Source organism: Hyla sarda, chromosome 5, assembly GCF_029499605.1.
Source record: "Hyla sarda isolate aHylSar1 chromosome 5, aHylSar1.hap1, whole genome shotgun sequence".
NCBI classification, from domain to species: Eukaryota; Metazoa; Chordata; class Amphibia; order Anura; family Hylidae; genus Hyla; species Hyla sarda.
The window spans coordinates 59781269-59853357 of record NC_079193.1 but is presented as its reverse complement, the minus strand read 5'-3'; the positions used below and the strand labels follow the sequence as shown (position 1 = coordinate 59853357).

General features: G+C 43.7%; 2 long non-coding RNA genes across 2 annotated transcripts; one reads left to right on the top strand and one right to left on the bottom strand.

The window, feature by feature from the left end:
• Nucleotides 1–17687: 17687 nt before the first annotated feature.
• On the bottom strand, nucleotides 17688–35281 carry LOC130272526 (uncharacterized). The gene is made up of 3 exons (XR_008843594.1): nucleotides 34982–35281; nucleotides 26404–26494; nucleotides 17688–18420 (listed from the first exon to the last, which is right to left on the bottom strand). It is a non-coding gene; the product is annotated as an uncharacterized LOC130272526 (long non-coding RNA).
• Nucleotides 35282–47916: 12635 nt separating this feature from the next.
• LOC130272525 (uncharacterized) lies at nucleotides 47917–52131 on the top strand. The gene is made up of 3 exons (XR_008843593.1): nucleotides 47917–48075; nucleotides 49385–49497; nucleotides 52034–52131. It is a non-coding gene; the product is annotated as an uncharacterized LOC130272525 (long non-coding RNA).
• Nucleotides 52132–72089: the final 19958 nt, after the last annotated feature.

The following is a 72089-nucleotide window of genomic DNA, read 5'->3' as shown; positions in this document are numbered from 1 at the left end:
GAAAATCTCCATAGCAAACATATGCTGCTCTGGATAGTTCCTAAAATGAACAGCAGAGGTCAGCAGAGAGCACTGTGGTCATGACATCAGAGGAAATGCATTTCTTTTTTTTGGTTTTCTCTTTAGTATAAAGCCCCTAAAAAGTATTGGAAGGATTAAGATTTGTTAATAGAAGTAATTTACAAATCTGTTTAACTTTCTGGCACCAGTTGATTTAAAAAAAAAAAAATTCTACTTGAGTACCCCTTTAAGGGCTGGATGACGCTTGTTTCTGTCTCACACTGCCACTGGGTTCTTGTTTTTGCCCACTTTCAAACATTTTCTGTAGCCATAGTATGTCCTCTGCTGCTGTTCCTCCCTGTCCCCTGGGGCATGAACACGTGTGCAGACCTAAACTTGTTAATACCTACTGTAAACCTGTCCCATTTTAATCCCTGCTCTGTACCTTTGATTTAATATAGGTCCATCCACTCCATGATGCCCTATCCTCATTGTGTTATACCATAAGCAAAGGTGTTAAGTGATAAAGGGTGAAAACCTAGAAGGTACTTAAATTCCACTCCTGAGCGTGCCCCAAAGCCAAACTAGTTGGGTAGAACATTGGGTATACACCCATTGGTCTGTTACATGCTATAACGCATTAAGGGCACAAGAAAGAGCACGGATAACTACACAAGGATCTTGAGGTCACTGTGGCTAAGGCTATAAAGGCTGCTGAAAGATGCCAATGCTCTGGCTCCCAGAATAGTTCCAGGGCATAGAAATTGTTTTCCATGAGAAATATTATCTCTGAGAGTTGTGTCTTATTAGATTGCACCATGTTTCATTGGGCCAAGTCACCTTTTGCATTAGGTTGACACCTACTCCCCAACTCCCTACAACAGAAACAATCCACTACAGTATTATATGTCACAAACACACCATCCCCTGTTCCCTTGGTGTCCAGACAAGACTGTGGCCAACCAGCAGAATGTGATAACAAATGCCATAGGGAAAAAGTCCAGCACTTTGAGAGGTAATAATCTTTGTGTCTATAATGCTTATTTAACTTAGAAGGTGTCATTAGGCACTTTACCATGAACATTTTGCCATTCACTTAGGCCCCCTTCACTTAAAGAAGAAGTCCCATGCCCGATCAGTACAGAAAAACTTATCCCCTATCTGCAGGATAGGGGATGAGTTTTAGATGACAGGGGATCAGAATGCTGTAGCCCCCGGCGATTGTCTGTATGGATTCCCGGCTGTCCCACAGAGTGACATGTTACAATCCCCAGTATGCCCCCTCCATATATCTCTATGGGAGAGCTGAAGATAGCCGAACAGCTTTCCCATAGAGATATGTGGAGGGGGCGCGGTGGCCCCCGTTTCGAGCAGGAGTCAGGACATGCCACTCTGTGGGAGAGCCGGGGTTCCATACAAAAGATTGTGGGGGGGGAGGAGGCACAGCACTCAGATCCCCCGTGATCTATAACTTATCCCCTATCCCGCAGATAGGGGATGTGTTTTTCCGTACTCATCAGGCATGGGACTACTCTGTCCCTAGACATCTTATCCCCCATCCAAGGATAGGGGATAAGATGTATGATCGCGGGGAACCCCCTTCTTCAGCCCCCTAGTCATCTGCAGCACGGAGCCAAAGTTTGCTCTGTGCCTGATGACTCATGATACAGGGGCAGGAGGATCGTAACAGTATGGCCCCGCCCCCTTAATGCAAGCCTATGGGAGGGGGCGTGACGGCAGCCATGCCCCCTCCCATATTACGGCAGCCATGCCCCCTCCCTTGCATTAAGGAGCAGGATGTGAGTTCATGAGGGGGCGGGGCCGTGACATCACGATCCTCCTGCTCCTGTATCATGAGTCATCAGGCACAGTGCAAAATTCAGCTTCGTGCTGCAGATGACTAGGGGGCTGCAGGAGGGAGCGCGGGGGTCCCAGCAGCGGGACCCCCGCGATCAGACATCTTATCCCCTATCCTTGCATAGGGGATAAGATATCTAGGGGCGGAGTACCCCTTTAAGTTCGCTGTTGGTTTCCCTCCAACGCTATAGAAAAAGCACCAACTGATTGTAGAAACTGATCCCATTCATGGCACATCAATGCATGGGATTCAATGGGACAGTTCATATTAATCTGGCTTCTCAAGTTGGACACTGAATAGTGGGACACATCTCATGGGCGCTCAACGGGGGGAACGCATCTTGTGCATTCCCCTGTCCTGCATGCACATTGAATGAACACTTTGATCCAAACAACTAATGCACTTTTGTCATGATTTTTGGCAACAGTTGCTTGAGTTTAGGCAGCCTTAAAGACCTTCAGCAAATTTGTTAGGGATATGTCTGATAACAAGCTTGCTGACTATTTTCAGTAGCAACCAGAAGAATTGGAACAAAAAATCTGAGCTATAATACAGGTTGTATCTCAGGATTAGTACATCATATCTGGAGGAATGAGCGTCAGGGGAGCAGCATGTGCTTGATCTTTCTTAGACTGTGTGTAATAGAGATCATTGGGGTTGTTATTACAAATATGACCCTGCTTTCCATCAAGAGAAACCAAAAATGTACCAGATTTGTCTATGGATGGCAATTCGGAGCAGTTTTTATTCTGTAAATGTGACACCCCTATCAGCCATAACCCACAAGTGCAAGGATATATTTCATATTTACTTCCATACAAGCGGGCCTTTGTGTTTTCTAATGCCAGGGCTGAATTACAATCCCAGCATGACCTTACTATAGGTAGATTATTCCTACATGTAAAGTATGAAATGACACTCAACAGCGAACATACATCAAGCATTTCAGCGTAGTTCATCTAATGGCATAAGAGGCAGCTGGATTGATAATGTTACACCTCCAGTGTTTACAAAAATCTTTTTAATGTAAATGAATGGTTGGAAGACTGTTATTAAATTACATTTCAAGCAGATTATATGTTGATATAACAAATGTCTACAATTTAATGTTTGTTTTAGAAATGTGTAATGAGTGATGATAAAACCTGTTTATTAACATCTTTGCCAAGAAGGGAGAAACAGAATTTCCTGTGGGAACGGCGTGCTTTGGATTTGTCCATTCCAAAACACCATCAAAGACCAATTGAAGTTCTAATGTGTGTCCTTAGTGGAGGTAATAATTATTTCTATAATATAAGGAACATAAATGGAGAGACTGTAAACACACAACATAGAACTCACATAGTGCGCAGGATTTACATTCTTCTTTGGTCTTTTTTAATTACAAATCTGTTCCAAAGTTCTGAAGATACAGAAGCCAAACAGCTTTAATGTAACTGGTGCAACTTAAAAGGGTACCAAAGGATAGAGGACAAGATGTCTGATCGCAGAGATCCCGCCACTGGGGACCCCCGTGATCTCCCTGTTGAACCCAGCGTTCATTTAGAGGTTCGAAGGCTCGTGACGTCATGGCGACGCCCCCTCCCACAGACTTGCATTGAGGGGACATGACCGTGATGTCACAAGCCTCCCCCCCGCATTGCCAGTCCTTTGGCACGGAGCGAAGTTCACTCCGTGCACCAGATGTCTGGGGTGCCGCAGCCGAGATCGGGGGGATCCCCAGCAGCGAGACCACCATGATCGGGGATAAGATGTCTAGGGGCGGAGTACCCCTTTAGGGACCAGACTTCGATCCTGCATATGTATGGAAACCAGTTAAGGCACATGGTAAAACTTGTACACAGAAGGTGTAGAGTGGTACACAGACTTCCTGTAGTCACTCTGTGTAGCTCTACCCTTAACACTGTATACTTCTGAGGTATTCTTTGAGAATAAATGGAGGCTTTCTAGAAGGTACATGGCATCCATTGGACACCATATTCCTACTAGAATACCTCCATATATTCTCATAGACTACCTCCATACACGGTACAAGAGGGTTGCACACATACTGGAGGGTTGTACACATCATATTGGTGAATTTAACATCAAGACATCTTTGGGGGATGTATTGTGGTTCCATACAAGTTTTAGAATACAAACCCCCGATTTTCTATTGCAATCGAGTATTTTCTGTAAATGTTTGTCCATTCTGATCCATCATTTGGATCAATTCCTTCTCATTTTTCTATTAAAAAAAGCAAAAGAGAATTTGCTTTCTAATTGAACCAATTATTTTAACCCCTTGAGGACTGATATTATGTTAGCCATGGGTGAAAGGCAGCAGCTGCATTATAATTGTAGGAGTACTGCTTATGTCCAAATCATACAGATACAGGACAACAGCTTATACACGTTTCAGAACAAATTTAACTAACTTCATATACGCTGTAAATATAGATGCAGATTGCAGCATGCAAAGACAGAGGAAGCCCTCTTCTGATTGTTTCACAACTTTCCTGATTGTATCACAAGCCCACATTTGTGGACTGCTGCAGTGATTGTTGACCTTCTGGAGGTTTCTCCAATCTGCAAACATGATCTTTGGAGCTCAGCCAGAGGGACAGTAGGTTCATGGTCATCTATCTTTCCAGGGCCCTTCTTCCCATATTACTTTGTTTAGTGGGGCAGCCAGTTCTCAGAAGAGTCCTGGTTGTTCCAAAGTTCTTCTATTTAAGAATTATAGAGCCACCAGTGTAGCAGAATTGTTTTGTTGCGCTTCTCCATATCTGAGCCTCCACACAATCCTGTCTCTGAGCTCCACAGGCAGTTCTTTCCCACTCATGGTTTGTTTTTTGTTTTTTTGCTCTGATATCCATTGTCGGCTGTGAGACCTTATATGAACAGGAATTTGTATTGCAAAATTATATCCAATCCTTTGAATTTACCACAGGTGACTCCAATCAAGGTGCAGAAACATCTCAGAGATGATCAAGAGAAATGGGAGAAACCAGAGCTACATTTCAAGTGTTATAGCAAAGGGTCTGGTTAGTAGCTATTAGCTTGCAACAGAATTCCATTGATCTCAATAGGATTCTCCTGCTTGGAATCATGGAAGTTCTGTAGTGGAGCGTCCAACACAGATCCAGATTCTTGAAAAAGATCCATTAGTCAATGGGAATTTTCTTTCTGATGCTTTTTTCTGCTTTACATTTCAGCGTGAAATAAGCACCGATTCCAAGCGGCGCAGATCCGCTGACGAAATTCAGTGGGGAAATTCCTCACTAAATTTCCATAGTGTGCATAGTGCAGAATTTTTCTTTGTCTTTTTAACATTTCTGAATAAAGAGGTATTGACTGCAGATTAATGGGGGAAAACTTGATTTTAAATTTTTTTAGCACAATTCCTCAACATAAGTATGAAAAAGGCAAAAGGGTCTGAAAACTTTGCAGATGCATTGTAGATCATAATATCCAAAATACACATATACAATTGGGAATAAGTTATGTATAAATTCGGAAAATGGATTCCCAATTACATTAATTGTCTTTTGTCACCGTACTAGTGCTGGTCTTGAAATTTGCTATTAGTGAAACAAAATATTTTTGGATTTCCCGTTAAAGAGCAGGCTGGATTTTGCCAGGTCACGTTAACAACTTTCTTACAGTTCTCATATTGTGCTGAATTAAGCAGAATGGAGGTGAAGACAAAGATTGAGCTTTGAGAATGTATGTCTGTTTAATTCTCCGCTATTTTATTCTTCCAGGAATGCTACAAATATTCAGCACAAATAATGTCATTTGGAATCAATGGAAGAGATCATTATTACAGGCTCTCGTGACACTGAAATTAAAATTGTGCCTATATAACCCAAAGTCTGTTTAGACTTTAAAATGAGGGCTATAGTTCATATTAGTTCTTCTATAAAGTAAAACTGCTATAAAACCAAACCCCATTATCATGATTACATATTGTAAAGTTTAGTTTGTAAGAAAAAAACTCCGAAAATTGAACGGATGACCATTTTTATTCAAATTGAAGTTTTCTCCAAAAACTGGGCCATTTAGGGTCTATTCACATGTACAGCATCCTGCACAGATTTGATGCGCAGGATTTGAATCTTTATAGTCATTTAGTTTACATTGAAATCTGATGCATCAAATCTGCGTAGGATACTGTATATGGGAATAGATCCTTAGGGCAAATTTACATGTATCACATTTTTTTCTGTTACGAACATGTACATGGATTATTTCAAGGCTCTTTCAGATAAACAGATGGGACTATTGCAGACATTTTTGCAACAAGTGTTCAGGACTGGTGGGGATCCTAAGGGTTGGAAACACCATGGATCAGCAGGACAGAGGAGTCACAGCTCCTTCATTGCACATAAAGTGAGAAGTCCATGTTACTATTCTGTCGGGCCACAACCAACCACCAGCTAATGTAATAAGCAACTAAAATAAACATACACTATGTAAGTCACCATACATGCCATGCACAGTACATCACACATAATGGTCAGTATCACACACTCTACATGGAGTTAGCATTGACTTGTCCTGCAGAGAAAAAATTATACAAAGATATTAGGAAACATTATACAAAGATATTAGGAAACAATACTTACATAATACCCTGAACCCATCTAATATACAGAGGCTGTATGTTGTGGGTACAGCGGTACAAGCAATAATCTGGACCTGCTAAAGGTACACAGGGAATAAAACTCTGCTTGACAGATCCCAACCCAGAACAGTATGTGTGATCTGCACTATGTATCCAAAAGCATTTGCTTTATGTGTGTTTTTTGTCACATTGCAATACATTGGTTTCCTCTTATCATTGTCTACTAGAAAAGATATAAAGAAATAATGCTTTGCAATGACATTTCTATTATTATGAATTCATTATTTCTTGTCAAAATTTAATGCCGTATGGCACTGGTCCCCAGAACTGCTCGGTGTTACTATTAAAATAAATGATGTGGACTCCGATGAATAAGTAGTCAAGAACCTAAATGGCATAGGATAGAATCATAGATTTATAATATGCACAGTCAACAGTAACTTCTGCTGGTTGGCTCAAAGAATGTTAGCACATATTGCCAAATGAATCACTAAATTCAGAAATAATACTTGTGTGAGTATATGGAATTTTCTTGAGAAATATGTAAGGGTTGGACATATTGGTGAAAAACTTTTACAAAGTCTTATAGCAATTGGTATCGGAAATCACAAAGTAGAAAATCCAAAAAGCTTGTGGCCGACTGCAAAACATTGGCCCTGATATACTAAAAGTGGATTGTAATTTTCTTTGTGGGTTTTAATTCCCTAAAAAAAAAAATTTCCAGGGTATTTACTAAGGTTTCCCTACATTTTGCATTTTCCCCTACATTTTGCTTTTTTTTTTACACATGCTCTGATCTGTCAGGTTTTCCTCAGCTCAAATCCACCACATTTTCTGTGGAAACCTTAGTAAATATGTTGGGTTTTTGTGAAAATGTCGGGGACAAGCTCCCCTTTTGGTGTCCACGCCCCTTTTTGGGTTTTCTCGGTAAAAGGGAGAGTTAGTTGTTATTTTTTTCAATTCTGGCGCAGACATAATTTCTGGCGCACAACCCGACAAAACATGTCGGGTTTACAATAATAAATCAGGGCTATTGTGTATACAGATATATCCCACCCTGTGGGATGGCTTGGAGCAGTGGTTCTTGTCAGGCCAGCATGGGAGCTTCCACAAGGTGGTCCCAACCCCTGTGGGCTGGCTAAATCATAGGGGAGCTCCACAGTTAGTGTAGATGGCACAGTAGAATCTACCAATGCCGGACGCTCATGTGTAAAAAAAAAAAATGTATGCTATTGAGAGATGTCCCCTATTGGGGAAAAAAGTCTCAAAGAACTTTCTAAATTACCGAATACCATACTGTACTCACCCCAGAGTGTAATTACCTATAAAAACAATGAAAGCAAGATTACAGTTCAATCTCCCAGTGTCGATTAATTACCCCTTATCACCCCCTTTACCATTTCATCCCCCTGTGATATTTTATTCCCCCTCTTGATCCCTCCAATGCCACTTCATCCCCTGGAACCCCCTGTGCTACTTTATTCCCACTGTGTCAAATCATCCCCCCCTTACCCCCTGTGCCACATCATTTCCCCTTGATTCCCCCTCCTCGTGCCATTTCATTCCCCCCTTTATTACCCTCTGCGAGAAATTCATCACTCCCTCTTAACCACTCCCTGTGCTTTTCATTCTCCCCTTTATCCTCCGTGCACTTTTTCCCCCCTGTGCCACTTTATTCCCCCATGCCCTTTGCCAATTCATCCCCTCCTCACCCCTTGTTCCACATTACTTTTCTCCTTCCCTTCTCCTCCTGTCATTCTTCTTACCTGACCAGCAGGCTCAGGTGCAGGGGCTCTCAGCAGGTTTCGCATTCTCCTGATGTCCTCTGTGCTGAATGGCTGTGAGCAGAGGAATGAGATGACACATGGGGTGAAATGGCACAGGGGGTGGTAAAGGGGGGTGATGAATTTTCACAGAGGGTAATAAAAGGGGAATGACATGGCACAAGGAGGGATCAAGGGGAAATGATGTGGTACAGGGGGTAAGAAAGGGGGGATGATTTGGCACCCAGGGGAAAAAAGTGGCAGGGGGTGATCGGGGGTTTATGATGTGGCCAGCGGACGTACAGTAGCAGGACACCACTGTTTAAACAGCAGTCTTCTTCTTTTGTGCTGGGGCTGCTGCAAAGGGGGTGCAGTGGGGGCAAGGGCTGGGGTATTGGCTGCACCTATTTCATGCCCTATTGGGAGTGTTTTGTCCCCTATTGTTTTTTTTTTTTTTGTCCCCTAGTGAATGTGTTTTGTCCCCTATTGGGTGTGTTCATGTCCGCTATTAGAAGTGTCCCCTATTCGGAGGGTGCAAAAACATTAAAGGAGTAGTGTAGTGAAAGATAACATTATCTCCTGTCCAAAGGATAGGGATAAGTTATAGATCATGGGAGTCCAACCGCTGGAACCTCCCACGATCTCCTGAGCGGGGCTCCGGCAGTCTGCTTGAAAGGGACGTGCTGACTCCTGCACGGAGTGGCGGCCGACAAGCCTGCTCCATGTATCGTATAGAGCTACATGTAGGGGGCATGTCGGCAGCGGCTTCCTACGAGGTCGGAACGGCCTCTTCCAGCAGACTTCCGTGGCCCCGTTCAGGAGATTGTGTGGGGTCCGATCTATAACCTATCCCCTTTAAGTCTTATGGGAATCTGCTGGGGAATAAAAAAAACTGTCCAATATTGGAAAGTGTCACCTATTGGATGGTGTCTGCTAAGAGATATTTTACTGTATAATGTCGCCTGGGGCACATCATGTGAAGTGCCTGTCCTGTTGGGAGTGTGGAGTGTCCTTGATGGTAAGCTGTAGATGTATGGCATACACTGTAGAGTTATGAAGCAGCTGCAACAGTTTCAGTACTTGAAAATGTAATCTTCCACAAAATGGAGGCTCAGTCTATTCCTAGTGGCTTGAGCAGATAGGTTACCCATGTGGTGATTATTGGAATGTCAGTGTAGCTCTAACTTGTAACCCTCTAATTCTAGCTGGTTTCTTTCTCAAGCAAGATATTAAACTTGAGCAATACAGTGAGCTCAGAGGCAAGAGGGTTTGGTAAGCTTGCCCTACTGGTTTCTCTATTCCTTTTGTGCCACTCTGGGCCTGGGACCCTTGTTGTTTGTCATTTTGTTCTACATTTCCCAAACTGTGGAGTGAGGATATGAAATTTTATGCTGTGACAGCCACTCTGCCCTAGGCCTGACCTGAAGCCAATGTGTTCCTAAAACAATGTGTTCCTTTCCCCAATCTGTTCAGCCAATCCTGAGATATAGCACAATCTTGCATTACCCAAATTAACTCTTAATTGCACGATTTAAAAACAATTTGCACCTCTTACGCTGTCTCCTGGGTCCCGTTCACACCATCCCACTCATCGACATTCATATCCTTCCCTCTTCATGTAGATGTGGAAGACTCTGAACATGTGATCTCTCTGCCTAGGTCTCTGCTTAGTCTCTGCTTAGTCTTCAATCCCACCTCCCGAGCAGTAAGGAGTTCATTTGCATATTGAAAGATTATGATATATTTTGGGAACAGCTGAACAAATTGTGGTAAGGAATATAAACAGTACTTTTACTCAGGATCACCCTTACTAACCACCTGTATATTCGGGTTAGTGAGGTTGATCCATCTATCAGTTTCCCTTTAAGTCCCATTTAGCTTAATGTTGTGCTATCATACGGAACATGTGGACATTATCAAGTAGTCAGCTATTGGTTACAGCCATTGCTACTTACCATAAATTCTTATTAAACTAATACAAATCACCAAATTTTCTATAAAAATTTTGAAGTGTAAAACAAGATAAAGGTTCAGAGAAAATAATGTTTTGCGTACATTTTGTCAGTAAATCATCTTATCATATTAACATATTGTTGGCATTGTGGCAATAGACTATAATGGGTCTACTGTATCTGTATCTTACCCCTTTTCTTTTTCACATTTTTAGTGAGTCCAATATGTTTTATATCTAAATTCAAAGTTTACTCCAGTTATGTAACTTTCTCTGAGTCAATCGAGATCCAAAAAGTAATGGATCACTAATGACTGATATTGAGCCACAGGAGTTATGTACTGTATATCCAAGAAAGAGAGAATTCCCCGGACTACAGTGCTTAGGAATAAAAGCTACATAGTTACCGCTAAAAAGAAGTTACTATTGATAAAATAAACTTTAACACAACCATCTGATGTCCTCATTTTTCGACTCAGTTTGAGTCTGACCTCAGGAACACAAAGGAACTGGGAAAATCTTTAATTTCATATTCCAAACCAGCCCGGCCTATTTGTTTGCTATGAATCACTCATTTCAATAAGGTGAAGACTTGTGTTAATCCTCCATTCATCAGTTGCCTGGGTGCGTGTGAAATGAATCGTGTGGACAAAATAAACCACAGACAGCCGCAATATTCTATTGTCCTTTAAGCTTCCTCAAGGGGCCTCTTCACAGGTACCAAAAAGCCACTATAGACACTTCACATATTTCGGAAGATCCTCCCTTTTTTCACATAACACATTAGTCTATCATTAAAGAAAAGCAGAAAGTAGGCAATAGATGAAGGGAAATCTGAAGTAGCCCAAACTAATTCTCTTCACACAGAGAGATAATTGGCAGAGTAGCAGGATTTTTATTTTTTTGTGTTTTTTTTTAGTATTTTTTTGGAGGACTGAATTAAATGTATAAATTGTTTTTTAAAAATAAAAAGGACAATAATTTGCTGGCATGGACATAATCATTACCTCCGCACCATTTACTTGGAAACTTCATTGATCAACAGGACAAAAATGTTTTCCCCCTTAATTGCTTTCCAACTTTGTGCCCCAATTAAAAGGCAAAAGTGTGGACAGGTTTTTTTTTTGTTGTTTTTTTCCTTCAATTAATGGCTATGTATCCGAAGAAGAAAAATCATTAGCCTGGTCCTTTATTTTGCTTTGTTAAAAGTGAAATACAAAGATCAATGTAAAAATGTTTGCTGCCTCCGAGACATCAATAGAAGGGACAGAAAAAGGAAAAGTAACAGTTAGATATACTTTAAAGCAAAAAGCAAGAGTGTCAAAAGGACGCGGCCACAAAGACTGTATTCAGGACAACTTAAGCATTTTCCCATTCAGAGACTACCGAGTAGTAACACATCATATTCTGCATATAGTTACATTTATGTTTGTAGATAATCCATTAGAAAAACATTTTAATTATATTTAATTGTGTTTTGCTCTATATTGTCCCTCAGCAGGAATAAAGAATTATCGTAATGAACTCTGCCACAGTTGCTCACAATTTCTAATAGACTCAAATGTATTTATTTATTTCTTTTTGTTTATCTATTAGTTAATTAATTTATTTATTTCTTAAGTTATTGTATTATCTCACTTTGCTTCAGTCTTTGTTACTTCTTCCATCAGTGTAGCTTTAATCCAGCATTATAGAAGACAAGGTTTCTGTGGTCTCACACCACCATTTTCAAGTCTTGAAAATGGTGGTGTGAGACCACAGAAACGTTGTCTTCTATAATGCTCTATTAAAGCTACGCTATTTTTGGACATTCTGGTGTGCTGCAGTCGCCTTTCTTCTTGGAATCTGTATTTTTGGACATAGAACCAAGGTCCCTGAGACCGCTTGCACCCACATTCTTCTTTCACTTCGGAGTGCTGCTCTTTCCTTGTTTTGTGTTAGATAGATATGATAAAGATAGATAGATAGATAGATAGATAGATAAATAGCAACAGGAGAATACAGCAGCACACTGCTAGCACAAAGATATAGATAAAACATGAGTATATAGATATAACATGAGAAGCTATTCAGCTATGGTGCAGTAATGAAATAGTGAGATACTTAGCTTGCAATTTGGCAGCCAAATAGCTTGGACCGTCCCACCACAGTAAGGTGATCTAACCTTACCGTGGTGGGACGGTCCAAGCTATTTGGCCGCCAAATTGCAAGCTAAGTATCTCACTATTTCATTACTGCACCATAGCTGAATAGCTTCTTATGTTGTATCTATATACTCATGTTTTATCTATATCTTTGTGCTAGCAGTGTGCTGCTGTATTCTCCTGTTGCTGTATATTTAGCCCAGCAGCCTGCACCTGTAAGCCAGGTCTTTACAATAGTTTGGAATCAATAGTGCTGGCCAACTTATTCTTTGTTTAGATAGATAGATAGATAGATATGGCATAGGTAGACATTGGATAGATAGCTAGATATGAGTTACAACAAAAACAAGATAGATATGAGTTAGATAGATAGATAGATAGATAGGTAGATAGGAAATGATTGATAGATAGATAGATAGATAGATAGATAGGTAGGTAGATAGTAGTAGAGTAGTTTTACCATACAGTACAATTACAATAAACTAAAGAACATTCTCCAACCTTGTAAAATAAATGCATAGTTAACCCCTTATGGACTCAGCCCATTTTGGCCTTAAGGACTCAGACAATTTAATTTTTACGTTTTCATTTTTTCCTCCTCGCCTTCTAAAAATCATAACTCTTTTATATTTTCATCCACAGACTAGTATGAGGGCTTGTTTTTTGCGCGACCAGTTGTCCTTTGTAATGACATAACTCATTATATCATAAAATGTATGGCGCAACCAAAAAACACTATTTTTGTGCGGAAATTAAAACGAAAAACGCAATTTTGCTAATTTTGGATGGTTTCGTTTTCACGCCGTACAATTTATGGTAAAAATGACGTGTGTTCTTTATTCTGAGGGTCAATACGATTAAAATGATACCCATTATTACATACTTTTATATTATTGTTGCGCTTAAAAAAAATCACAAACTTTTTAACCAAATTAGTACGTTTGTAATCCCTTTATTTTGATGACCTATAACTTTTTTATTTTTCCGTATAAGCGGCAGTATGGGGGCTAATTTTTTGCGCCATGATCTGTACTTTTTTTGATACCACATTTGCAAATAAAAAAACTTTTAATACATTTTTTATAATTTTTTTTAATAAAATGTATTAAAAAAGTAGGAATTTTGGACTTATTTTTTTTTTTTTTTTCGTTCACGCCGTTAACCGTACGGGATCATTAACATTTTATTTTAATAGTTCGGACATTTTCGCACGCGGCGATACCAAATATGTCTATAAAAAAATTTTTCGCGCTTTTTGGGGGTAAAATAGGAAAAAACTGACGTTTTATTTTTTTATTGGGGGAGGGGATTTTTCACTTTTTTTTTTATTTTACTTTTACATTTTTTTACTTTTTTTTTTACACTTGAATAGTCCCCATAGGGGACTATTCATAGCAATACCATGATTGCTAATACTGATCTGTTCTATGTATAGGACATAGAACAGATCAGTATTATCGGTCATCTTCTGCTCTGGTCTGCTCGATCACAGACCAGAGCAGGAGACGCCGGGAGACGCACGGAGGAAGGAGAGGGGACCTCCGTGCGGCGTTATGAATGATGGGATCCCCGCAGCAGCGCTGCGGGCGATCCGATCATTCATTCAAATCGCGCACTGCCGCAGATGCCGGGATTTGTATTGATCCCGGCACCTGAGGGGTTAATGGCGGACGCCCGCGAGATCGCGGGCGTCGGCCATTGCCGGTGGGTCCCTGGCTGCGATCAGCAGCCGGGATCAGCCGCGCATGACACGGGCATCGCTCCGATGCCCGCGGTTATGCTTAGGACGTAAATGTACGTCCTGGTGCGTTAAGTACCACCGCACCAGGACGTACATTTACGTCCTGCGTCCTTAAGGGGTTAAAGGGGTACTCCAGTAGAAAACAATTATTTTCATATCAACTGGTTTCAGAAAGTTAAACAGATTTGAAATTTACTTCTATTGGAAATTTTCAAAATTGTGAAAATAAACAATTATAAAAAAAAAAAAAATCTTAATCAGCTGCTGTATGCTCCAGAGGAAGTTGAGTAGTTCTTTTCAGTCTGACCACACTGCTCTCTGCTGACAACTCTGTCCTTGTCAGGAACTGTCCAGAGCAGGAGAAGTTTTCTATGGGGATTTTCTCCTGCTCTGGACAGTTCCTGACACGGACAGAGGTGTCAGCAGAGAGCACTGTGGTCAGACTGAAAAGAACAACTCAACTTCCTCTGTAGTATACAGCACCTGATAAGTACTGGAAAGAATAAGATTTTTTAAGAAAAGTAATTTACAAATCTGTATAACTTTCTGGAAGCAGTTGATTTGAAAAAAAAAAAAAATAAAAAAATAAAACACCGGAGTATCCCTTTAAGCATTTTTTAGGCTGCATTTCTAGTTTTTTTTTTTTACATGTGAATTTGTATGGTTTTAGCCCACAATTATTAGGATATGTTAACATGGCAGAAAGTCTTCCCTGAAAACTTCTTGGCAGACATTCCACAGACAGCAGACGCCTGCAGATCATCTCCATAGACAGCAATGGATTTCTGAGTAGGTTCCACAAAAAGAATTGACAATGCAATGCCAGAATTGGAATTTAAAAAAATTCGGCCTTGTGCACGGTGAAGCAAAATTCCATTGAAGACAATGGGAATCTGCTGCAACAGAATTTTTGCCACTCAGTGAATCCCATGAACTTAGTAACACTTCCCTATGTAATATTAAACAATGATAACCTGTTATATGTGGAAGTATTGGTTTGGGAATCCAGCAATCAATATGGAGATCAGTTTCTAGTCTGGATACACAAACCCAATTGGGGGTAGGAGCCCCAAGCGTATCACTGCCCCTCACTCTGATAAAGCTGCACGTAAATGTCACTATAATGTTATTTATTTATCAGCTCTACTAACAATAATTTTACTGCATCAACATTGATGATCATGGGTAAATAATAGTTTAATTGTTAACTTTTTCCTTATACTTTCAATTATCATTACGATCTCTCAGAAATGAGTGAATCATGATGATAACTGGTAAGTGAACAAGCCTTTCATGGGGGTGTATTCAGGTTTAGTGCCTCGTACAGCTGAGGTCCACCTACTGATGCGGATGTCCACCTGTTCTATATAGTGGAGAGTAGGCCTTTAGAATAGTTTTCTTTGGTGGAGCCATAAAACTGTAGTCCCATTTTGCATAGAATTTCTTATTGCCCTCATGAAGACTAATCCAATTCATGAGGGGTGTTATCAGAAGCTGTATCAGAGATAACTCACATCCTGGACATTTAACCCATAGATACAGCAGTCAATAGCTGCAGACCACGACATCTAGGTGGATAGATGCTGGGTGCAATACCTCTATTTGCTCTCCATGACACAATCATGGGGTGCCATTCAGTCGTTTTAGCAGTCAAGGGCCTACTGAGCCTCCATAGCTGCCAGGATTCTGCTCTGTTTTACATTCTATGATACAGGGGGTGTAATAGCAGATTCACAAAATTCAATAATACTGGGACATATATGTATTACAGTGTTCCATACAACTGGAGAGGACGAATTTAAAAGTGGGGAAAATGTAAAAATATTACAAAATAAAAAAAAATCTAAACTACAGCAAAAACATAACTATTACCCCTTGTAGAAATATCTAAACTATTAAAATATAAAGTTATATATCTCGTACCATGAACTTTGTATATGTAAAAAAAACAACAACAAAAAATGCTGGAATTGGCGATTTTTTGGTTTCCTTTGAATCCCGGATTTATGCTGTCCTGCAAATAAAGGAAGACAATTTTACCCAGTTACGTAAATGCCTCTTATGCTTCTGAAGTGGATACATTAATGATAAAGTTTTGTTAAAGTTCCATGTACTTCAGAATTTTCCAAACAAAAAAAACACTGCTCACCCCACCATAAACAAGCCCACACAAAGCTCTGTAGAGGGAAAATTATAACATTATGGAGGTCAGAATATGGTAAGGCAAAGCAATAAAAAGAAGTCATTCTTTCATTTTTATTTTATTTTTTTAATAGTAAAACACAATAAAAACAATACAAATCTTGTATCCCTGTATTCATATTGAGTTGTAAAGTTAACACGCCTGTTTTACTGCAGAAGGAAAAGTGTAAAAAAGCCACAACCCTAAAATACAAACTTGCTGAATTGTGGATTTTTTTCACCAATTCCACACCAATAATATTTTTTTGTTTCACATTGTAATGTATGGTAAAATGAAGGGTGCTATTGAAAAGTACAAATGGTCCCCCGAAGAAAACAAAAGCATTATAGAGAATGGCCAGCAATAAAATACAAAAGTTATGGTTCTTAGAATGCAAGGTGTAAAAAACAAACGGAAAAGTAATTTAAAAAAAAACTAAATGGTCTTTAAGGGATTAACACTGTACAAACTGGATTGGGCAGGTAATCGGTTGTCAAATCCCTTTTATACTTTCAAACATATAGGTTCATATAGTAATCCAACAAAAGTAAGACAAATATGTCTAAAGGTGGGCTAAATTTATCATCATGAGTCAATTTGGTGCATCTAGTCTAAGCTGTCTACATTTACAATTTGGTTTCAATTTGGTGCATCTAGTCTAAGCTGTCTACATTTACAATTTGGTTACAATTTGGTGCATCTAGTCTAATCTGTCTACATTTACAATTTGGTTACAATTTGGTGCATTTAGTCTAAGCTATCTACATTTAAAACAATATGAACAAACCTGTCCCTTTGTTGAAGTTCACATGTTACAACAAAATTATAAACATTATTATCATTGTTACCTAATAACCTATACCCACCTCAGCCGATCTGTTTTCAGCTTTTTTGAAGGTTGGTTTTAATTCTTAACAAGTAATCTCATTGTATTCTATCTGCAACATTGTCCTCATTTATGATCTAAGAGGCCAAATATCTGTTTTATTGGCAGTAGATGGCTATTGGCAGTATATCCAATAATAATACTCAGGTGACGATTTTGCCATATGGGCATGGGCAGAAAACATTTTGGGGAATTGTGACCAAACAGGTAAGGAAACCTTTGAGAGTAATAGAGCCCAATGACAAAAATTACATAAAGTTTAATCTCCAACACTTCTTTAAAACAAGAACAAGGTTCTTCAGAGTCTTGAGGGAGCAAATAACCTTGACAATTACACTAGCTTGTAGCTCATATATCTGTTAGGTGCCATTCACACCATGTATTGGCTACATGTCACATGTATACTTCAGCATCCGGTCAAAAGGGTGTTTCCAACTGTCCCATTGACTTAAATAGGCCATAGGCCAAACATAGTCTAATGTTTGGTCTATTTCCTGAACATATACTTTGTGTATATGTGTAAGACTCAAAAGCGTGATCTGCTGCACTTATGACTCTACACAAACTGCATGTTTGGAAATGACAAAAAATAATCACTAGTAGAATACGTAAAGTAAACGGGCCATAAAAAGGACTTTTCGGAATACTGTATGTTGGCTTGCTTTTTTGACAGGTTGTCAATGTATACCTTTAACGTGAGGCCAAAGCGTGGTGTGAATGACCCCTTTGTTTCCAAGTATTTCCTTATACATAGACATATAGGCTGTGTTGATTACTATATTGTAGTTGTTTCTATTCAACCATTACCATAGAGGTCATAAGAACTTCTACCCCTATGTAACTATCTCACTCTAATTCTATGATGTATAGAATCTTAAATTAAGTAATAATAAAACATGGTTACGGAAAATACATGTTTCATTTATTCTAGAATAAAGCAATTGTATTTCTATTCTTCAGATGTAAAGAGAGAGAGAGATTTATGTCCATAACATCACAATCCTAAACAGTAGGGGTGTTCATGAGATTATGTTGGATTAAGAGGATTATGTCCTTCTTCTGTTGTCTTTATGTATTTTCGGAGATGAGGCGTAAGAATGATCTGTATGCTGCTTCTTCTCCTATTGTCCATCGGAATCACAAGTCTCACAGTCAGAAACCAATGAGAAGAAACACTGAGGGCTTTCCATAGTTGTAGTTATTTTGGTGTAATTACCTCAGTTAAGCCATTGCCTTTTGTAGGACATGTTCCGAATGTATGTCAGCCTGTTATTTTTTTCAGATACCTTGGGATTAAACAATAGAAACAATGATTGTCTTTTATAGTAATTGCACATTATTTGATATCAGTGGACTGACCCAAAACCCCAGTTATGCTTCATCCTTAGTTTACCAGCACAATAGGATTGACTTCACTCACAATGGACTTTGCTTGTCAAAAATTTCACATTTGTCTCATCTACCCATAAAATGGTATCCAAAATGGTATCTAGATGTTCTGGTTTTTTTTTCTGTTTATACATATAACACAAATGTTGGTCTTCTGATTTGTTATGTCTATTTCTTATTGTGGAGGAAGTTCTTTTCATTTAAAATGTATTTTCTCTGATCACAGTGCTGACACCTCTGTCCATGTCCAGAGCAAAAGGAAATCCCCATAGCAAACTAAACCTTCACTGAACAGTTCCTGACATGGACAGAGGTGTCAGCAGAGAGCACTGTGGTCAGAAATTCAAAAAGAAAATGACTTCCTCTGTAGTATACAGCAGCTGATAAGTTCTGGAAGTTTTAGGATTTTAAATAGAAGTAATTTACAAATCTGTTTAACTTTCTGGCACAGTTGATTTAAAAACATTTTTTTCCATCGGAGTACCCCTTTAAGTACAAATGGAACAAAATAAATAAGTACAACAACATATAGGTAAGTACAGTAGGTGGGTGTTTGATCTAGCTAAAAAGTCAATCTAAATGAAAAATGAGCAAAAGACACAGTATATCACTATCTGAAATTGTTAAGCCTTTTTCAATTAACATGGAAGGAAACTAGATGTTCAGTCAAAGGGGATAGATTAGCTACCAACACTGGCAAGTTTATCATATAAAAATTGACACAATGAGGAGGTCAACCTGTCCAATGAAGAGTTGGATGATCTTGCAGGATATCTTACAGGACACTGAGTAACTGAGCCCTGAAAATATTCAAACGCCAGCCTCTCCAATGATAACAATTCTACATTGTTTATAAGTCTCAATCAGAAACAAAATACTTAATAACAAATCTTTAAAAGATAGCTATCCTTTTTACAAACATCTGACATTTCACAGTGACATTCCAATTTTTTTTTTATCATAGTTGATGTGGGTGCTGAGACCTCCACCATTCAGTAAAATGAAGAGACAGAAACACTCTACTAGGCACTGTGCTCCTTCATATTTACTTGATTTTTACTGGAAAAGCCAAACATGCTGTAGGAACCCGAAGGGTTAATCTGCATTGAGTTTTTTTGTTATTCTGGTTACTGTAGAAACACCCTGTTGTCTGGATGGTCAGCTGACCTCGTTGGCTTTTCACCTGCTTAGATCCCTAGAGCTCATACTCCTAGCTAGCATTTGTATTGTATCTTTGGCACATTTACCCCTTTGGCTCCACTCTCTGATTGTTCTCCTGTTTCTGCGATTTGGCTTTTCTATAATCTCTTGGTACTGACTCGGCTTGTAGACTGTGACCTATTGTATATGTTTGTTTAGTTATTATTTCTGATAGTGTGTGTGGTTCCTTACGGTGTCCCGACCTCCGTCTGTATTATAGTTATTTATTCAAGCAGGGACTGTCACCGTGGTTGTGGATACTAAAGTAGGCAGGGCAAGTGGGAGCGGGTTATTTTAGGGCTTCACCCTTCCCTGCCCATACGTGACATTTTTGCAGACCCACATACCTGCATTTGCCTTGCTCTGCTATGGAAGCTATGTCTGCTTTGGTAGAGCAAATGCAGGCTTTGACTGAGCAGATTAAGGATTTAGCCGAAAGACTTCAGCAGTGTGAGTCTTCTCTATCTCAGTCAACATCAGTTCAGATCTGGACTCAGATACTGCAAGATCAGGAACAGTTAATGCAGAGTTTACTAGCTAGAATCCAGGAGTTGCAGTCTGCCCGTACCCAGGTGTCATCTGGTTCTGTCTCAGCTCTTGTGGAGCCGCAAGTTAGTCTTCCAGATCGTTTTTCAGGTAACTGAAAAATCTTTAAGAACTTCTGTGAAAGTTGTAAATGATACAGTACAGACCGAAAGTTTGGACACACCTCATTCAAAGAGTTTTCTTTATTTTCATGACTATGAAATTTGTAGATTGACACTGAAGGCATCAAAACTATTAATTAACACATGTGGAATTATATACATAACAAAAAAGTGTGAAACAACTGAAAATATGTCATATTCTAGGTGGAAAGTGTCCCCAAGTGCAGTCACAAAAACCATCAAGAGCTACAAAGAAACTGGCTCACATGCGGACCGCCTCAGAAAAGGAAGACCAAGAGTCACCTCTGCTGCGGAGGATAAGTTCATCCGAGTCACCAGCCTCAGAAATCACAGGTTAACAGCAGCTCAGATTAGAGACCAGGGCAATGCCACAAAGAGTTCTAGCAGCAGACACATCTCTAGAACAACTGCTAAAAGGAGACTGTGTGAATCAGGCCTTCATGGTAGAATATCTGGTAGGAAACCACTGCTAAGGACAGGCAACAAGCAGAAGAGACTTGTTTGGGTTAAGAACATAAGGAATGGACACTAGACCAGTGGAAATCTGTGCTTTGGTCTGATGAGTCCAAATTTGAAATCTTTGGTTCCAACCACCGTGTCTTTGTGCAATGCAGAAAAGGTGAACGGATGGACTCTACATGCCTGGTTCCCACTGTGAAGCATGGAGGAGGAGGTGTGATGCTGTGGGGGTGCTTTGCTGGTGACACTGTTGGGGATTTATTCAAAACTGAAGGCATACTGAACCGGCATGGCTACCACAGCATCTTGCAGTGGCATGCTATTCCATCCGGTTTGCGTATAGTTGGACCATAATTTATTTTTCAACAGGACAATGACCCCAAACACACCTCCAGGCTGTGTAAGGCCTATTTGACCAAGAAGGAGAGTGATGGGGTGCTGCGCCAGATGACCTGGCCTCCACAGTCACCAGACTTGAACCCAATGAAGGCAAAAGGGCCAACAAGTGCTAAGCATCTCTGGGAGCTCCTTCAAGACTGTTGGAAGACCATTTCAGGTGACTACCTCTTGAAGCTCATCAAGAGAATGCCAAGAGTGTGCAAAGCAGCAATAAAAACAAAAGGTGGCTACTTTGAAGAACCTAGAATATTACATATTTTCAGTTGTTTCACACTTTTTTGTTATGTCTATAATTCCACTTGTGTTAATTCAAGTTTTGATGCCTTCAGTGTGAATCTACAATTTTTATAGTCATGAAAATAAAGAAAACTCTTTGAATGAGAAGGTGTGTCCAAATTTTGGTCTGTACTGCTCATTCGTCTGAGACCTTACTCTTCTGGGAATGAGGCCAATAGAGTGGGAATTATTTTGTCTCTTCTGCAAGGCGGTCCCCAGGAATGGGAATTTTCCCTTGGTCCCGATGCCCCTGAGTCGACCTCCATGGATTAAAAATTTGTGGGATTGGGGCTCTTGTACGCAGAACCAGACCATGCTGCATATGCTGAATCTCAGCTTCGTATATTAAAGCAGGGTCACAGACCCATTAAGGAGTATTGTGCAGACTTTAGAAAGTGGTGTGTGGCTTCTGGGTGGAACACCCCAGCTTTGGTTTGTCAGTTTAGACTGGGATTATCCGACACCTTAAAAGACATGCTGGTGACTTACCTCTCTTCAGACACCCTTGACCAAGCCATGATGTTAGCTGTCCGTTTAGATTCACGTCTAGGTGAACACAAACAGGAGTGTTCATCTCCCTCTAATCCTTCTCTTTTGCTTGACTCTTTTCCTGACTGTAATAACCAACTTGTGCCTGAGGTGGAACCCATGCAGATAGGGTCTATTCATACCCTGGATGAGCACAGAAGAATTTGCCTACTAAACGACCTGTGTTTTTACTCTGTGGAGAATGCAAACTTCATTGCCTCCTGTGTCAGTGTCCACACCAAAGTGGTAATCGTGGAGGCCACTTGGGTGCACAGGTATGTCATGCCTCTCAGAGAGCTACGCCTGGCAAAGTTCTTTTGGGGGGCATTGTTCCATCTAGTATACAACCTTATTTTACATCTACAAGTGTTTTAAAGCCTGTTTTGCAGCAACCTCTGACTGAGTCCGCGTGTTGTTGCACCATGGACAATAAGATTGTCGAGAGCACTCATGCGGACTTGCAGTCAGAGGGAAGTAGTGAGATTCTGAAGGATGACTGTGAGGACACCAATGAGTGGTGTGATTTGGAGGATGAGGATACAGATGGGGACATTAATTGTCCGTCTGTATCCTAGTCAAGACCTTTGTACTCAGGTGGTTAAGGGTCCAGTGGCCCCTTTTAAAAGGGGGGTACTGTAAGAACCCAAAGGGTTAATCTTCACTGAGGTCTTTAGTTATTCTGGTTACTGTGGAAACACCCTGTTCTGTGGATGGTCAGCTAACCCCGTTGGCTTTTCACCTGCTTAGATCACTATTTAAACCCTCAGCATTCATTTAGGCATCACCTGCCTAAGAGCTTATCCTCCTAGCTAGCATCTGTATTGTATCTTGCATCTTTGGCACATTTGACCCATTGGCTCCACTCTCTGACTCTTCTGTTTCAATGATTTGGCTTTTCAATGATTTGGCTTTTCTCTTGGTACTGACTCGGCTTGTGGACTTTTTCCCTTATTGTGTATGTTTGTTTAGTTATTATTTCTGTTAGTGTGTATGTTTCCTTATGGTGTCCCAATCTCTGTCTACATTATAGTTTACTTGGTTGATGTTTGACTCCCTGCACTTATTCAGGCAGGAACTGTCACCGTGGTTGTGGAACCATCGCCTAGGGCGGATACTCAAATAGGCAGGGCAAGTGGGAGCAGGTGAGTTAAGGGCTTCTCTCTACCTTGCTCATACGTGACACATGCAGTATATGGATTCATAAAAAGTGTCATAGACTTTCTACGAATCCATAACTTCTTGCTCAGCTTTCTTGAACAAAGAGGAACAATGCTTAGCTGAATTTCAACAGTAAGTAGAGCGTAGATTCTAGAGATATTTTTGAGATGTAGGTCACATGATTCCATATAAGGAGTACAGTTAAGATCTAAGTCTAGTATGACCCCAAGACAGTGTTTGTGCTGCCTAGGAGTTATGTTTGTATCACACATGGAGATGGAAATGTCAGGTTTAGGTAGGTTAGTAGAGTAACCACAATTGTCAAAAAATTCTGTTATAGATTGAGAGAAGTCATTGGGCCTCATTTACTAAGATTGTCGGGATTTTACTAGAGGGAAAAGTTGTTTCAGACTTGCAGGATTCCTCTCTATTTACTATTGGGAAAAGTCGGGAACATTTTCTGACCAGCTTTTTCTAGGTCGATATTTCAAGCCATTTACCCACAGGATTTTCTGTGAATTCAATAGTAAATCAGTCGGGTTGTGAAACCACGCCCCTTTTCAGCTTTTCACAGTGCAATGTCGGGTTTGTTGGATTTTCCAGGCGCACACTGTCGCACACTGTCGCACACTGTCGCACATTGTCGCAGACTGGTGCAGACATGTCTCAGACATAATAACCAGACAAAAACTGGTCGGTTTCAGCTTAGTAAATGAGGCCCATTATGTCTGAAAAAGCACACAGTCACTGGTGTTTTGTAGAAGTGCATGGATGATGTCACAACTGGGTGCCATTAATGTAGAGATGGTGGTGAATGCAAAATCTGCTTGTCCAATAGGGGCTGTGTAGAGACAAAAAAGCAGACAACCCAGGACTGGCCCCTGAGGAACCCCAACACAACAGTACGGGGAATAGGAGAAAAAGTAAAGCTGGCAAACTGAAGAAGCAGTCAGAGGGGTCAGCACTCACTTCTACAACCCCATCTTTAAATTCTACCAGACTTCAACAGAAGAAATTGGCTTCTCAAGATGTAGAAATAATAAGGGCCTTTGGGCAGCCTGAGAATTCCATAAAACTTTTTTTTAGTCTGAAGATATGCCTTCCTATCTGCGTAAATTCCCATATCATTTATTTTACATTTACTTAGGTAATGTTGCTTGGTTGCTGGTCAATGTTCATCATTTATTCATCTGAAATATTTATTGGTATAAAATATGACTTTGAGAAGAAAATACCTTTCACTATCGCAATCATTAGCAGTTCAAGATTCCAACAGATCGATTTCCCAATGTAATATGTCTTCTATGTAATAAATATTCATTATGAAATGCTGTTTATTCTTATTATTAGTTTTAGACTTCAGAGAACTTTTCTTCCAATGTTAAATCGGATACATGCAGTCATGTCCTATTTTCTATTTCTGAATGTCCTTTTCAAGTAAAGTTTGGAAGGTAGCCATAGATTTTCTCCTTTCTTTGATTTGTTTTTAAGAGTATTATGCATATATTTATCATATAAAATGTCTCATTATACAGTAAGTGAATTTTCTTATCCTTCAACATGTCAGAAATGTCACCTTGGATATAATTTTAGGAATATAAACAAAAAACTTTTGGAAACATTTTCGGTATTGGAATGGCACAAGAAACAAGTCTTTTACTGGTTTTATATATCGTATATACTCGAGTATAAGCCGACCCGAATATAAGCCGAGGCCCCTAATTTCACCCCAAAAACCCAGGAAAAGTTATTGACTCGACTATAAGCCTAGGGTGGGAAATACATCATCCCCCCATGTTATCATCCAGACCCCCGTCATTAACAACCTCATCATCATCACCCTGTCATCATCCCCCCTTCATCATCATCACCTGTCATCATCCCCTCCTGTCATCATCCCACCCCCCCTTTCATCATCACCGCCTGTCATCATTCCCTTATCATCCCACACCCCCCCTTCATCATCCCCTTGTCATCATCCCACACACCACCTCCATCATCCCCTTGTCATCATCCCACACCCCCCTTCATCATCCCCCTGTCATCATCCCACACCCCCCCTTCATCATCCCCCTGTCATCATCCCACACCCCACCCTTCACCAACCCCTGTCATCATCCCACCCCCCCTTCATCATCCCCCTGTCATCATCCCACACCCCCCCTTCATCATCCCCCTATCATCATCCCACACCCCCCCTTCATCATCCCCTTGTCATCATCCCACCCCCCCTTCATCATCCCCCTGTCATCATCCCACACCCCCCTTCATCATCCCCTTGTCATCATCCCACCCCCCCTTCATCCTCACCACATGTCATCACCGCTTGTCAATGGCTGATACAGTGGTCTTCAACCTGCGGACCTCCAGATGTTTCAAAACTACAACTCCCAGCAAGTCCGGGCAGCCATCGGCTGTCCGGGCTTGCTGGGAGTTGTAGTTTTGAAGCATCTGGAGGTCTGCAGGTTGAAGACCACTGCGGCCTTCGACATCATCCAGCCCTCCCCCCCTCTCACCCCCTTTAGTTCTGTACTCACCTCCGCTCGGCGGGACGTTAGGGTGCGCTGGTCCGGGCTGTCCATCTTCACCGGGGGGGCCTCTTCTCCGCGCTTCGGGCCCAGAATAGAGACGTTGCCTTGATGACGACGCACAGGGACGTTACTCATGAACGTTCCTATGCGTCGTCGTCAAGGCAACGTGACTATTCCAGGGCCGGGCCCGAAGCGCGGAGAAGAGGACCCCCGGTGAAGATGGACAGCCCGGACCAGCGCACCCTAACGTCCCGCCGAGCGGAGGTGAGTACACAACTAAAGGGGGTGAGAGGGGGGGGCTGAATGATGTCGAAGGCCGCAGTGGTCTTCAACCTGCGGACCTCCAGATGTTTCGAAACTACAACTCCCAGCAAGCCCGGACAGCCGATGGCTGCCCGAGCTTGCTGGGAGTTGTAGTTTTGAAACATCTGGAGGTCCGCAGGTTGAAGACCACTGAGGGCGGAGAGTTCACTCGAGTATAAGCCGAGGGGGGCGTTTTCAGCACGAAATATCGTGCTGAAAAACTCGGCTTATACTCGAGTATATACGGTAACCTTAAAGTATTTTTATTACAATCTGGACATCTGTAGTTCTCCAAATTGTCTAAATTTTATACAATCAAATATAAAAGTGTATTCTTATTCAGTTTGTCTATCCTTACCATTGGTGCTATAAGGTGACTTTCAAATTTGAGCAGTTTCAGACTAAGGTTCCTTAGTCCTTCCATAAGAAATTATTTTGAACGCTCGGTCCTGGAGGAGTTAAACAAGCATGATCATCTGAATATATAAATCTTAAAATAACACTATTTCCAAAATAATGCCAAACGGTTAGCATATATTTTACTTACAAAATAATTTGTGTATATAATTAAAAACTATTGACAAAGGCCATTGATGTTTTTCTTGCAAAAGGGATGACATCCCCAACAGTGGTGCCAAACACCGGTAGAACACCCTTAGGCCAGGCTCACACAGTACAGTTTTGCTGCAGCATTTTTTTTTACACTAAACTGTACTGTATAAACTAGTCCTTAAAGGGATACTCAGGTCCTAAGACATCTTATCCCCTATCCAAAGGAGATAAGATGTCCTAGGGCCGGAGTACTCCTTTAAATGTAGTTTAATGGATTTAGTTTGATTGGGGGGGGGGGTGAAAAAATTTAACAAGTTACTGTGTGGCATAATATAATTAATCTTTATTATATTCTGTTGTTACACTTGAAAAAAAAAAAAAATATATATATATATATAAGAATAAACAAAAAAAATTATATATATACATATTTCTTTTTTAGTGGTTTTATTATTTTTGTTGTATTTTACTTTTTTGTACACTTTATAGTATAATGCTGATAAATAGTATTTTAAAGCATTACTAACTGTCATTGCTAGCTAGTGTTCACACATTGTTTTTTAAGGCATCTTTTCTACCAAAAAACAGCAGTTTTTTGCCGTTTTGAGGTATTAACGACAATTAGAAAAAGGAACTCAATGAAAAAACTGCTGTTTAAGGGATACTCTGGAGGAAAACATTATTATTATTTTTTTTAATCAACTGGTGCCATAAAGTTATTACTTTTATTTACAAATTTTAATCCTTCCAGTACTTATCAGCTGCTGTATGCTCCACAGGAAGTTCTTTTCTTTTTTCATTTCTTTTCTGTCTGACCACAGTGCTCTCTGCTGACACCTCTGTCCATGTCAGGAACTGTCCAGAGCAGGAGCAAATCCTCATAGCAAACCTAGCTTGCTCCTGGGAGTTCCTGCATCGACAGAGGTGTTAGCAGAGAGCACTGTGTCAGACAGAAAATAACTATACAACTTCCTCTGTAGTATACAGCAGCTGATAAGTACTGGAAAGATTAATATTTTTAAATAGAAGTAATTTACAAATCTGTTTAACTTTCTGGCACCAGTTAATTAAAAATAAATAAATAATTGGTTTCCCACCGGAGTACCCCTTTAATGCATTCACTGGCATAGATTTATCTATCTATAGAGATAAACATGTGTAGGATTTTTTTCAGACAGAGAGCAACCAATAAGAGTTAATTTTCAGAACCAAAAGCTGAGCTTTGATTGGTTGCTAAAATCAGACACTGTTTGTCTCAAACTGATTGATAAATCTGAGGCCAGTATTTTAGAAGTTGACAGCCTTTTTTGAGCAAAAAAAAGACAAGACCAGAAAAACTGTGTGAATATGTACTGACAGCTAAGGCTTCATTAAAGGGGTACTCTGGTGGAAAAAGAATTTCAATCAACTGGTGCCAAAAGTTAAACAGATTTGTAAAATACTTCTATTAAAAATTCTTCATATTTCCAGTACTTATCAGCTGCTGTATGCTCCACAGGAAGTTCTTTTCTTTTTGAATTTATTTTCTGTCTGACCACAGTGCTCTCTGCTGACCCTTCTGTTCATGTCAGGAACTGTCCAGAGCAGGAGCAAATCCCCATAGCAAACTTATCCTGCTCTGTACAGTTCCTGACATGGACAGAGGTGTTAGCAGAGAGCACTGTGGTCAGGCAGAAAATAAATTAAAAAAGAAAAGAACTTCCTGTGGAGCATACAGCAGCTGATAAGTACTGGAAGGATGAAGATTTTTAAATAGAAGTAATTTACAAATCTGTTTAAAGGGGTACTCCAGTGGAAAACTTTTTGTTTTACAATCAACTGGTGCCAGAAAGTTAAAAAGATTTGTAAATTACTTCTATTAAAAATTCGTAATCCTTCCAGTACTTATTAGCTGCTTAATACTACAGAGGAAATTATTTTCTTTTTGGAACACAGTGCTTTCTGCTGAATCACGAGCACAGTGCTCTCTGCTGACATCTCTGTCCATTTTAGGAACTGTTCAGAGCAGCATATGTTTGCTATGGGGATTTCTCCTACTCTGGACAGTTCTTAAAATGTCAGCAGAGAGGACTGTGCTCGTGATGTCAGCAGAGAGCTCTGTGTTCCAAAAAGAAAATAATTTCTTCTGTAGTATTCAGCAGCTAATAAGTACTGGAAGGATTAAGATTTTTTAATAGAAGTAATTTACAAATCTGTTTAACTTTCTGGTACCCAGGTGATTTAATTTTTTTTCCCACCGGAGTACCCCTTTAACTAACTGGTACCAGTTGATTTAAAAAATGTTTTCCACTGGAGTACCCCTTTAACATTACGATTAGTGGCTCTGAGGCAAGAATAAGTCAGAAAACTGTAAAAATGACATTCCAAGTATCCATGCTCAGACAGGAACGGGCCCCATTTATTTCAATGGCCCGAGTGTAGTCAGCTAGTGAATACGTTTAGGTCATTTTCCGAATGAATCTGAGCTTTGTCTCGGACAAAATGTGCTGCAAACCATCCTTCTTTGTCCAAACTTGTATGCACTCAGAAAATTTACTGAAAGTAGTCACTAGCTGACTACACTAGTACACTAGTGTCACTGAAATTGGACCTATTGGGACAGATGGCAGATGACTTTGTTTAGCCACCAGTTGCCATGGTGATCATCGGCATCCCACAACTCTTTTGTGGGGTGCCGATGACAGTCAACGATGCCACAGTCAACTATGACATCTAAAGTGTTACCTGGAATCAGGGTTATATAATTATATAATAAAATTGATATTTTCCCCATGCAATTAAATTCAAGAACATTTTGTTATGTTTGTTCTAAGTGTTAACTTCATCTTCATTGTTTACCGATGGGCCTCAAAAGTTAGTTTCTGTGAAATTCCAAAACAACATAGGAATAAATTGCATATTCACCATAAAACTCAATAAAGAAAGCACATCCATCCCTATAATGAATATTTCTAGATATGATATAACAATACAGTAGTGAGTGCTGAATATTTTACAGGCTTTTCAGAATTATTAAACATTAATGAATAGCACACGCAGACCTCAAATTAACTTACTCGTGATCCAAGTTTTTTTTTTTTACTTCTAATTTGCTGAAGATGTCGATTTCTTTTCATTCCTAATATTTCTAATATGTCTGTCGGCAGAATAGTGGCATAATAAAAAAAATCTGTATAATCTGATCTATTACACTAAATATATGAGTTTATGTAAAGCAGGATTTTGGCTCAGCAATGATATAATTGAGAGAAGTGATGAGAAAAGGATATAGGCTTTGTGCAGCACTGACAATTGAGTTTTCGTTTAGAGGAAGAAGTCTCATGCATAAAATCGTATCCCGTATATGCAGGACCCCCCGCGATCTCCTGCACGGCCCTATACTCTCCCCTGAAATGGTGTATCTTGACCCCCACATAAAGCTTAGACCGCAACCCCTCCCCCTCCTAATATATCTATGGGAGTGCCGGAGATAGCTGTACAGAACTCCCATAGAGATATATGGAGGGGGCGTGGCTTCATGCAGGGGTCATGATGCTCTGTTCCAAGGAAGAGCAGAGGGCCCAAGCAGGAGATCGCGGGGTGTGGGGGGGGGGGGTCCCGATGCTTGGCTCCTCCGCTGGGGTAGGGGATAAGCTTTTATTCATGACATATCTCCTCTAAAGCTTTTTTTTAGTAATGCTCTAAAAAATCCTATTTTACCCGTTTATTATATTTTTCATGGTTTCATACTAAAAATAATTTATGAAAAATTATTCAACATTCTAATATATTAACAAAATCAAACATGTATACATATACACACAAAAGGGTAAACAATATACCACATACAGTGGCAGGGGTGTGGAAATTAAAAAAAAAACTACTTGTCCAAGGGACTAAAGCTGAACACAATCTACTTGTCCCTCAAGAAAATCCACTTGTCCTGGTTGATGAAATAATTTCAACCAAAATAGTCTGATCCCCCCCACTAGACCACCAGGGATGGATATAAGATCCTTTAGACATTGCTGACAGCGGTGATCTAATGGGTTAATAGGCGATCGCAGTATGTCAGGCTATTAGCGGCAGGAGAGCTGTAGCTCCTCTTACACCCCAGACAAGCCCAGAAAAGTCTAGATATAACTTTTTGATCACCTTATAAAAAATTTCTCATATGAAGTGGCCAAAAATGAGCAATTCTGGACTATTATTTACATTTACACCGTTCACCATACGGTTTAATTAACATTATATTTTAATAGTCTGGACATTTCCACATGCAGAGATATCACTTATGTTTATTTTTGTACATTATTTTTATTTAAAGAAAATTGGAAACTTTTATTAGGAAAGGGGCTTATTCACATATATACGCACTTTTTACAATATTTTAATCACTATTTTTCAGTCTCAATAGGGACTTATGTGTTACTGGGGGGGGGGGGGGGGGGGTTCTTATCCAGTTTATATGGTGCATTTTGTGTCCGAAAATGCTGGAAGTTGCATTTAGTTACTAGATAACTACAACTCCCAGCATGCCCTGATACAGTCTATGGTTGTGTGGGTGATGCAGCATGTTGCACTGTATAGTAGGACAGTTAAGGTTATTGTGTAACATGCTGGGAGTTGTAGTTTTGGTTTGTGTCAGCTGCAGAGCCATAGTCTGTGTCAAGGAATACTGGGAATTACAGTTAGTAACTACAACACCCAGCATGCCCTGATGCAGCCTATGGCTCTGCAGCTGACCCGAACCAAAACTACAACTCCCAGCATGTTGCACTTTATAGTTCTACAGTTTAGGTTATGGTCCAACATGCTGGGAGTTGTAGTTTTGGTTCGGGCGTGTTTGTGTGCATTCGTGGGGCTCTTGGTTGGCGGGTGAGTATGAAGGGGGGGATTCTGGGGGTGCAATTCAGTGCGGGGGCCACTAAAAATAAATAAAATTAGATGGTACAACTGCCCTAATGCCCGACGTGACAGTCCGCTCCTATACAAAACATTCATGCATACACATATCATACACACACCCGCCACTGCCCCCATATCATACATACACACACACCCCCGCCACTGCCCGCCCCACATCATACATTACATACACACATACACTCACACCATACATATACACACATCATACATACACCTGCCGCTGCCCCCCCCACATCATACATTACATACACACATACACTCACACCATACATATACACACATCATACATACACCTGCCGCTGCCCCCCCCACATCATACATTACATACACACATACACTCACACCATACATATACACACATCATACATACACCTGCCGCTGCCCACCCCACATCATACATCACATACATACACATCACACTTAGACATTATACACACATCATACATTACATACACATCACACACAGACATCATACACACATCATACATTACATACACATCACACTTAGACATTATACACACATCATACATTACATACACATCACACATAGACATCATACACACATACACTCACACCATACATATCCACCAGTGTTTCCCAACCAGGGTGCCTCCAGCTGTTGCAAAACTACAACTCCCAGCATGCCCAGGGCATGCTGGGAGTTGTAGTTTTGCAACAGCTGGAGGCACCCTGGTTGGGAAACTCTGATATACACCATACATATGCATACATCATACATACACCTGCCGCTGCCCCCCCATCATACATTACATACACACATCACACATACACTCACACCATACATATACACCATACATATGCACACATCATACATACACCCGCCACTGCCCCCCCACATCATACATTACATACACTCACACCATACATATACACCATACATACACCTGCCGCTGCCCCCCCCACATCATACATTACATACATACACATCACACTTAGACATTATACACACATCACATTACATACACATCACACATAGACATCATACACACATACACTCACACCATACATATCCACCAGTGTTTCCCAACCAGGGTGCCTCCAGCTGTTGCAAAACTGCAACTCCCAGCATGCCCAGGGCATGCTGGGAGTTGTAGTTTTGCAACAGCTGGAGGCACCCTGGTTGGGAAACACTGATATACACCATACATATGCATACATCATACATACACCTGCCGCTGCCCCCCATCATACATTACATACACACATCATACATACACTCACACCCTACATATACAACCACCCTTCCTGTCGCCCGTATTCTCGGTCTCCTCACCTGATCCGCCATGAGTGGACATCAGAGCTGTAGTCCCGGCCGGTGTGAGGTGACATTTCCGTCCTCCCCCTCCCCTCCCCCCTGCTCTGTGTTTTCCCCGTGCAAACAAGCAACCGCCCCGTGGTGGATTAGGTCCTGTCTAGACAGAGCAGGGGGAGGGGGAGGGATAGAGCTGTGTGCGGGGGATGGAGCTGTGCACGGAGCTGTCTACATCCTCTCTCTCCCCCTGCTGTGTCTTCTGAGCTCCGTCCATCCTCCGGGAGGGGAGATAAGGGGGCTCTGCAGTCAGCTGGGGGCCGCCCCCCCCCCCCCATACACTCTGAGGCCGGTGTGAGGTGAAGACTTCCATCCGCTCCTGCGCCTCACACCGGCATTAAACAAAAATAAGGGGGAAGTCTGTCTGTCCCTGCTAGCCCGATACAGGGCTAAATCTATAAACAATTCACCTGCCCGGTGCCCAAAACTACTTGTCCCGGGCGTCGGGCTATAGGATTTCCACATCCCTGAATGGTCAAACAAGATGTTAGGTGTCCGTACCACAAAATATATACTCCCAAGGACTCCCAATAAACCCTGAAAAAATTTAGCTAATCACAAGAATGGTGAAAAAAATGATATCATTTTTATTATTAAGCAACACAAGATAAATCCAGCGCGTTTCTCATGCGGTTGACTTCTTTATTGGAGCACCAACAGATACAGGATAAAAGTAACGCATTTCAGCCAGGTAGCCTACTCTTACTCATACTATTAAAAACAGAGACCAACTGGTCTTATATGGGTTGAAATCCAATCAATTGGCGGACAGGTTCACCTGAAAATGTCAGGGTCACATGTTCGAGATGACCACCCACCAAGATCGGTCTCTCATAGCTCAAGTGCTAGTAAAATAGTATTAAATCGGAAAACCATTATACATTTAAAAATAACAGCATTAGATAAAGCAAAAATAACCCATTAAGCATATGTTTTGCCTAGTAAATATATAATCACACAGAAATATGGCTATGAGATATAACCTTTTTATTATTGCAATAGTGTAATACACAATAAAAACATCATAAAAACAAGGAGGAAATCAGCGAGGAAAGGCGGCAATCCTGGGACATGATAATCATAATAAATGTATGGAAAATATAAGCAAAGTGGAGAATAATAAAAAATGTATATAGTCTTATAAAAAGTATATATTATATAATGTGAATTCGGGTAGAAAACAGACATGGTGCACATCTACAATCTTGTACAATGACCTGACTGCCTCTCAGCACAATATCAAAAACTAACAGGTTGTTAGTATACATTTTTGATCAAAAAGTACAAGCCCACTCGCCACGTCAAGGCCACCTATTTAGAGTGGGTCCCTAACGTCCCTAGCATAAAATGGCGCAGCACCGAGCGGCGACCACCACCGCCGTGACACCAATGCCCACAGGGGGGAACGACCCACCGGCAGAGCGGCCCCAATGCCACTCAAACCAGTCTATGGGCCGCACCCCCCCCCCCCCCCCGGGCAGACACGGCGCCACGGCAGTGACGGACACCGCACAGCACCACACCAGTGTGAACAAGATGTAATGGCTCACTTACCATGCTCTCCCAGTCAGACTGGGAGGCTGCTAGGAAAGAAATGACCCATGTGTAGCTAACTACCGCTTATATAGGGTTGGGCTGAGGGGGTGGGGAAGAGTGCAGCACATGTTCAAAAAAAAAAAAAAAGAGGGGATAGAAATCACAGTGTGAATTCGGGTAGAAAAACAGACATGGTGCACATCTACAATCTTGTATAATGATCTGATTGCTTCTCAGCACAATGTCAAAATTGTTATGCTAGGGACGTTAGGGACCCACTCTGGATAGGTGGCCTTGACGTGGCGAGTGGGCTTGTACTTTTTGATCAAAAATGTATACTAACAACCTGTTAGTTTTTGATATTATGCTGAGAAGCAATCAGATCATTATACAAGATTGTAGATGTGCGACCATGTCTGTTTCTTCTACCCGAATTCACATATATTATATAATGCTGAGCACTAAGAAAAACTTGATATTAAAATATGGTTAGTAGGGAAAACATTCCCTTACATAAAAGGCTTAACTGGGAAAGTGCAAAGTGCATGACATAAAACAAAAATGAACCCAGTGAGCAACCATAAAGGCCTATAATACAACAAATACTGACCACAATGCTGGAAGACCCAGTATGCCGCCACCCCTACACGTGTTTCGGTCACATGACCTTTGCTCAGGGGTCCCGTTTATTATATTTTCCATGGTTTCATACAAAAAAATGATTCAACATTCTGATATATTTAGCTTTTTATTGTTTTTCCATTTGTAAGTCTCCTGTTTGTTGTCAGGGAATACATATACAAATATAACGAGTTTTCTACAATCGTATTCAAGCTTGATAAACCTCTGTGAGCAGCACAAATCTCGGTCCTATACTTATTGGGGGAGATTTATCAAAACCTGTGCAGAGGAAAACTTGCCCAGTTGCCGATAGCAACCAATCAGATCGCTTCTTTCATTTTTCAAGGGCCTTCTTGAAAATGAAAGAAGCGATCTGATTGGTTGCTATGGGCAACTGGGCAAGTTTTCCTCTGCACAGGTTTTGATAAATCTCCCCCATTTTCTGTTACAATGCAACACACAGGGGAATATGAGGCTTACTTAAAGTTTTATACAACTTAATGTCAGAAGTTGTATTCGGTGGGGTCCAGGTCCTGGGACCTCCACTGATAACTAAAATGAAGAGCTCAGCTGAGTGCTTCGTCCCAAGTGGTTTGTTTTTCACTGATGTGTTGCTTTCATGTTGTGGGTCAGTATGATTACAACAATACCAAATTCATGTATGTTTTAAAAATAAAAATAAATTCTGACTATTATAACTTTTTTAATGTTTCTCTCTACAGAGCTGTAGACCTGCAGACTGGTATCATACGGCTGGGTTCACATATATCCAGAAAACCAGCCCATTAAACTAGCCACAACTGATGCCATGATCGGTTGCCTATGGGTCCATCACCCAGTTATTTCTGCATAAAAGTCATGTTCCCCTGTCACACATTGAGGGGGCTGGTAAATCTGAACAGTTCCATTCGTAATCAGTTTGATCATCGGTTTCCCCATGGAGTCGGAGATATGTGAAGGGGGCCTATGTTGGTAGAACTTTTTAATCATGGGAGTGGATTGGGATGCAATGTGAGAAAAATAAATGGGAATTCTGGCACAGGATTGTTTTTATTTTGCGGGATGAATAATGCTATATTTTAATAGTTTTAACAATTTTACACATCAAAATACCAGTTATCTTTATTATTTTATGTTTAGATTTTGTTATTTAAAGAAATGTATACACCCTATGGCAAAGTGTATTAGAAGCACAAACATGGCCAGGCAGGTGACTTACATATATTAGTCAGCTAAATTTCCATATGGCAGTTTTTTTGTTTGTTTTTTTAAAGTCCTTCCTTCATATTTTCCATTCCTTTTGAATACACTTATTGGTTTGGCTCAAAAATTGCATCATTGGCATTTTCCCAAACAAGTGGATCCATCCAAAGGAATGTTCTGTATTTAAAAAAAAAAAAAAGATTGTCTTTTTCTTGAAAGCAAAGTCTTGAATTTGGAGGGTGACCATATATAAAGTAGTACACCTTTACACCTTAGTTTTTTTTTGTCTTTCCAAAAGTATAACGATTTTTTTTTTATTTACTTTAAAAAAAAAAAAAACTTTTTTTTTTATTTAACTTTTTTTGTCCTCTAGGGGACATTTATAATAGATAGATCAATGCAATGTAATATTATCGGGGCTCTACCGGTACAGCCTGCCATAGGCCTGTTAAGTCACATCAGGCACTGAGACCTAGGGCTGTCATGACGAAGATTACATCACAGGGGTGCTGATAAGTACACATCACCACCACATCACTAAATGAAGTGCTCGCTATTGATCAAAGGCATCTAGACAGTTAAATGAGCCCAAAGTGACATCTCTGTGTTGTTCATTACTGGTGGGTGTCGGCTGAAGGTTGCAGCCAACACCCATAGGATATATCACAGATATGGCTCTTAAACCTGCTCTATACTCTTTTATCTGACTCATGCCATAAGTGGGTGTCAAGAGATAGGAAGGGGTTAAACTAGTCTAGAAATGTTCATATTACCGTATTTTTCACCGTATAAGACGCACTTTTTCTTCCCCAAAACTGGGGGGGAAAAGTCGGTGCGTCTTATACGGCGAATACACGCCTATCGTGGCGGTCCCTGCGGCCATCAACGGCCGGGACCCGCGGCTAATACAGGACATCACCGATCGCGGTGATGCTCTGTATTAACCCTTCAGACGCGGCGATCAAAGCTGACCGCCGCGACTGAAGCGAAAGTGACACTAACCTGGCTGTTCAGTCGGGCTGTTCTGGACCGCCGCGGCGGTCCCGAACAGCCCGACTGAATAGCCGGGTTAGTGCTTACAGGACACCGGGAGGGACCTTACCTGCCTCCTCGGTGTCTTCTCCGTTCAGGGATCCCCTGTATGGCCGGCGCTTTCCTTCCTCGTCATCACGTCATCGCGTACGTGCGTCGGCGTGCGTAACGACGTGATGGCGGCGACGGAGAGCGAGGATACCCGGCCGGCAGCAGAGACGTTCCGGAGCGACGGGGACACGGTGACAGTGATGGAGCGACATCCAGGGCAGCGGTGACGGGTCCGGAGCGGCGGGGACACGTGAGTATTACCTCCTCCTGCAGTGGTCTTCAATCTGTGGACCTCCAGATGTTGCAAAACTACAACTCCCAGCATGCCCGGACAGCCAACGGCTGTCCGGGCATGCTGGGAGTTGTAGTTTTGCAACATCTGTAGGTCCGCAGGTTGAAGACCACTATTGGGTTCAAAATCTTTATTTTTTTAGATTTTGCACCTATAAATAGGGTGCGTCTTATACGCCGGTGCGTCCTATAGGACTAAAAATACGGTAGATGCATTTTAGCGATACAAAATAATTGGTTGCAAAGGTGTAGCTTTATAGGCAGAGGGCCCAATAAGAAGGACGTTTTATAAATGACACACAGTAGGTTTTCTGTTTCAGGTTTTCCATAGGCGCCTTGAATCGTCAAGCTACGTCCCTGCCAGCTACCATAGATATATAAATACTAGTTACTATATATATTGTAACTCACCTCAGCTACACCCTGTGATAAACTGTTAGATACGTTAACAAGAAATCTCTAAATGTATAAATAAGTAAATATAAAACTACAAGTTCCAGCGTGTCTTTCCATTCATACAGGCTTGTCATTGGCCGTCAAAGTTTTAATGATATAAAAATATTTTCTCTTGTTCCCTTCGTTCCTTTATGCAAAGTGTCTGCCTGAGTGAAGTGGATTTCTCAATGTTTATCACCAAAAATTTCAGGAGCTTAGAATCATACCTGTGATTGTCTCCCAAGCACCAGGCGCTGTCTGTAGATTGAAAGCATTCCAAGCCTCGGGATTATAGGAGCGACAATTAAGAGAAATCCTTAAAGCTGACCTCTCTTCCAAACTTCATTTTTCCTGTGTTGGAAACTATTCTATACTTATGTACCAATTTTAACATAAGCCTTAAGCCCAACATAAGCAAACAAAGGCTAAAGGAGATGTCATCATCGCCTAATAGTGGTGACAAATGTAAACATGGTTCCTTTGTGTCCTCCGAGATAGTTAATTTGGAAATGGAACCATAATTCACTGGGCCTGGAAGTTTAGAAGTGAAACGTGATGTTTTGTTATTATGGACGCATCTCAACACTAAAGGACTTTCACATAACATTGTGATCTGTCAGACATCAAAGCTGCTTTTTATATCGGAATGACTAGCTCCTATTTAACTTTGCCTGTTTAAGAAAGAATGTACGTGAGCACAGGTAGTGCCTCATAGGGGCTTACTCTTATGCTTTTTACTATTCTCTCATGACCGTTGTCTGGGTCCCCAGCTGTGATAATGTCTTAGAAGAAGAGTCTCAGCTATTTATTTTAAAAATTCATTTTCTAAATGCATCAAATAATTTTGATGTAAAATTATGCATTGGGAAAATATAGGTTCACATAGACATACTAACTAACACAAGCTAGAGGGCACTGCTGTGGAGAAAGACCAATTATGTCAGCTTATATTGTGGAGGCTAGCATTCTGTCATTGTGGCAATGCGGAGTCCTGATGACTATGGGTCCGGAGGTGCTGGGAACCAAGAAACTGGAAGTCACTCAATAGCATACATAGAAAGACAAAAAGGTACCCGCACTCACGGCGAGGAAACAGCAGACCGACTTCTATGGCATTTTGGATAGATCCGACTTCAGGCTGAGAGCAGGGCGCTCAGAGTGGAGGCGACTGCCGGCAAAGTTTCGCGCTTCTTCCGGCCCCTATGGGCTTGAGAAAGATCCTGGAGAGGATCGAAACGTCGCTGCTCTTTGTTACACTTTTTTGATGAAATAAATTCACAGTTTTTTCACTACATGGAGTGCTGCACTATCTATTATTTTTATGGAATTGGAGGGACCTATGGACTGATCCTTTTTTAGTTGCCTGCACCCTGCTGTTTGCACATTTTTTCATCTAGAGTGCTGTTGTACCTATATATATATATATATATATATATATATATATACAGTAACCCCCCGACCTGCGATGGCCCCAACATATGATAAAATCAACATACAATGGCCTCTCAGAGGCCATCGCATGTCGATGTCAGCATCGACATACGATGCTTTTATATGTCGGGGCCATCGCATTAACTGCTATCTGTCAGCGCAAAATGCTTAAGCTGCTGTCGGATAGCAGTTTAAGCATCCCGGGCAGGTTCACTTACCTAGTCCTGCTGCTCCGGGTCCACTTCACGATCCTCCAGCGTCTTCTGCATCTTCTCCAGGGTCTGGGCTTCGCTTTATGGCGTTGTTATTACATCACTACGCACGCTGCGCCGTCGCAGCAGCGTAATAACGTCATCAGAAAGCGAGGTCCGGACCCTGCAGAAGATGCGCAAGACACCGGAGGATCCCGAAGAAGACACCAAAGCAGCGGGACAGCATTGGGAGCCCCTTGGACAGCATCGGGAGCGGTGAGGACCTGGTCCGGAGCGGCAGGGACAGGTGAGTACAGCTTCCTATACATTGCACGGATCCCTCAACATACGATGGATTCGACAAATGATGGGTCGTTTGGAACGAATTACCATCGTATGTTGAGGGACCACTATATATATATATATATATATATATATATATACAGTAGAATATGTTGGGATTGTTGATACTATAAACATTGGAAATCATGAGAGTTTATGGTTAATTATATCATAAATAATATGAATTATGTTTATTTTTTTACACAGCTATCCTCCTATGGAAATCGTGAAAACTTTTCTGCTTTCCTTTAGTAGCACATTCACTCTTAAGTTGATTTCTTTACTGAGTGGAGTAATTATAATCAAAGATTGGGAAACAATACAAAGTGAATACATTAATACCATTCATTTTCTTTCTAGGCAAATTATAGCATGTAAAATCGGAAATTAGGCGTCTGGTAAAACAAAAACAAAAAAAGAAATGTAGCCCGCATCTTGTATCAGTATCTAGGCCCAAGACAAAGAATTATAAAGTGATTAAATGGGAGAATAGATGATAGACTTAAATATGTGTATGCTTTTATATCTGTCTGTGTCATAATAAGGATAACACTTCCTTACTACAGTCACAGCCCTGTTCCCAGCAGTGGAAACACAACAGGATATGGATAATTTGCACTCTAGTTCTCCGCTATGTTAACAGTAATTTTCGGAGACATAGTAATTACGCTCCATTCAAAATATCCCATTGTTTTCCCAGACAGACGCGGAAAGTAACATGTATTTTACTGGAGCTTAGGATTCATCGTTCCTTAATGCTGTTATGTAACAAGATGTCTTTCGAAGACAATCTTATCTGGAAGTAGTGAATGTGCCAGCGCTATATAAGTAACAGAAATAAATGAATTATACTGTCAACGTGTGTTTTATTACCGAGGCTTCTGAATTTGTTACATATTCTGAAATAGTTGTAGAACAGTTTGTAGAACCAACACTGGTGGAAAGAAAATTCCACAGGTCTCTTTATACATACGGAGGGATCGTTTTTAGGGATGCTTTGGTAGCAGTCACACATGGGCCTTGGTGCTTGAAGGGGTCCAAAGTTCTGTCTGCCACATATGAAGAGAACACTATAAGGGGTATTTATGAAACCTTTTACTCCATTATTTTGTCTGTGATTAGTTGCTCTTTTTTGGCGCAGTTGTTTTTGTGACAATGTTTTGTGCCAAACCAAATAGAACAAGTGACGTTGAAAGTCATGATTTCAATTGAAATAATGCATTGGTCAAGAATTTACGATTTGCGACTCTTCAGTTTGTCGCATCGTTTGACACAACTGCGCTAACTGAGGTGCAATTCCACACCAGTCCTCTTAGAAACTGACTGCGTACAGCATTATTAAAAAGTCACACCTTTTAAAGTTGCACAAAAGTCATAGAGGGATCACCATACAAATTTGCGTACTGCAGTATATCTGCCCCTCTCTGCTGCAATGCTCAATAACGTGAATAGGAGGTTTAGCAATCAATGATCCTTCTCAGTGTAACATAACAGCACTCTGCACTCCTGCCTTTCCCTAATGCTGATGTGACTAGCAGTTGCAGTGTAACGCTGTGGTATGAGCTATTCACACACACACAGTCCCGTCCTCTCCATCTGAGTGCATAGATGAAATGAAGAGAGTCAAGATGGCCGCCGATTATATAGGGGCTGTGACATCACAGGGGTCAGTGAACACTGCATCTCACTTGTGGTTTAGGGTCAGCCCGCCTACCTTCATTCCCGCCGCTGTTTCCCGCCCTCCCATAATCCCCTGCCCCATGTACTCACATGTGGATCCGCCATCTTAGGTCCCCAATAGCCTGGAACGCTGTAAAATGGAGTTTAATGAAGCGATTCATGCGATAGAATCGCGGTGATATTCATATTCGTTGCAAATTTTTCATGAAATTCGTAACAAATTCGGGTTCGTCAACTTCAATTCGCTCATCTCTACTCCTGACATCAAAATAATTGAAAATCTATGGATAGACCTTAAAAGAGCAGTGCGTGACAGACAGCCCAGAAATCTCAAAGAACTAGAAGACTTTTGTAAGGAAGAATGGGCAAAGATACCTCAAACAAGAATTGAAAGACTCTTGGCTGGCTACAAAAAGCATTTACAAGCTGTGATACTTGCCAAAGGGGGCAGTACAAGATATTAACTCTGCAGGGTGCCCAAACTTTTGCAGGTGACATTTTTTTGTTTTCTGTTATTTTGAAAGTGTAAATGATGGAAATAAAATCTAATTTTTGTTGACATATTGTAAAAATGTTCAATCTGCAATTTGATGCCATTTGGAGATTTTTCCATCTTTTCTTGGCTTCTTTATGCATATTAATAAAATTTTTTATCATGGGTGCCGAAACTTTTGATCCCCACTGTATATGGTCTCCTCATGCTCTCGCCACGGCCACACTGTGCTATTCAGCCACTATATGGTCTCTTCATTCTGCCGCCCCCTCCACGCTGTGTCATTCAGCCACTATATATTCTCCTCATGCTTCCACCACCTCCACGCTGTGTCATCCAGCCACTATACAGTCTCCTCAAAAATTTGCAGAATTGTGGTTTTCTTTTCCATTTCCACACACAAATAGTATATTTTTGGTTGCGCCACCTCATGCTTCCGCCACCTCCAGGCTGTGTCATTCAGCCACTATAGGGTCTCATGCTGCTGCTACCTCAAGACTGTTTAAATCAGCCACTATATGGTTTCCTCATGCTTCTGCCACCTCTAGGCTGTGTCCTTCAGCCACTATATGGTCTCCACATGCTGCTGCCACCTCCACTCTGTGTAATACAGCCAATATATGGTCTCCGCATGCTCTCGCCTCCTCCACACTGTGTCATTCAGCCACAATATGGTCTCCTCATGCTTCCACCACCTCCACGCATTGTTATTCAGCCACTATATGGTCTCCTCATGCTTCCACCACCTCCCCGCTGTGTCTTTCAGCCACCATATGGTCTCCTCAAGCTTCCACCACCTCCATGCTATGTCATTCAGCCACTATATGGTCTCTTCATGCTGCCGCCCCCTCCATGCTGTGTCATTCAGCCACTATATGGTCTCCTCATGCTTCCACCACCTCCATGCTGTGTCATCCAGCCACTATACGGTCTCCGAAAAAGTTTTCTTTTCAATTTCCACACACAAATAGTATTTTTTTGGTTGCACCATACATTTTGTGGTAACATAAGGGATGTCATTACAAAGGACAACTGGTCACGCAAAAAACAAGCCCTCATACTGGTCTGTGGATGAAAATATAAGAGTTATGATTTTTAGAAGGCGAGGAGGAAAAAACAAAAACATAAATATATGGTCTCCTAATGCTGCCGCAACTTCCATGCTGTGTCATTCAGCCACCATATGGTCTCTTCATGCTGCCGCTACCTCCACGCTGGGTCATTCAGACACTATTTGGTCTCCTCATGCTTCCGCCACCTCCATGCTGGGTCATTCAGACACTATATGGTCTTCTCATGCTTCCGCCACCTCCAGGCTGTGTCATTCAGCCCATATATAGTCTCCTCATGCTGCCGCCATCTCCATGCTGTGTCATTCAGCCCCCATATGGTCTCCTCATGCTTCCGCCACTTACACGCTGTGTCATTCAGCAACTATATGGTCTCCTCATGCTTCCGCCACCTCCAGGCTGTGTAATTCAGCTACTATATGGTCTCCTCATGCTGCCACCACCTCCATGCTGTGTCATTCAGCCACTATATGGTCTACTCATGCTTCGCCACCTCCAGGCTGTGTCATTCAGCCACTATATGGTCTCCTCATGCTGCCGACACCACCAGGCTGGGTCATTCAGACACTATATGGTCTCCTCATGCTTCTGCCACCTCCACGCTGAGTCATTCAGACACTGTATGGTCTTCTCATGCTTCCACCACCTCTAGGCTGTGTCATTCAGCCCCTATATGGTCTCCCCATGCTGCCGCCATCTCCATTCTGTGTCATTCAGCCCCCATATGGTCTCCTCATGCTTCCGTCACTTCCACGCAGTGTCATTCAGCAACTATATGGTCTTTTCATGCTTCCGCCACCTCCAGGCTGTGTCATTCAGCCACTATATGATCTCCTCATGCTTCACCACCTCCAGGCTGTGTCATTCAGGGACTATTTGTTCTCATGTTGCTGTCACCTCCACGCTGTGTCATTCAGCCACTATATGGTCTCCTCATGCTTCTGCCACCTCCATGCTGTGTCATTCAGCCACTATATGGTCCCCTCATGCTTCTGACACCTCGAGGCTGTGTCATTCAGACACTATATGGTCTCCTCATGCTTCCTCCACCTTCAGGCTGTGTCATTCATCCACTATATGGTCTCCTCATGCTGCTGCCACCTCCGTGCTGTGTCTTTCAGCCACTATATGGTCTCCTCATGCTTCCGCCACCTTGAGGCTGTGTCCTTCAGCCACTATATTGTCTCTACATGCTGCTGCCACCTCCACTTTGTGTAATACAGCCAATATATGGTCTCCTCATGCTCTCGCCAGCTCCACACTGCCTCATTCAGCCACTATATGGTCTCCTCATGATTCCACCACCTCCACGGTGTGTAATTCAGCCACTATATGGTCTCCTCATGCTTCCACCACCTCCACGGTGTGTAATTCAGCCACCATATGGTCTCCTCATGCTTCCGCCACCTCCCTGCTGTGTAATTCAGCCACCATATGGTCTCTTCATGCTGCCGCTACCTCCACGCTGGGTCATTCAGACACTATTTGGTCTCCTCATGCTTCCGCCACCTCCAGGCTGTGTCATTCAGCCCATATATAGTCTCCTCATGCTGCCGCCATCTCCATGCTGTGTCATTCAGCCCCCATATGGTCTCCTCATGCTTCCGCCACTTACACGCTGTGTCATTCAGCAACTATATGGTCTCCTCATGCTTCCGCCACCTCCAGGCTGTGTAATTCAGCTACTATATGGTCTCCTCATGCTGCCACCACCTCCATGCTGTGTCATTCAGCCACTATATGGTCTACTCATGCTTCGCCACCTCCAGGCTGTGTCATTCAGCCACTATATGGTCTTCTCATGCTGCCGACACCACCAGGCTGGGTCATTCAGACACTATATGGTCTCCTCATGCTTCTGCCACCTCCACGCTGAGTCATTCAGACACTGTATGGTCTTCTCATGCTTCCACCACCTCTAGGCTGTGTCATTCAGCCCCTATATGGTCTCCCCATGCTGCCGCCATCTCCATTCTGTGTCATTCAGCCCCCATATGGTCTCCTCATGCTTCCGTCACTTCCACGCAGTGTCATTCAGCAACTATATGGTCTTTTCATGCTTCCACCACCTCCAGGCTGTGTCATTCAGCCACTATATGATCTCCTCATGCTTCACCACCTCCAGGCTGTGTCATTCAGGGACTATTTGTTCTCATGTTGCTGTCACCTCCACGCTGTGTCATTCAGCCACTATATGGTCTCCTCATGCTTCTGCCACCTCCATGCTGTGTCATTCAGCCACTATATGGTCCCCTCATGCTTCTGACACCTCGAGGCTGTGTCATTCAGACACTATATGGTCTCCTCATGCTTCACCACCTCCAGGCTGTGTCATTCAGGGACTATTTGTTCTCATGTTGCTGTCACCTCCACGCTGTGTCATTCAGCCACTATATGGTCTCCTCATGCTTCTGCCACCTCCATGCTGTGTCATTCAGCCACTATATGGTCCCCTCATGCTTCTGACACCTCGAGGCTGTGTCATTCAGACACTATATGGTCTCCTCATGCTTCCTCCACCTTCAGGCTGTGTCATTCATCCACTATATGGTCTCCTCATGCTGCTGCCACCTCCGTGCTGTGTCTTTCAGCCACTATATGGTCTCCTCATGCTTCCGCCACCTTGAGGCTGTGTCCTTCAGCCACTATATTGTCTCTACATGCTGCTGCCACCTCCACTTTGTGTAATACAGCCAATATATGGTCTCCTCATGCTCTCGCCAGCTCCACACTGCCTCATTCAGCCACTATATGGTCTCCTCATGCTTCCACCACCTCCACGGTGTGTAATTCAGCCACCATATGGTCTCCTCATGCTTCCGCCACCTCCCTGCTGTGTCATTCAGCCACTATATGGTCTCCTCATGCTTCCACCACCTCCATGCTGTGTTATCCAGCCACTATATGGTCTCCTAAAAAATTTGCAGAATTGCGGCTTTCTTTTCAATTTCCACACACAAATAGTATTTTTTTGGTTGCACCATACATTTTGTGGTAAAATAAGTGATGTCATTGCACAGGACAACTGGTCGTGCAAAAACAAGCCCTCATATTCGTCTGTGGATTAAAATATAAAAGAGTTATGATTTTTAGAAGGCAAGGAGGAAAAATCAAAAATGTAAATATATGGTCTCCTCATTCTACCGCCACCTCCACGCTGGGTCATTCAGACACTATATGGTCTCCTCATGCTTCCGCCTCCTCCATGCTGGGTCATTCTGACACTATATGGCCTTCTCATGCTTCCGCCACCCCAAGGCTGTGTCATTCAGCCCCTATATGGTCTCCTCATGCTGCTGCCATCTCCATGCTGTGTCATTCAGCAACTATATGGTCTCCTCATGCTTCTGCCACCTCCAGGCTGTGTAATTCAGCCACTATATGGTCTCCTCATGCTTTGCCACCTCCAGGCTGTGTCATTCAGCTACTATATGGTCTCCTCATGCTGCCGCCACCTCCATGCTGTGTCATTCAGCTACTATATGTTCTCCTCATGCTTCCGCCACCTCCTCGCTGTGTCATTCAGACACTATATGGTCTCCTCGTTCTTACACCCCCTCCAGGCTGTGTCATTCAGCCACTGTATGGTCTCCTCATGCTTCTGCTACCTCCACGCTGTGTCATTCAGCCACTATATGGTCTCCTCATGCTTCCACCACCTCCAGGCTGTGTCATTCAGCCACTATAATGGTCTCCTCAAAAATTTCCAGAATTGCGTTTTTCTTTTCAATTTCCCAACACGAATAGTATTTTTGGTTGCGCCATACATTTTATGGTAAAATGAGTGATATCATTACAAAGGACAACTGGTCATGCAAAAAACAAGCCCTCATTCTTGTCTGTGGATGAAAATATAAAAGAGCTATGATTTTCAGAAGGCGAGGAGGAAAAAACAAAAACGTAAAAAATTTATTTTCTGAGTCCTTAAGGCCAAAATGGGGTTTCGTTTTATAATTGTAGAAAAGTGGCTTGTAAAATCTAAAATAAAATTTTATAGAATTTAAATAATTAATTTTGATCCATAAAAGCCAGCTAAGAAGTACTGAATGGAAGGCAACTCTTGTCGCTACATTCTCATGGCATGAAGGACATTTTCAAAACAATCTGCATGTCATACTGAATAACAGTATTATTTCACTAACACAGCACACTCCTTAGGCGTGTTACGTCAAGGCAAAGTGTTCTACACCCATATTGAGGCTCTCTGTAGCCCAAAATAGCCATTTTTAATAGCCATTCACCGCAAATAAATTCGGACCGAACCAAATTTGTTCTAGAAATTCGGTGAATCAGCCGAATTGAATTTTCCAAAAATGTGCTTATCTCTATTAAAAACGTAAACAATAAAAAAAAATTGTGGTAATGAAACTAACAGTGTTCTAAAAATAACACAAATACAATCATAACATATATAAGGTATTGTGCTATTCAAAGCTTCAGCTGTTTAACATATTTCTTGAGTGTTTCTTTTAGCTCTTGTGTATGATTTGCAGCTTATGGAAATTTGTGCTTGATAAATAGCTTGGGGTGTGATATATTTTACACTGTTGGACAAGCTGGCAGTGAGTCAAGGAATACGCCACTGGCAAAAAAGTTGTGCTGTACCAACCTGATTGTAACAAATAATGTACAATAATAAACCTTTACATTTTCAGTAAGATTTTTTTTTTTCAATTCTTTCAGAAAAAAATATATTTGCTGTGTTAATCCTGTAGATTCTTCAATTCAAATGTATCATCTGGAGGGTGAGGATAATATGAGAGCTCGGTGCCATAATGTTCCTATTGAAGCTTTTTAGATCTCCAGTCAATCTAGTAAATGACTTGGTTTTACTAACTTACTTACTTACTTACCGTGCCAACTTGTGAGTACCAAAAGTTATTTATATACTCAAATAAAGTGTAAAATCAAGTAATATGTAAAATGGAAATATACAGTGTATATAGATTATTAAATCTCCAGTTAGATATTAAAGGGATATGCTGGGGACCACTGCGAGCGTTCAATGCTGGAGGCTCTTGAGATCACAGCTGCTCCCCGCTTGTGACATCACAGCCAAGCACTCCCCCGCGATCTCCCTGCTGCACCCGGCGTTCGTTTAGAGTGTCGGGTGCAGTGCCGGAGGCTTGTGACATTACGCCCACGCTCGTGATGTCACGGCCATGCCCCCTTAATGCAAGTCTATAGGAGGGGTATGACGGCCATCATGCCCCCTCCCTTAAACATGCATTGTGGAGGCATGTCCGTGACATCACAAGCGCGGCCGTGACACCATGAGCATCCGCCCCACATCGCCAGTCATCAGTCACTGAGCGAAGTTTGCTCCATGCACCGGATGTCTGGGGTGCCACAGCCGAGATTGCGGGGGTTTCTAGTGGCAGGACCCTAGAAATCCTTTGGATAGAGGAAAAGATGTCTAGGGGTAGATGTCACGATCACACCCTATCTGTCCAGCCAAGGTGAGCTACTATATTTAGAGATCAAAGACCAGGGCTGATTAATTAAACATTTAATCTGATAAAAGGTATCACAGTGCTATATATATATATATATATAAAAATAGACAAATGACATACAGTTACAAAAATATGAAAGAGTTTAGCAAGGCAAGTTCAGAAAACAAAAGATGAAGTTCTTACAGCATGATGGTATAGCCGTCCTTGTCAGTGAGAGTCCAGCTCTTGTCAGCTTTTGACACAGCCTTGAACACCCTGAGTCTAGCATTGTGAAGTATAATATATCTGCCTTTTTGGAGGGAAACTCCATTCCCCCCTCCCCTCTGATCCCACCAGGGGGGCATCTCTGTTCCTGGCTCTCTTATCTGGTTGATTATATGATGGGACCATCCTGCTGCTTCAAAGGGCCTCTGACTTTAAAGGAGATACAAACAAACAGCCAGACCCCCAATAAAATGCAATACACAAAAAGGATACACCGTCTGAATGACCCCTCACCCATGTCTTGGATAATACATTACACACAGTTACAATTATAATACACATATAGGATTTTAATAATCAGGCCTTGGGCCTGACAGTAGAGTACCCCTTTAATACCCTTAGGAATGTAGCTATTCCTGGTGCAAAAGTTCAGCTTCCCCCCCACTTAATGGCTACTGCCCCAAAAGTTGCCCAGCTGCATTGCAAATGTTGATCAGCAGTTTCCTATTGCAGGGTGCAGGAGACATGATAGCCATAAGCACTGGTCTAGAACTGAGGCCCTTTTAGGCATCAGAAGAAATAAAGAGCCTCTTGTGAAGCGATCACCACCACTCAGAGATGATAAGGTAATATTACAGAGGTGGTAGAGTAGCTTGCATGTCCTTAGTAAGGACTGGAAAGTTCTATGGGATGATTACATTTGAGATTCATGTGAATACAGGTTTGTGCAAACAATCATCAAAATTTGTTTTAGTCAATTTGTTCTTATGCAGGAAAAGAATACCACAAAATTTGTTTTTAAATATAATTCATATTCATAGATAGATAATATATAACTATTTAGTATATAATATGATATATAATTTTGGGTCTCTCTATGTAGCTGGTATGTAGAGGGTTTGTAGGGGGCTTTGTTTAGCTTGTTTCCACCAATGTATGTAACTGTATGTCCATTTATGTCCATTGACAATACTGGCTCAGCAGGTCAGACTTCCGCTGCAACTGGCAGGAGCAGAGCTGAAGGAGTTGAGTTTTGGCATCCAAGGCCTCTGCAACTTGATACAATGTCGACAAAATATCCTAAATTAAAGAAGGCCTCAAAATGTTCTAGGTGCTTCTTTATGTCTAAAATTTTTTAAATATATGTATATATGCATAGAAGATAAGCTCAAAGGCAAAATATCCGCACTCACCATTAAGTTAACGGCAACCGGCTTCAGACATGTGGTAGTTAGACCAGCGGAACGGGGACCAAGCTCTACGGGCGCTCAGGAGTGAGGCATTGCCTCACTCCTGAGCACCCGTACAGCATGGTCCCCGTTCCGCTGGTCTAACTATCACATGTCTGGAGCCGATTGCCGTTAACTTAATGGTGAGTGCGGATATTTTGCTTTGAGCTTATCTTCTATGCACATTGATTTTCCCTATGTTCGGATTTTCCCAGCACCATCATATCTGACGGCCTAATCAGACCTTCCTCCATTTAAGCTGTATGACTGGATCTTAACCCTGTCATTGCTGAATAATCGCAAGTAGTGCTATCCCTTTTTTTCTTATTCACTGATATATATATATATATATATATATATATATATATATATACATAAAACAATTGTTTTTATTATACTCCACTTTGCTTTATTTTCTTTGAAACACCTTATGGGTTAATATATTTCTTGAATATCAATTGGAATACTTTGAGGGGTATTACTTTTAACATAGGGTGATTTATGGGGGTTTCTAGCATGCAGGCTGCTAAAATTCAGAACTAAACTGGTCATTAAAAAATTTGAATTTTGAATTTTGTTTTGAAAATTTGGAAAATTGCTGCTAAACTTCTAAACTTTCTAATATCTTAAAAAAGTAAAAGGACATTTACCAAATGACTGCAACACAAATTAGACATATTGGCATGATCTTTCTTGAAAATGCTAATCTTTTCACATTTTTCACCAAATTGTGCACCAAAAAAAATTTACCACCAAAATAAAGTAGAATATGTCACGGAAAAACAATCTCAGAATCAGAATATTCGGTAAAAGCGTTTTCGACTTATTAATTCGTAAAGCGACGGTGGTCAGAATTGCGAAAAAGGGCTCAGTCCTTAAGGTGAAAAAGGGCTGCGTCCTTAAGGGGTTAAAGCATCCCAAAGTTATTACAACACAAAGTGAGACTGGTCAGATTTTAAAAATATATATTATATAGATTTGAAAATGGGTTTTGGTCCTTAACCCCTTAAGGACCACAGGATTTTTTATTTTGAACTTTTGTCTATTCCTAATCCTAACACTTTAAATGTTATGCCTTCAGACCTATATGAGCACTGCTGACACCTCTGTCCATGTCAAGGACTTTCCTGAGCAGGATAGGTTTGCTATGGGGATTTGCTCCTGTTCTGGAAAGTTCCTGACTGAGGTGGTAGAAATGTGGTCAGTCTAAAAATAACTACACAATTTCCTCTGTAATATAGAGCAGCTGATAAGTACTGGAAGGATTAAGATTTTTAAATAGACGTAATTTACAAACCTGTATAACTTTCTTGCACCAGTTGATTTAAAAAAAAAATTTGATGGTCCCAGCAGCAGGATCTGTTTGACCTTTATGTTTAGCATAACTTTTTGAACTGGTATTCTACTGCTGGGGCTATCATTGGAGGTACAATTTAAAGGGGTGCTCCGGTGAAAACCTTTTTTCTTTTAAATCAACTGGTGGCAGAAAGTTAAACATATTTGTAAATAACTTCTATTAAAAAATCTTAATCCTTCCTGTACTTATTAGCTGCTGAATACTACAGAGGAAATTATTTTCTTTTTGGAATGCTCTCTGATGACATCATGAGCACAGTGCTCTCTGCTGACGTTATTATAAAAATAATAACGCTTTATTTATTGTTGCCCTTAGTGGGATTTGAACCCAAGTCCCCAGCACTGCAAGGCAGCAGTGCTAACCACTGAGCCACCATGCTGCCCTTAGCATACATCTGCTACGCATGGTTGCTAAAATGGACAGAGATGTCAGCAGAGAGCACTGTGCTCGTGATGTCATCAGTGTTCCAAAAAGAAAGGAAATTCCTCTGTAGCATTCAGCAGCTAATAAGTACTGGAAGGATTAAGATTTTTTAATAGAAGTAATTTACAAATATGTTTAACTTTCTGCCACCAGTTGATTTAAAAGAATAAAGGTTTTCACCGGAGTACCCCTTTAAGGCCAAAATTGGTATAGTCCTGAAGAGGTAACAACAAAAAAGAATAAAAAACAAAAAACAACCACTATAAAGGTATGTTAAGATACTATTCAGCACATCCATGGTCTGTAATATCAGTATGTGCTTTTAGGTATTTAGTAGTCTATGGAGTTTTTTTATTTATTTTTTTTGGTTTTTTTGTACCTCTTTACTAGCATGCAGATTGTTAGTTTTGTCGCTCGTCCGGCTGCTGTAATGATCTAACACTAAGAACTTCAAATTTATTAAAGTCACCTTTACTGTCACTGTCTTAACTGCCATAATAGTTTATGATTTTACTTTTAAAACACTTACCTTTTGGCAGTCTCTCCAACCTGAATAAGTATATTCCGTTCCAAAGGCTGACGTATTCCTCCATGAAGCCAACAGATGCATGACACTAATCAAATAGCGACGGCTACTAGTTTTAAAGCAGCAGGATTAGGCAGAACATCTTGCGCCTAGAATCATAGATTCCTAAAGCTTTTTGTGTCAAATAAGGATTTTCTATTTAAACCCAATTTGTTACTCTAAGTTAACATTGTTTTAATGTTTAACCTGTTGGGGACGAAGGGCGTATGCATACGCCCTTGCGTCCTGGTACTTAAGGACGAATTTCGGTCCCCGCCACGCGCAGATGCCCAGGGGGGTCATTAGACCCCCCCATGTCGGCGATTGGCGCAAATCGCAAGTGAATTCACACTTGCGATTTGCGCCGATTCCGGGTCATTACGGGTCATAGACCCGGTGACCCGGAATAGAAGGGGGATCGCGGGTGTCTAAGACACCCACGATCCCCCTGTAGTGATAGGAGTGAGGTGGCACGGGTGCCACCCCTCCTATCTCTGCTATTGGTGGTCTAGACGCGACCACCAATAGCAGATCAGGGGCGGAGGGGTTTACTTTTGTTTTCCCCGTCCTGCCCTCCCACAATAGGCGGGGCAGAACGGGGAAAACGAAGAGGAGCGGCGCCGAGGCAGCGGAGCGACGAGGATCGGCGGGCGGCGACGGAGATCTGCGGCGGCGTGCGGCAGAAGAGGACGGCTCCCGGATGCGACGGAAGCCGGTGAGTAGTTGCATAGCAACATCTAGAGGGCTACAGTTTGAGACCACTATAGTGGGCTCTAGACTGTAGCCCTCCAGATGTTGAAAAACTACAACTCCCAGCATGCCCAGACAGCTGTTTGCTGTGTGGGCATGCTGGAATTTGTAGTTTTGCAACAGCTGGAGGTCTGCAGTTTAGAGACCACTGCACAGTGATCTCTATACTGCCCTCTAGATCTTGCAAAACTACAACTCCTAGCATGCCCACACAGCTGTTTGCTGTCTGGGCATGCTGGGAGTTGTAGTTTTGCAACATCTGGAGGTCCACAGATTGAAGATCACTGTTCAGTGGTCTCTAAATTGTAGCACTCCAGATGTTGCAAAACTACAAATTCCAGCATGCCCACACAGAAAACAGCTGTCTCGGCATGCTGGGAGTTGTAGTTGCGTACCTCCAGCTGTTGCATAACTACATCTCCCAGCATGCCCTTCTGTGATCAGTCATGCCGGGAATTGTAGTTTTGCAACAGCTGGAGGCACACTGGTTGGAAAATACTGAGTTAGGTAACAGAACCTAACTCAGTATTTTCCAACCAGTGTGCCTCCAGCTGTTTCAAAACTACAACTCCCAGCATGTACTCACAGACCGTGCATGCTGGGAGTTGTAGTTTTGAAACAGCTGGAGGCTCACTGGTTGGAAAATACTGAGTTAAGTAACAGAACCTAACTGAAGGTTTTCCAACCAGTGTGCCTCCAGCTGTTTCAAAACTACAACTCCCAGCATGTACTGACAGACCGTGCATGCTGGGAGTTGTAGTTTTGCAACAGCTGGAGGCACACTGGTTGGAAAATACTGAGTTAGGTAACAGAACCTAACTGAAGGTTTTCCAACCAGTGTGCCTCCAGCTGTTGAAAAACTACAACTCCCAGCATGTACTGACAGACCGTGCATGCTGGGAGTTGTAGTTTTGAAACAGCTGGAGGTTTGCCGCCCCCATGTGAACGTACAGGGTACATTCACACGGGCGGGTTTACAGCAAGTTTCCTGCGTCAAGTATGAGCTGCAGCAAATTTTTGCCGCAGCGCAAATTCCTAGCGGGAAACTCACCGTAACCCGCCAGTGTGAATGTACCCTAAAAACACTACACTAACACCTAATAAAGAGTAAAATACTACATATACACCCCCTTACACTGTCCCCCCCCCCCCCCCAATAAAAATGAAAAACGTATTGTACGGCAGTGTTTCCAAAACGGAGCCTCCAGCTGTTGCAAAACAACAACACCCAGCATTTCCGGACAGCCACTGACTGTCCAGGCATGCTGGGAGTTTAGCAACAGCTGGAGGCACCCTGTTTCCTGTTTGGGAATCACTGGCGTAGAATACCCACATGTCCACCCCTGTGCAATCCCTAATTTAGTCCTCAAATGCGCATGGCGCTCTCTCACTTTGGAGCCCTGTCGTATTTCAAGGAAACAGTTTAGGGCCACATATGGGGTATTTCGGTACTCGGGAGAAATTGCACTACAAATTTTGGGGGGCTTTTTCTCCTTTTACCCCTTATGAAAAGGAAAAGTTGGGGTCTACACCAGCCTGTTAGTGTAAAAAAATATATATATTTTTACACTAACATGTTGGTGTTGCCCTTTACTTTTTATTTTCACAAGAGGTAAAAGGAAAAAAAGACCCCCAAAATTTGTAACGCAATTTCTCCTGAGTACAGAAATACCCCATATGTGGCCGTAAAATACTCTGCGGGCGCACAACAAGGCTCAGGAGTGAGAGTGCACCATGTACATTTGAGGCCTAAATTGGTGATTTGCACAGGGGTGGCTGATTTTACAGCGGTTCTGACATAAACCCAAAAAAATAAATACCCACATGTGACCCAATTTTGGAAACTACACCCCTCACGGAATGTAACAAGGGGTACAGTGAGCATTTACACCCCACAGGTGTCTGACAGATTTTTGGAACAGTGATCCGTGAAAATGAAAAATGTAATTTTTTTGTTTGCACAGCCCACTGTTCCAAAGATCTGTCAAACGCCAGTAGGGTGTAAATGCTCACTGTATCCCTTATTACATTCCGTGAGGGGTGTAGTTTCCAAAATGGGGTCACATGTGGGGGGAGTCCACTGTTCTGGCACCACGGGGGGCTTTGTAAATGCACATGGCCCCCGACTTCCATTCCAAACAAATTATCTCTCTAAAAGCTCAATGGCGCTCCTTCTCTTCTGAGCATTGTAGTTCGCTCGCAGCGCACTTGACGTCCAAACATGGGGTATTTCCATACTCAGAAGAAATGGGGTTACAAATTTTGGGGGGCATTTTCTCCTATTACCCTTTGTAAAAAAGTAAAATTTGGGGAAAAACCAGCATTTTAGTGGAAAAATATTTTTTTTCATTTACACATCCGACTTTAACAAAAAGTTGTCAAACACCTGTGGGGTGTTAAGGCTCACCGTACCCCTTGTTACGTTCCTTGAGGGGTGTCGTTTCCATAATAGTGTGCGATGTGGAGTTTTTTGCTGTCCTGGCACCATAGGGGCTTCCTAAATGTGACATGCCCCCCAAAAACCATTTCAGAAAAACTCACTCTCCGAAATCCCATTGTTGCTCCTTCGCTTCTGAGCCCTCTAGTGAACCCACAGAACACTTGACATACACATATGAGGTATTTTCTTACTCGAGAGAAATTGGGTTACAAATTTTGAGATGATTTTTTTCCTTTTACCCCTTGTAAAAATTCAAAAACTGGGTCTACAAGAACATGCGAGTGTAAAAAAATGAAGATTTTGAAATTTCTCCTTTACTTTGCTGTTATTCCTGTGAAACACCTAAAGGGTTAACACACTGACTGAATGTCATTTTGAATACTTTGAGGGGTGCAGTTTTTATAATGGGGTCATTTATGGGGTATTTCTAACCAGAAGACCCTTCAAATCCACTTCAAATCTGAACTGGTCCCTGAAAAATTCCGATTTTGAAAATTTTGCAAAAAATTGGAAAATTGTTGCTGAACTTTGAAGCCCTCTGGTGTCTTCCAAAAGTAAAAACTCATCAATTTTATGATGCAAACATAAAGTAGACATATTATATATTATGTGAATCAATATATAATTTATTTGGAATATCCATATTCCTTATAAGCAGAGAGCTTCAAAGTTAGAAAAATGCAAAATTTTCTAATTTTTCATGACATTTTTGAATTTTTCACCAAGAAAGGATGCAAGTATCGCCAGAAATTTACCACTAACATAAAGTAGAATATGTCACGAAAAAAGTATCTCGGAATCAAATTTATAAGTAAAAGCATTCCAGAGTTATTAATGCTTAAAGTGACAGTGGTCAGATTTGCAAAAAATGCTCCCGTCCTTAGGGTCATAATGGGCTCCGTCCCCAAGGGGTTAATGTATTGTATTAGAGCTGGGCGGTATGAGCAAATATGTGTATCACTGTATTTTTGTAAGTTATGGTGGTTCCACGGTATATAACGGTATTTCTTTCACCCCCCCCCCCCCCCCAAAAAAATCATGTTACCCACCAGCGATGTTCTGCTCGCCCCCAATTATCAGCCCAGCAGGGCACTACTCACATATGTCACCCGCAAGCACTGCCCTCCTCCTCTTTGTTGGGGGCCTCCCGCAATGGAACTCAATACTGTACGCCAGTGGTCTCCAACCTGCGGACCTCCAGATATTGCAAAACTACAACTCCCAGCATGCCCGGACAGCCAACGGCTGTCCGGGCATGCTGGGAGTTGTAGTTTTGCAACAGCTGGAGGTCTGCAGGTTGGAGACCACTGCTGTACGCTGTATCCCTATGCCCGGGCTGCAAAAGATAAAGAAAATAAATGTTAACTTAAATGTTAACCTACGTCGGTCTCACACTGTTCCTTGGGACTGGAACGTCTGACAGCCGTCAGCCTATCACCAGCCGCAGCGATGTCCTGCCCCGGCCAGTGATAGGTTAAACGCACTGTCATGTAAGAAGCCGGCCAGAGCTCCTTACATGACAGTGGGCTCAGCCTATCACTAGCTGGATAACAAAAAGGAGGAGGGCAGTGCTTGCGGGTGACATATGTGAGTAGTGCCCCCCTGGGCTCATAATTAATTGGGGGGGGGGGAGCAGAACAGTGCTGGCGGGTAACATACAGCGCAGGGCTGATAATTCATTCATTCCGGAGGGGGAGGGGCCCAACCGGTATTGCGGTATGGTGAAAAATTCATATCGTGAAGCCCAAAAATGTTGGTATTCGGTATGAACCGGTATAACGCCCATCCCTATATTGTATATTAAGCTACACTAACATTTGTACCTGTAACTTTCATACAAGCAATGCTATAGCTTCTACTACGTAGCCAATACAGTACAATACTGATGGAATTTAAAAAGTTTTTTTCTGGCACTGTAATATTGATAACCTATTGAAACATATCCTTAGTCTGTGTTCACATGTATTCACACGAGGCGTCTAATTCGCGGCACTTACCAGCCCATTTTTACCACTATTTACCAAAATTGCTGAAAAGATTATGCAACCGTGAATAGTCCACTCATTTAGTCCAATAGTCCACCCATTTATTACACACACCTGCCTCTACCTGGACCATTGTCAGGTGCTTAGCAAAAGGAAATTTGGTGTCACAACTCCAATTATGTGTTTTGCTGTTGACAAGCGCCCACTGTCACTGCCATTCGCAGTAGTGTCATGAATGAGAAACCTGGGCTGCTATGAATCTAGGTACTATTCTGACGGTGATTGGGTTTAAATATGGAGGCATATTACTGCTCTCATCAGTGCATACCGCATAGGTACATCCAAGTATTGTACCATTTAGTAGCTGTCAAGGTGCTCCAAACCGTCAAAGTCCAAACAATAGTATCCACCTGCTGGTGTTCTACAAAAATACAGAGTTTTTTTCTGCTAATAGTTAGGCATATTACTGCCCTCATCAGTGCATACCGCATACGTACATCCAAGTATTGTACCATCTAGTACCTGTTAATCTGTAAAGGGCCTACATACTGTTCAAGGACAGCCGTAAGTAATCACCTGCTGCTGTTCTAGACAAATACTGTTTAAAGAGTAGTGTAGCGTATTGTAATACCCTCATATACGCACTATCAGGCAGAGAAGTGCCAGGACATGCACAGAGGAGTGGCAGAGGCCTAAATACTTCAGGCAAAGTTGGCAGCAGACTTGGGGCGAGTGGCAGCAGGAGTCGCAGCGAGAGGCCTGAGCTCCCGTATCGGCTAGCGGTCGTGTCTCCACCAGCAACCCATCTGTCGTCGTCGATTGGTTAACACGCTCATCCACATCATCACAAGTGACATCTGACACCCCCAGTCAACAGTCGGTGGGTTCCTCAGACACAACCCTCAGTTGGCATGGCCCGGGAGCAGTCCGTGTCCTCCCATTGCCTTTGTCCTTTGCTGTTCCCTCTCCTAAAGAAGTATCTTATGCTGTGGGTTCAGCTCCACTATTTACTGAGGACAATCCAATAGAGGACAGTCAGCAGCTACTGGACAGCCAAGAAGGGGAGGAGACATGCGCCGCTTGCTCAGCTAGGCGGCCAAGTAGTGATGCGGAGAGTGACGTGGGAGGTGGTGTTGCAAGTGTTCAGGGTCCTGAAGCAGACACTGTTGGGGAACCTGAGGAGGACATCAGTGACGTGCACACAGCTGTTGATGATGATGAAGCCGATCGCAATTGGGAGCCGGGTGCAGAAGGGACTTCATCATCATCAGGAGAAGAGAGTTGCAGGTTGCCCTTTAGTCAGCAAGGCGGTAGCACGGTTGGCAGTCAGCGTGGTGGCAGTAGTGGAAATTCAGGAGCCAAACGTGCCCGGGGGAGACCACCTGCTTCGCGGCAGCCTACCTTTTCGGGAGGTAGTGGAACAGGGGTTCCTGGAGACGGCGCCAGTAGCAGTCAATTAGTGCGGACTGCGGGTGGGAAAATCAGCTATTCGGCGGTGTGGACGTTTTTCATAAGGCATCCGGAGGAGGTTCACGTAGCCACATGCAAGATCTGTCGGCAGAAGGTGAAGCGTGGCCAGGGTCCCAATGTCGGCACCACGGCCCTGCGTCAACACATGCTTCGCCACCATAAAGCGGCCTGGGAGAACCGTGGTTCTGATGTAGTGGTCCGGCCTGCTGCATCACCCTGTGGCTATCCGCACCCTCCTTCATCCAGCCAAGGGCTCCACCACCTCAGCCGAAGGGAGATGTGTGTCAAACCCTCCTTCTGTCGCTTCTGCTTCTCCCGCTTTTAGTCAGCCATTCCGCCAACAATCCATCGGCGAAGCCATGTCCAAGAGACAACAGTATGCGCCCACTCATCCAACGGCGCAGAAGTTGAATGTGCTCCTGTCCAAGTTGCTGGTGTTGCAGTCCCTCCTTTTTCAAGTGGTGGACTCTGCACCTTTAAGAGAATTAATGGCTTGTGCCGAGCCGAGGTGGAGCGTCCCAAGCCGTCATTTCTTTGCGAAGAAGGCAGTATCACCCCTGCATAAGTTTGTACAAGAGAAGGTGGGCCAGTCCTTGAGCCTGTCGGTGTGTTCAAAAGTGTACGGCAGTGCCGACGTGTGGAGCTGTAACTACGGGCAGGGACAATACTTGTATTTTATGGCTCACTGGGTAAATGTGGTTCCTGCACAGCCACAACAGCAACTTGGACAGGTCACACCGCTTCCTCCTCCACGCTCTCGCTCACAGGCAGTTGATCCTGTTACAGTGTGCGACGCTGCCTCCTCATCCTCCACGTGTCCTCGGCCTCCACTGCACGGCCAAATCTCGGTGGCCCTGTAGGGCACGGCGGTGTCAAGCTGTTCTTCACGTGGTTTGCCTTGCCTCGGAGTCACACGGGAGGAACTGCTAAAGTTCATTCGTAAAGAAATCCGAGTATGGCTTACTCCACGAAATCTGGAAATGGGAACCATGGTGACCGACAACGGGAAGAACATCGTGTCCGCGCTGCGACAAGGAAGTGTGAAACATGCGCCCTGCATGGCACACGTGTTGAATCTGGTTGTCAAGTGCTTCCTCAAGTCTTCACCCCATTTGCAAAACATCCTGAAAATGGCAAGGAGACTGTGCATGCAATTCAGCCACTCGTACACCGCCAAGCACACCTTCCTTGAGCTGCAGCGTCAGAACGGTATCCCACAACATAGTCTTATTTGTGACATTGCCACACGTTGGAATTCCACCCTCCATATGTTGGACAGACTATACGAACAAAGAAAAGCCATCACCGATTTCTTGATGATCCAAGCAGATAGGAGTACTCCCCTGTGTAACTTCAATGTGAACCAGTGGCAACTCATACGTGACACCTGCCGTTTGCTGAGGCCCTTTGAGGAAGCCACATTATTTGTGAGTCGCCTGGATTACGCCATGAACGACGTAATTCCACTCCTACATTTCCTACAACAAATGATTTAAACCATGGCTGGTCACGGCAATGGAGACGTTGCGCCTACATCTACAGGCTACATGGGCCCTGTGGGGGCTGAACTGGAGGAGGAGGATGATGAGGGGCAGAGCGGAGCACAGTTTAGGTTGGATGAGATGGCCGGTGTTTCTAGTCTTCGGACAGGAGAGGAGGAGCAGGAGCAGCCAGAGGAGCTGGAGAGTTATGAGGAAGTTGAGACAGAGGACCCAGACACACCGTGGCAGTATGCAGTGGAGATGGAGGCAGGTAGTCCCTCCGAGTCACTGGCGCAAATGGCACGATGCATGCTCAGTTGCTTGCGTAGTGACCCCCGAATTGTCAAAATTCATCAGCGGGATGAGTTCTGGATCTCCACCTTATTAGACCCTCGCTACCGTCCCAAAATGGGGGCCTTTTTTACACCCACTGAGAGGGAGGACAAACTGACCTACTACAGAGAATGTCTACGTAGTCAGTTGGCTGATGCCTATCGGCCACATGGTCCATCCACTCGCAGGTCTGACTCGGGGGGCCCTCTGCGCTCACCTTCCACTGCCATGGCTGCTGGGGAGGGGAGGGGTGGCAGGAGCAGTACCAGCTCAATCAGCAGCAGCCTGAGTCTACAGTCGCTGATGAGCAGCTTTCTTCACCCGCATAGTGAAGCAACTCATCAGCAGCAGGTAGACATGGAGCAGGATCTGAACCAGCAGGTGGTGGCATACCTTGACATGGCCATGCCAACAACCATTGAAGATCCGCTGGACTTCTGGGCAGCCAAACTTGATTTATGGCCTCAACTAGCAGAGTTTGCCCTGGAAAAGCTGTCCTGCCCGGCCAGTAGTGTGCCATCAGAGCGGGTGTTTAGTGCGGCCGGGGCCATAGTCACCCCAAGGCGAACTTGTCTGTCCCCTAAAAATGTGGAGAGATTTGTCAAGATGAATCAGGGATGGATCAGCCAGGATTTCCAGCCACCAATGCCAGATGGCTTGGAGTAGATTGACCATGCTCCTACAACAAAAATTTCTCAATTATGGTTGGTTATGAAACCCTCTGGGGCAGACCTGGGCATTGTATGGCCCGCTTGCCATATACGGCCGTTTTATTGGCTCTGACCGGCCCGCGCTGACTGCGAGAACAACTGTGCTGCCTAATCTGGGGGACATCTATGCTGCCTAATCTGTGGGACATCTATGCTGCCTAATCTGGGGGACAAGTATGCTCCTAATCTGGGGGACAACTATGCTCCTAATCTGGGGGACATCTATGCTGCCTAATCTGGGGGACATCTATGCTGCCTAATCTGGGGGACATCTATGCTGCCTAATCTGGGGGACAACTATGCTCCTAATCTGGGGGACAGCTATGCTCCAAATCTGGGGGACATCTATGCTGCCTAATCTGGGGGACAACTATGCTCCTAATCTGGGAGACATCTATGCTGCCTAATCATGGGGACAACTATGCTCCTAATCTGGGGGACATCTATGCTGCCTAATCTGGGGGACAAGTATGCTCCTAATCTGGGGGACATCTATGCTGCCTAATCTGGGGGACATCTATGCTACCTAATCTGGGGGACATCTATGCTCCTAATCTGGGGGACAACTATGCTCCTAATCTGGGGGACATCTATGATGCCTAATCTGGGGGACAAGTATGCTCCTAATCTGGGGGACAACTATGCTCCTAATCTGGGGGACATCTATGCTGCTTTATCTGGGGGACAACTATGCTCCTAATATGGGGGAAACTGATGCTTCTGGCCTTGGGCCTATAATTTTTTGAAGTTTAGCAGTAGCTAAATACATGCTTAATGTAAATGTCAACATTGATCTTTAAATGTAAGGGGTTATGAAACCCTCTTGGGTACTGCGAATGACTGCTCCAGAATCATTCCGTGTCTTTCAGGAACTACTTGCCTCCTTGGCGCCTCGGGCCTTGGGCCTATAATTTTTTGAAGTTTAGCAGTAGCTAAATACATGCTTAATGCAAATGTCAACATTGATCTTTAAATGTAAGAGGTTATGAAACCCTCTTGGGTACTGCGAATGACTGCTCCAGAATCATTCTGTGTCTTTCAGGAACTACTTGCCTCCCTGGCGCCTCAGGCCTTGGGCCTATAATTTTTTGAAGTTTAGCAGTAGCTAAATACATGCTTAAAGGGGTACTCCGCCCATGGCATCTTATCCCCTATCCAAAGGATAGGGGATAAGATGTCAGATTGCCGGGGTCCCACTGCTGGGGACCCCAGGGATCGCTGCTGCAGCACCCCGCTATCATTACTGCGCAGAGCGAGATCGCTCTGCACGTAATGACGGGCGATACAGGGGCCGGAGCAGCGTGACGTCATGGCTCCGCCCCTCATGACATCACGGCCCGTCCCCTTAATGCAAGTCTATGGCAGGGGGCGTGACGACCGCCACGACCCCTTCCCATAGACTTGTATTGACGGGGGCGGGCCGTGACGTCACGAGGGGCGGAGCCGTGATGTAACAATGCTCCGGCCCCTGTATTGCCCGTCATTACATGCAGAGCGATCTCGCTCTGTGCAGTAATGATAGCGGGGTGCTGCAGCAGCGATCCCGGGGGTCCCCAGCAGCGGGACCCCGGCGATCTGACATATTATCCCCTATCCTTTGGATAGGGGATAAGATGTCTAGGGGCGGAGTACCCCTTTAATGCAAATGTCAACATTGATCTTTAAATGTAAGGGGTTATGAAACCCTCTTGGGTACTGCGAATGACTGCTCTAGAATCATTCTGTGTCTTTCAGGAACTACTTGCCTCCTTGGTGCCTCAGGCCTTGGGCCTATAATTTTTTGAAGTTTAGCAGTAGCTAAATACATGCTTAATGCAAATTTCAACAATGATCGTTAAATTCTCGGCGCTCTGCCAGGGCCTTCTCCTACCCCGCCGGGGCCGATCCGAGGACCTCACTAAACCATCCAATTGTTAGTAGAGACATGCGGTGTGTACAAGGGGCAGGGACTTAATGAACCCTAGCTTATGACCCGCACTTAGTTGTTATTCTTCTTTCCTGGCAAAAATGATCCCTATCGCCAACGGGAGGCGGGTGCAGAAGGGGCTTAATCATCATCAGGAGAAGAGAGTTGCAGGTTGGCAGTCAGCGTGGTGTGGCAGTAGTGGAATTCAGGAGACAAATGTGCCCGGGGGAGACCACCTGCTTTGAGGCAGCTTACCTTTCAGAGAGGTAGTGGGTTACCCACACCTGTCGGTGAAAGATAGAGACACGCTAATCTGTTCAGTGGAGCGCTAGTGCGGCCCAGACATCTGAGGCCATAACACACCTGTTATTGCTCGATCTCGCAATTGATTGTGCAATGCAAGGGGTTATTAAAGCCTCTTGGGTACTGCTGAGACCTACTCCTGACTTCTCCTGGTGCAATGTATGGGGTAATTAAACACTCTTGGGTAGTGTTATTTTTAAATTTACTGATAATTTTATCAGTAATAAAATTGAATTTTGCAGAATGCTAACCGTTACACAACGGAACGCTTGTTGCGTGTGATTTTTTAATGAAAATAAAAATAAAAAAACACGGAGAGGGATTAACTCTGCTTAATCATTTTTGGCGAAAAAACTCCTTTGGTGATCTGATCTTTTGGAGACAGATGCGCTTACACACATATGTCATAATTTTTTTTTTTTTTATTCAAACATTGTGTGGTTTATTATTTTTGAGAAGAAAGTCTTTGGGTGGTCCACCGTCCGGCATTATAGAGTCTTCTGAACTGTTGGATATGTGCTTGTTTTTATACAAAGGTATAAAAAAAATTAAAAAATTATACAATTTTGTTGATTTTGGGGGGGATTGTGAAGCCCTGTGTGTACTGGTGCATCAGCCAATTCCAGGCTGTCACGATGCCGGCTGGCAGGTAGTGGACCCTCTGTGCCAGAGAGGGATTGGCGTGGACCGTGCTAGTGGACCGGTTCTAAGCCACTACTGGTTTTCACCAGAGCCCGCCGCAAAGCGGGATGGTCTTGCTGCGGCGGTAGTGACCAGGTCGTATCCACTAGCAACGGCTCACCTCTCTGGCTGCTGAAGATAGGCGCGGTACAAGGGAGTAGGCAGAAGCAAGGTCGGACGTAGCAGAAGGTCGGGGCAGGCAGCAAGGATCGTAGTCAGGGGCAACGGCAGAAGGTCTGGAAACACAGGCAAGGAACACACAAGGAACGCTTTCACTGGCACTAAGGCAACAAGATCCGGCAAGGGAGTGCAAGGGAAGTGAGGTAATATAGGGAAGTGCACAGGTGATTACCCTAATTGGAACCACTGCGCCAATCAGCGGCGCAGTGGCCCTTTAAATCGCAGAGCCCCGGCGCGCGCGCGCCCTAGGGAGCGGGGCCGCGCGCGCCGGGACAGAACAGACGGGGAGCGAGTCAGGTAGGGGAGCCGGGGTGCGCATCGCGAGCGGGCGCTACCCGCATCGCGAATCGCATCCCGGCTGGCAGCGGGATCGCAGCGCCCCGGGTCAGAGGACGTGACCGGAGCGCTGCAGCGGAGGGAGTGAAGCAAGCGCTCCGGGGAGGAGCGGGGACCCGGAGCGCTCGGCGTAACAGTACCCCCCCCCTTGGGTCTCCCCCTCTTCTTGGAGCCTGAGAATCTGAGGAGCAGACTTTTGTCAAGGATGTTGTCCTCAGGTTCCCAGGATCTCTCTTCAGGACCACAACCCTCCCAGTCTACTAAAAAAAATTTTTTCCCTCTGACCTTTTTGGCAGCCAAAATTTCCTTGACCGAGAAGACGTCCGAGGAGCCGGAAACAGGAGTGGGAGGAACAGATTTGGGAGAAAAACGGTTGAGGATGAGTGGTTTGAGAAGAGAGACGTGAAAGGCATTAGGGATACGAAGAGAAGGAGGAAGAAGAAGTTTATAAGAGACAGGATTAATTTGACACAAAATTTTGAAAGGACCAAGATAGCGTGGTCCCAACTTGTAGCTAGGGACACGGAAGCGGACATATTTAGCGGAGAGCCATACCTTGTCTCCAGGGGAAAAAACGGGGGGAGCTCTTCTTTTCTTATCCGCGAACCTCTTCATGCGTGAAGAAGCCTGTAAGAGAGAATTTTGGGTCTCTCTCCATATAATGGAAAGGTCACGAGAAATTTCATCCACAGCGGGCAGACCAGAGGGCAAGGGGGTAGGGAGGGGGGGAAGAGGGTGACGGCCGTACACCACGAAAAATGGGGATTTGGAGGAAGATTCAGAGACCCTGAAGTTATACGAGAATTCGGCCCATGGAAGGAGATCTGCCCAGTCATCCTGGCGGGAGGAAACAAAATGTCGCAAATAATCACCCAAGATCTGGTTAATTCTTTCTACTTGTCCATTGGATTGAGGATGATATGCAGAGGAAAAATTTAATTTAATCTTGAGTTGTTTACAGAGAGCCCTCCAGAATTTAGACACGAATTGGACACCTCTATCCGAGACAATCTGCGTAGGCAACCCGTGAAGACGAAAAATGTGTACAAAAAATTGTTTAGCCAACTGAGGCGCAGAAGGAAGACCAGGAAGAGGGATGAAATGTGCCATTTTGGAGAATCGATCAACGACCACCCAAATAACAGTGTTGCCACGGGAAGGGGGTAAATCAGTAATAAAATCCATACCAATCAGAGACCAAGGCTGTTCGGGGACAGGCAGAGGATGAAGAAAACCAGCGGGCTTCTGGCGAGGAGTCTTATCCCGGGCACAGATAGTGCAGGCTCGCACAAAGTCCCCAACATCCGTCTCCAGAGTCGGCCACCAATAGAAGCGGGAGATGAGTTGCACAGATTTCTTGATGCCCGCATGACCTGCGAGATGGGAGGAGTGACCCCATTTGAGGATTCCGAGGCGTTGGCGTGGAGAAACAAAGGTCTTTCCTGGAGGAGTCTGCCTGATGGAGGCAGGAGAAGTGGAGATCAGGCAGTCAGGTGGAATGATGTGTTGCGGAGGGAGATCAACTTCTGAGGCATCCGAGGAACGAGAGAGAGCATCGGCCCTAATGTTCTTATCGGCAGGACGAAAGTGAATCTCAAAATTAAATCGGGCAAAGAACAGAGACCACCGGGCCTGGCGAGGATTCAGCCGTTGGGCAGACTGGAGGTAGGAGAGGTTCTTGTGGTCGGTGTAGATAATAACAGGAAATCTTGATCCCTCCAGCAGATGCCTCCATTCCTCAAGTGCTAATTTAATGGCTAAAAGCTCTCGATCCCCGATGGAGTAGTTCCTCTCCGCTGGAGAGAAGGTCCTAGAGAAAAAACCACAAGTGACAGCATGCCCGGAAGAATTTTTTTGTAGAAGAACAGCTCCAGCTCCCACTGAGGAGGCATCAACCTCCAATAGGAAGGGTTTGGAAGGGTCAGGTCTGGAGAGCACGGGAGCTGAAGAAAAGGCAGACTTGAGTCGTTTAAAGGCGTCTTCTGCTTGAGGAGGCCAGGACTTGGGATCAGCATTTTTTTTGGTTAAAGCCACGATAGGAGCCACAATGGTAGAAAAATGTGGAATAAATTGCCTGTAATAATTGGCGAACCCCAAAAAGCGTTGGATAGCACGGAGTCCGGAGGGGCGTGGCCAATCTAAGACGGCAGAGAGTTTGTCTGGATCCATCTGTAGTCCCTGGCCAGAGACCAAATATCCTAGAAAAGGAAGAGATTGGCATTCAAACAGACATTTCTCAATTTTGGCATAGAGTTGGTTGTCACGAAGTCTCTGAAGAACCATACGGACATGCTGGCGGTGTTCTTCTAGATTGGCAGAAAAAATTAGGATATCGTCCAGATATACAACAACACAGGAGTATAACAGATCACGAAAAATTTCATTGACAAAGTCTTGGAAGACGGCAGGGGCATTGCACAGTCCAAAGGGCATGACCAGATACTCAAAGTGTCCATCTCTGGTGTTAAATGCCGTTTTCCACTCGTCCCCCTCTCTGATGCGGATGAGGTTATAGGCGCCTCTTAAGTCCAATTTAGTGAAGATGTGGGCACCTTGGAGGCGATCAAAGAGTTCAGAGATGAGGGGTAAGGGGTAGCGGTTCTTAACCGTGATTTTATTAAGACCGCGGTAGTCAATGCAAGGACGTAGGGAGCCATCTTTTTTGGACACAAAGAAAAATCCGGCTCCGGCAGGAGAGGAGGATTTACGGATAAAGCCCTTTTTTAGATTCTCCTGGACGTATTCGGACATGGCAAGAGTCTCCGGGGCAGAGAGAGGATAAATTCTGCCCCGGGGTGGAGTAGTGCCCGGGAGGAGGTCGATAGGGCAATCATAAGGCCTGTGAGGAGGTAGAGTCTCAGCTTGTTTTTTGCAGAAAACATCCGCGAAGTCCATATAGGCCTTAGGGAGACCGGTTACTGGAGGAACCACAGAGTTACGGCAAGGGTTACTGGGAACCGGTTTTAGACAGTTCTTGGAACAAGAGGACCCCCAACTCTTGATCTCCCCAGTGGACCAATCCAGGGTTGGGGAATGAAGTTGAAGCCAGGGAAGTCCAAGGAGAATTTCTGAGGTGCAATTGGGGAGGACCAAAAGTTCAATCCTCTCATGATGAGCTCCGATGCTCATAAGAAGGGGCTCCGTGCGGAAACGTATGGTACAGTCCAATCTTTCATTATTTACACAATTGATGTAGAGGGGTCTGGCAAGACTGGTCACCGGGATGTTGAACCTGTAGACGAGAGAGGCCAAAATAAAATTTCCTGCAGATCCAGAGTCCAAGAAGGCCACCGTAGAGAAGGAGAAGGCAGAGGCAGACATCCGCACAGGCACAGTAAGACGTGGAGAAGCAGAGAAGACATCAAGGACTGTCTCACCTTTGTGCGGAGTCAGCGTACGTCTTTCCAGGCGGGGAGGACGGATAGGACAATCCCTCAGGAAGTGTTCGGTACTAGCACAGTACAGGCAGAGGTTCTCCATACGGCGTCGTGTCCTCTCTTGAGGTGTCAGGCGAGACCGGTCGACCTGCATAGCCTCCACGGCGGGAGGCACAGGAACAGATTGCAGGGGACCAGAGGAGAGAGGAGCCGAGGAGACGAAACGCCTCGTGCGAACAGAGTCCATATCTTGGCGGAGTTCCTGACGCCTTTCAGAAAAACGCATGTCAATGCGAGTGGCTAGGTGAATAAGTTCATGTAGAATAGCAGGAATTTCTCGTGCGGCCAGAACATCTTTAATGTTGCTGGATAGGCCTTTTTTGAAGGTCGCGCAGAGGGCCTCATTATTCCAGGACAATTCTGAAGCAAGTGTACGGAACTGTACGGCATACTCGCCAACGGAAGAATTACCCTGGACCAGGTTCAACAGGGCAGTCTCAGCAGAAGAGGCTCGGGCAGGTTCCTCAAAGACACTTCGGATTTCCGAGAAGAAGGAGTGTACAGAGGCAGTGACGGGGTCATTGCGGTCCCAGAGCGGTGTGGCCCATGACAGGGCTTTTCCGGACAGAAGACTGACTACGAAAGCCACCTTAGACCTTTCAGTGGGAAACAGGTCCGACATCATCTCCAGATGCAGGGAACATTGGGAAAGAAAGCCACGGCAAAACTTAGAGTCCCCATCAAATTTATCCGGCAAGGATAAGCGTATCCCAGGAGCGGCCACTCGCTGCAGAGGAGGTGCAGGAGCTGGCGGAGGAGATGACTGCTGAAGCTGTGGTAGTAACTGTTGTAGCATAACGGTCAGTTGAGACAGCTGTTGGCCTTGTTGCGCTATCTGTTGTGACTGCTGGGCGACCACCGTGGTGAGGTCAGCGACAACTGGCAGAGGAACTTCAGCGGGATCCATGGCCGGATCTACTGTCACGATGCCGGCTGGCAGGTAGTGGACCCTCTGTGCCAGAGAGGGATTGGCGTGGACCGTGCTAGTGGACCGGTTCTAAGCCACTACTGGTTTTCACCAGAGCCCGCCGCAAAGCGGGATGGTCTTGCTGCGGCGGTAGTGACCAGGTCGTATCCACTAGCAACGGCTCACCTCTCTGGCTGCTGAAGATAGGCGCGGTACAAGGGAGTAGGCAGAAGCAAGGTCGGACGTAGCAGAAGGTCGGGGCAGGCAGCAAGGATCGTAGTCAGGGGCAACGGCAGAAGGTCTGGAAACACAGGCAAGGAACACACAAGGAACGCTTTCACTGGCACTAAGGCAACAAGATCCGGCAAGGGAGTGCAAGGGAAGTGAGGTAATATAGGGAAGTGCACAGGTGATTACCCTAATTGGAACCACTGCGCCAATCAGCGGCGCAGTGGCCCTTTAAATCGCAGAGACCCGGCGCGCGCGCGCCCTAGGGAGCGGGGCCGCGCGCGCCGGGACAGAACAGACGGGGAGCGAGTCAGGTAGGGGAGCCGGGGTGCGCATCGCGAGCGGGCGCTACCCGCATCGCGAATCGCATCCCGGCTGGCAGCGGGATCGCAGCGCCCCGGGTCAGAGGACGTGACCGGAGCGCTGCAGCGGAGGGAGTGAAGCGAGCGCTCCGGGGAGGAGCGGGGACCCGGAGCGCTCGGCGTAACACAGGCTTTGTCCTTGAGCCAATATATGGGTTACTGATGCCGCTGTGGTGGGGCCTGGGTCTGGTAATTTCACATTTTCTCATAGGTAGCACCCGCTATCCAAATTCTTTTAAAAAAAATTCTAAAATTGTGGTGTTTTTTGGGGGGGGGATTGTGAAGCCCTGGTGTGTACTCGTGCATCAAGCAACTCCAGGATGTGTCATTCAGGCAATATATGGGTTTCTGATGCTGGGCCTGGGTCTGGGAATTTCAAATTTTCTCATAGGTAGCACCCGCTATCCAAAATCTTCGGTTTAAATTTCTTAATTCATCTTTTAAACTTAGGGATTGTGAAGGCCTAGTGCCTACTCATGTTACTCTCAACTCCGGGCTGTTCCATTCATCCACTATATGGTCTCCTCATGCTGCCAAAACCTCCACGCTGTGTCATTCAGCCACTATATGGTCTCCTCATGCTGACAACATGTCCATGCTGTGTCATTCAGCCACTATATGGTGTCCTCATGCTGCCAACACCTCCACACTGTGCCATTCAGCCACTATATGGTCTCCTCATGCTGACAACCTGTCCATGCTGTGTCATTCAGCCACTATATGGTGTCCTCATGCTTCAGCTTCATCCAAGCTGTGTCATTCAGCCACTATATGGTGTCCTCATGCTGCCAACACCTCCACGCTGTGTCATTCAGCCACTATATGGTCTCCTCATGCTGCCAACACATCCACGCTGTGTCAGTCAGCCACTATATGGTGTCCTCATGCTGCCAGCACCTCCACGCTGGGCCATTCAGCCACTATATGGTCTCCTCATGCTGCCAACACATCCACGCTGTGTCAGTCAGCCACTATATGGTGTCCTCATGCTGCCAACACCTCCACGCTGTGTCATTTAGCCACTATATGGTGTCCTCATGCTGCCAACACCTCCACACTGTGTCATTCAGCCACTATATGGTCTCCTCATGCTGCCAACACATCCACGCTGTGTCAGTCAGCCACTATATGGTGTCCTTATGCTGCCAACACCTCCACGCTGTGTCATTCAGCCACTATATGGGGTCCTCATGCTGCCAACACCTCCACGCTGTGCCATTCAGCCACTATATGGTGTTCTCATGCTGCCAACACCTCCACGCTGTGCCATTCAGCCAGTATATGGTTTCCTCATGCTGCCAACACATCCATGCTGTGCCATTCAGCCACTATATGGTCTCCTCATGCTGATAACCTGTCCATGCTGTGTCATTCAGCCACTATATGGTGTCCTCATGCTGCCAACACCTCCACGCTGTGCCATTCAGCCACTATATGGTGTCTTCATGCTGCCAACACCTCCACGCTGTGTCATTCAGTCACTATATGGTCTCCTGACACTGATGCCACCACCAGGCTCTGTAATTGTGCTGCTGTGCGGCAGTGATTCTAAGAACGATGCCGGTAATCTGCATGTTATTCTGAATAACAGTATTATTTCACTAACCCAGCACACTCCATATGGGTTTTAGAACATAGCAAAATGTTCTATACCCCTATAGAGGCTGTATGTAGGCTAGAAATATCCTTTTCTAATATAGATTCGCCGCAAAAAAATTTGAAACAAAACAAACTGTTACGCCGAGCACTCCGGGTCCCCGCTCCTCCCCGGAGCGCTCGCTACATCCTCGCTACGGCAGCGCCCCGGTCAGATCCACTGACCGGGTGCGCTGCGATACCGCCTCCAGCCGGGATGCGATTCGCGATGCGGGTGGCGCCCGCTCGCGATGCGCATCCCGGCTCCCGTACCTGACTCGCTCTCCGTCGGTCCTGTCCCGGCGCACGCGGCCCCGCTCCCTAGGGCGCGCGCGCGCCGGGTCTCTGCGATTTAAAGGGCCACTGCGCCACTGATTGGCGCAGTGGTTCTAATTAGTGTGTTCACCTGTGCACTCCCTATGTATACCTCACTTCCCCTGCACTCCCTCGCCGGATCTTGTTGCCATCGTGCCTAGTGAAAGCGTTCTCTTGTGTGTTCC